Source organism: Papilio machaon, chromosome 15, assembly GCF_912999745.1.
Source record: "Papilio machaon chromosome 15, ilPapMach1.1, whole genome shotgun sequence".
Classification (NCBI taxonomy): Eukaryota; Metazoa; Arthropoda; class Insecta; order Lepidoptera; family Papilionidae; genus Papilio; species Papilio machaon.
This window is the reverse complement of record NC_060000.1, coordinates 1,668,411-1,740,499: the sequence shown is the minus strand read 5'-3', so window position 1 is coordinate 1,740,499 and position 72,089 is coordinate 1,668,411. Positions and strand designations below refer to the sequence as shown.

General features: G+C 32.7%; 1 protein-coding gene across 1 annotated transcript; it reads left to right on the top strand.

The window, feature by feature from the left end:
• Nucleotides 1-38,338: 38,338 nt before the first annotated feature.
• LOC106720973 (neuropeptide CCHamide-1 receptor) lies at nt 38,339-71,190 on the top strand. The gene is made up of 10 exons (XM_045681286.1): nt 38,339-38,391; nt 41,616-41,618; nt 59,438-59,634; nt 60,470-60,696; nt 67,573-67,703; nt 68,889-69,077; nt 69,582-69,685; nt 69,965-70,102; nt 70,339-70,455; nt 70,743-71,190. Exons 3-10 carry the CDS (start codon nt 59,450-59,452, stop codon nt 70,801-70,803), a joined length of 1,152 nt encoding a protein of 383 aa, XP_045537242.1. The 5' UTR covers nt 38,339-38,391; nt 41,616-41,618; nt 59,438-59,449; the 3' UTR covers nt 70,804-71,190.
• Nucleotides 71,191-72,089: the final 899 nt, after the last annotated feature.

Here is a 72,089-nt window from a genome sequence, read left to right as displayed (position 1 = left end):
CTAAAAGCAATTATAAGCTTTCGATAAAGAATATTAATATTTCGTAGTGACAATTTTAACATAGTAAATTGGAAAGGAAAACATTTTTGAAAGGTTCAGCTTCATTAAAATAATTGTGATGTATTTGTACCATGAAATTCGTTTATAAACTGATTGTGAACTAACTAAGCGATTAATTAACTAATATAGGAAACCGCTAAATACCAGTCCCACTTACAATGAAGGGCTCCCGATTTTGAATCCTTGAATTTTGTGAAATCAAGATTGATTATGTTAACAGGTTGTTTTTTATTCTTATAATAATTTCATATTCATTTATTAACTTATTATCTATATAATATTTATATATTTTTATAAAAAAAAATAACGAAATATATTATATAAAAAACAGTATAGTACCAGCTGAGAAATCCCATGACTCAAGCAACTAGTGGTGAGGGCTACAGAGACAGGAACCTCCTCAATATGCGCGCGGTTTCTAAAATAACTGCCTTTTGTATCAGGCCCTTAATGCAACTTTGGGGGATGGTGTTGCTCGCGTCCGTAGGAATTACTTGAATGATACCCTACACGTGTCCCCTGGGTTGTGCTAAACGAGCAACAAATCTCGGTGGTAGGTTCGCCGCAGGCTTCAAGGTTACCACCCATCAAGCAAAGCCTCGCCGCCAAGCGACTTCTGTCGCGTTCCGGTGTGATGTTTGGTGAAGCCTTATGGGGGTTGGGTCTGGGCAGTTGCAATGCGAATGATGACCGGGTATGATACGCTATTTATTGATGGGTCGGGTGCTTGAGCTCGGAGGGTAGCGGGATCCGAAGCACGGTTCTCCGCTGGCCGACCGCAGGTAGTTGGGGGCCCAAGTAGTGGGTTAGCCACTTACGAAAGGCTGCCCCGCCAACTGTGAAAAATCCCAGAGTGGCTTCATCGTGCCGATTGGCGACCGGGTGAGAGGACCCGATGGCGATCTCTGGGGGGGTTCGGGCTTCCCCGCAGTCTCCGTGTCAAGCCCCCATCGGCACATCATATCTGGCTGTGTTATGGGGTTATTGTAGCATTGCCTCGCTCAACTTCCTTCCTCCATCCATTCACTCCCTCCTCATGGCCAAGCAAAAAAGAAAGAGTAAGAAATTACAGCGGATGCACTTCCTCTCGCTTAAAGTGCACTTCACTAACATCAGAGGAGTGCACTCTAATATCAATGCGGTCCACCACCACCTCGAGACCAGTAAGCCGCACCTACTCTTTCTTACGGAAACGCAGATTCGATGTCCCACAGACGCGGCGTATCTTGACTACCCAGGTTATACTATAGAGCATAATTTTCATCCACGCGCCGGAGTTTGTGTATACGTCCGTAGTGACATCTGCCTCCAGCGTCTGCGTCATTTGGAGGACCCCACATTTTCCACAATCTGGGTTATGGTGGACACAGGCATCGAAAAGATCGTTTATGCCTGCGTCTATCGCGCACACAGTGGTGACCAGGAGACGACTCGGCTATTTCAACAACTCAGTGAGGCCGCTGATAAAGTCCAACACCGGTATCCTACAGCGCAACTTGTCTTTTTGGGGGACTTCAACGCTTATCACCAAGACTGGCTGTTCCCATACCAGAAAACCGACCACGCTGGGAAAGAAGCGCGAAATTTTGCGTCGTCGTTCAACCTGACCCAGCTCGTAAAAGAAGCGACTAGGGTACCTGACGTAGTTGGTCACACAGCTAATTGCCTTGACCTTCTGCTGACTACCGATCCAGACAGATACGTTGTAGCGGTAACTTCACCCTTAGGAACCTCTGACCACTGTCTGGTGAAATCTGTGTCGTCTTATTCTCCCCCAGACCGTGATATACGCGGAGTTCGGCGAATATGGCAATACAAGGCAGCAGATTGGGACGAGATGCGTCATTTCTTTGCATCTTATCCTTGGCGGCAGGTTTGCTTCTCTTCTGAAGACCCGTCGGAATGCGCGGATGTCATAACCGATGTGGTGCGTCAAGCTATGGAATATTTCATACCCTATAAAGACGTCCCCATTGGTGGCAAAGCTCGGCCATGGTTTAACGCTGAATGCGCGGCAGCTGAAAAGCGCAAACATTCGGCGTATCTTGCATGGTCTGAGGCTCGACAGCGTAAATTACCGGATTTAGCTGATAGGAAGAGAGCCTTTAACCAAGCCGCCAAGTCTTACAAAAGGATTTTGCAGAAGGCTCGCCTGAGTCACATCAATCGCATTGGCGCAAAGCTCTCCAGGCAACCCTGCGGTAGTAGATCTTTTTGGTCCCTAGCTAAAGCGGTAGAGGCGAACTTCTGTAGGCCCTCACTACCACCGCTGGTAAAACCCGATGGTACACTAGCTCACACGGCAAAAGAGAAAGTGGACCTATTTGCAACCCTCTTTGCCAATAATTCGCGGCTTGACATCGGCAATGCTCAAACACCCTCAATCCCCTGCTGCGAGACGATTATGTCGGAAATCCGCATTAGGCAGAAAGAGGTCTTAAAAGTATTGCGTAGTCTAGACGTGAACAAAGCCAGTGGACCGGATGGAATACCAGCTATTGTTCTTAAGACGTGCGCGGCCGAGTTGTCTCCAATTCTGACACGTTTGTATCGCCTCTCGTTCAAAGCTGGAAAAGTGCCTAAATCCTGGAAGCTGGCTAATGTGCAGCCCGTGCCTAAAATAGGCAGTCGTGCCGACCCTGCAAATTATCGACCCATCTCAATCACTTCTATACTCTGTAAGATTATAGAACGTCTATTGAACTCCCGCCTCATCGCGTACCTAGAACAGAATGATCTCCTCAGCGACCGACAATACGGATTTCGCCGAAATCGGTCGACAGGAGACCTTCTAGTGTATGCCACTCACCTAATTGGCGAGGCCCTAGAAAAGAACGGGGAGGCCATTGCTGTCTCTCTCGACATCTCAAAGGCTTTTGACAGGGTTTGGCATGCCAGCCTTATAAGCAAGCTTCCAGCCTACGGTATATCCCCTGGTCTGATAGAGTGGATAAAGGACTTCCTGAGTGAGCGATCGCTTCGCGTCGTTGTCGACGGTTCTTCGTCTGACACTATGGCGACTAATGCTGGTGTTCCTCAGGGTTCCGTTCTCTCTGCAACTCTTTTTCTGCTGCATATTAACGACCTGCTCATTCCCGGTATCTTTGGGTATGCAGATGACAGCACAGTTATAGAGAGATATCTACCGGTAGGTCGGACCAGTCGAGATCAAGTACAGTCTGAACGTGAGGCCATGGTAGAGCGTACTAATCGCACACTCGAGGCAGTCTCATCTTAGGGACAGGCCAATCTTGTGCGATTCAACGCCGCCAAAACACAAGCGTGTGTATTCACCGCCAAAAAGAGCGAGTTCACCCTAGCTCCCACTTTCCAGAATGTGTCCCTCGAATTCACCAACTGTCTGCAGTTACTGGGCGTCGAAATTTCGTCGAATCTTAACTTCGGACAGTTCATAGAGTCTAAGGCGAAGGTAGCTGCAAGGAAACTTGGAGTCCTTTCAAAGGTACGGCGGTACTTTACACCGGGACAGCTTTTGACCCTGTACAAAGCACAGATCCGGCCATGTGTGGAGTACTGCTGTCATATCTGGGCAGGCGCAGCAAAGTACCAACTCGCGGCACTAGATTCAGTGGAGAGGTGAGCCAAAAAGTTGTTCGGTGACCAAGACCTAAATTTAATCAGTCTTGAGCACAGGCGTAGAGTGGCTAGTCTCTCGGTATTTTACAGGCTGCATTTTGGGGAGTGTGCGCAGGAATTACACGACATAATTCCACCAGCACCTTTCTACCATCGGACGTTCAGACATACGGCTGGAATCCATCCTTATGCAGTAGACGTGCCGTGCGTTCGAACGAAAAAGTTTGAATCATCGTTTCTTGTGCGTACTGCTAAGGATTGGAATAAGTTGCCGGCGTCAGTTTTTCCGTCCAAGTACGATGTGGGGGCCTTCAAGAGTAGAGTGAATAGGCATCTACAAAGCTAGCGCGTACCATCTTTAGACCACATCTTCACCTCATCGGGTCAGATCGTGGTCAAGCGCTAACTTTTTAAATATAAAAAAAAAAAAAAAAAAAAAAAAAAAAACTGTTTAGCGAGAGCTTAATATGTTGGTTGAAGCTATCAATCCATTTTCTTATAATTAATTATTATCAATTTTTTTATATCTATCAGGTAGAAATCTAGTCCGTGTTCCTTTTATATAAGTCTATTTTACGTACGAAATATTAGATGCACCAAAATCAACTTACTACGATTACGACCAAAATCAAATGATTTTTTTTGATTTATGTAATTAATAAAACTTAAGTAAATTACACGATAAGTCATCAGATTAACTTAATTACAAAGCTCATTAAGACAAACTTTACTAAAAACTTGAAAAATTACTGAGAAAATTATACGAAAGTATTAGTACGATTAAAGATCTAGATGCTTCAACAATAACTTAGATCATTTAAAAGAGATAAACATCTGTGTTCGCAATTTTTTAAGTTCGATTCCAATGTGACGATCTTCAGTCAATTTATTACGTCGAGAGCGCAAAAAACAAATCCACATACTTTCATTTTTTTGTGAAAAATCTTATTTACATATTTCGAAGTTTTCTCAAATATATTGAATTCACAAACACAAGGCATAATTTTTTTTTAAATTAATATTGTGATTATTATAATTTAATAGTACCTACACTAATTGGACAGAATTTTTTTGGAATTTCATTTTATATTTAATTAATTTATTGAACTTAATTCAAACATAGTTCAGAATTATTCAAACTTTCGTGAGACATTATCAACTAATATAGGAACGGCTAAAATACTCACTCAGTGAGTGACGGGCCGCGTCCGCCAAATAATACCAGTCCCACTCACCCTGTTGAAGGGCCCTCGATGGGCTCGAAACTAGTCGGTGCCGACACCGGACATATATACGTGAGTGTTTTAGCCGTTACTATATTAGTTAATAGTTTAGAATGGCTCCTTAAATACAGGATCCAAGGTATCACCGACTAATTAGTACTTTGTGTGCAATAGAGGTTTCATTACATAAAGAAGGGAAGTGGTTAGCCATAACACGTAGGACATCTGTGGTGCGATAGTATGATAGCCAACATATCGTCTTTCCTGTCATTATCTTTGACAAACCAGAGATAACGAATATGTTTTAAATGGGGATTTTGGTCTTAAAAGCCCACGGTAACATAACTTAATTTTCACATTGTCTCCGGATTAAAAGTACTTACTGTGAGTTTTTTTTAAACGGAAATAGTTCAAAGGTAATGTGGTTGTGCATACTAGATAAATAGATTACGTGAGAAATAATAATTAAACTAAATTTATAACAATGTAACTAAAGTGAAGACGTTGTTAAAATATATTTAAGGGTTAGTTGCTAAAGATTTAAGACCATTAAGTAAATTAATTCATCTGACAACAGCTTGAATGAAGTGCTCTTTTGTGCTCAAAGTTATACTCAATTAAACTTAGATGCAACTTTATTTATATAAATTTAAGTAAATCTTAATATTGTAAGTTATTCAGAAGTAAAGTACAATATTTACACTAATTACATAAGAGCTGTGATTTTCTTAAAGTAACTCCAAAAAAGATTTTATAAGTTCCTGTGAAAATAAAAATGTCTTGTACCAAATACTAGTAAATAGTACGAGTATAAGTTATTCATGTTTTTGTTACTTAAATAAAAAGCTATATTGTGTCCTTGTATTCCGTGATGAAATAGACTTTAAATGCTATATTTCTTTCGTTTCAACAAAGAATTTTGTATGTTTTAACGCTTAATCGTAGATATCCGAATAAATATAAAATAAATCTTGCAGCAACAATGTTGAGAGATCTTGTTGGGACAATAAACGGCTATAAATTACGATAACAGTCTAGGACTTAGTGAATAAGACGTTTATTCTTTCGGTCAATAATTTATCAAGAGCTTAACCAAATAGTTTTAAAATTTAGCTTATTAAAAATATTAATATTACTATAGATATTTATAAATGCACGTCGTCACTAACTTAAGATAGACTCCGGCACCTCGATGGATACCTTTGTCAATAATCTTACATATAAAATTCTCATGTCATAATGTTAGTTACCATACTCCTCCAAGACAGCTTGACTGATTTTTATGAAATTTAAATCCATGTTCAGTTTTCAGTTTATCTAGTTTTCATATCCCTAAGTGATAGGGGTTGTAATAAGTCCTGAATAAGCGAGAGAACTCTATAAGCGAGAGTCATTGTCCGCTCCCGAATGACGAACACGATCACCAAAAGACTATTACCGGATTATACAGACTATAAGCGAGAATATATCGCGGTCCCTTGATCTTTCGCATATCCATGTTCAATTGTACATTTCCGTAATCACTCCTGCATTCCGAAACAGTTGGCAGTAATTGTAAACTCTATTCTGTCGTTTTGGCACATCTATTTGGCTCCTCTTACATCAATAATTATTGTGGTTGATAAACAAATTCATATAACAAAAATAAAATTGCATTTCATTCAATTTTCATTTAAACGTGTTATCCTCATACATTGGCGTGGTCTTGATAATATTCATGTATTCAGATTTTCCGTACGAATACATTCAAAGCTCACAATATATCGCAGAATCGATGAGATTTCGTCCTTGAAGAATTCGTATTATAATTTTGTTTCTTACCGATCGCATATTTCATAAATGTGATTCCTTACTAAATAGTTTTTTTTTTTTCATATAATCATATTCATTTTTTTTATACCGAACACGATCCATAGCCACTTTGTTTTAAGTCACTGCTACTCATAGATTTGTTCAACAAATGTATTGCAAGTTAGTTGTCTACCTTAATAAAGAAAGGAACCGAAACAGAATATTTCTCTTTACTTCGTTACCCGTCGAGGAACAAGGGTACTTAAAAATATATATATTTAATTTATAAATTACGCCAAACTTTAACTTTATAAAATCTTACATGCCGACCCCACGTTGGTGGGATAAGTTCAGAATATGATGACTGATCCTCCGTTGTAGATGTTTGTTGCTTTGTATCTCCGGAGCGGCTCAACATATCTCGCTGAAATTTGGCATATATGTTGAACAAAGTCGGGCAGAACATAATATAGGCTAATTAAGTTTTTTTAACTGTACGCGGATGGGGTTGCAAGATAAAGCTGGTAATAGAATAAAAGTCTATTTTGCTTACGTATTCAATGTAATCTTCGCACCGGAAGAAGCTTTCCCAGACATTTAAGTATGTAAAGGAACATTACGCTTACTTGCCGAGGCAGTTACAGACTTGTTTATCATGTTCCATTAATCACATTTATAAATGACAAAACCATTAAATTTTAATGTTTCTTTACTAAATATAAATACAGTTATTTAATATGTTGGAGGTAAGCACTTAGGTTGCTGCGCCAGCGGAATGAGTTTGTATGCAATATAGCGTATTTCGTGTACGTGATGAATACTCGAGTATAACGAAAAACAAATGTTTATAATTTTTGACTGTTTTTATGTCTGCAAACCGTGTTTGCTCCAGGTAATCTTCGTAACGGCTGGACCGATTTTGACGGGACTTTCACTGGAAGTTAGCTGATGTGTGCGGGCATTTTGTAGGATATTTTTTTTAATTTTGTGCAGACAAAGTTGTAGGCAATCGCTAGTCATAAATATGCTCTTTGGTTAAGAGGATATATGCATGTGTAGTTCTCTTGTTGGTTTAGGTCTAAATAACTACGATGAAAACTAGCTACTGTTCCAAATTTAATAATAAACTCGGGATCCAAACTAAAAGTTGCTGCGCTTTAATATCCTAAATTCTATTACTTTGTTCAAAACTTTTCAACTAATTTGATTTATACTTGAAGTTTATTAGCAATATTTTTTCTAAGTCGAAGGCGTTTTTTTCCAAGACAAATCGCTTAGCTAAATTTAAGTTGAAATATAATTACGAAAGTTTTTGGAAGAAAATTTTCTAATAATTTGAAGTTATGAGTTAATGTTTTGATTAATTGAATTGGTTGCTTACGATCACTTAGAACAATAATTGTGCAAAAAAATGAAGAGCAATCTCTTACCTATGAACTTTTGCTATTTATTTAAATAAAATGCGGTTTCATAACATTATAAAAAACCGAAACCAAAAAAAGTGTTTTTTCAATTTGATTTCAAAATATTACGACTAAATTACGACATATCACGGTTTTTTTAACACATAAAAGTATCTTTGCAATTTATATTAAAACAATACTTGAATATCACATCTCAAAGAACATTCAATGTATAATGGCCCTAAAAATTTATTTTTATTATAAAACATAATATATACAGTCGAAGAAGTTTATTTCCTACCCATTGCAATACAATACGTTGCAAACCTAAATAAAATAAAAATGATAAATTGCTACCAATTCGTATATGCAGTCATTTCCGGTTGAAATATTAAATTTTCGACAGTGAATATAATAGATTCTGCGAACGAGTCCAATTGCACTGACAGATTTATTATTTATCGATATATATATTCGTATCCATTAAAACTTATTGCACTACAGCCGAAAAATATTTAATTTATATACTTTACAGTCGGGGATATTTATAATTTGCTTATTTCGGTGAAATATTACTGACATTCATTATTTTTATATCAAAATGGGGCCATGAGTAACAAACCGCCAAAAATTATTTTGTCCGATGCTCATGGACATCCGCAACGGCAGAGTTATCGCAGATCCATTGTTCATAATACAATACGGTCAAAAATTTGAGTAGCAACAAATAAATGATGCTAAGTTATACATCTTAAAATGAAATTCTACTCCTGTACTTGTATTGACACATATTGTTGTCTTATGTTGTCTATTGTTGTCTCCAAAGAGAATGGGAGAGATGTAATACTTTTAGTTTGCTATTCGATACTAAGGGTAACGAATTTATTTCTGTTACCGTACATTTAATACCACTACCAAATCTGACATTTTTTTCGCTAAGTACTAAAAAGATATAAACAAATTGTTTCGATGTTGTACAAAAATGAAACAAAAATATCGTTATGACAGATTGCTTGTCCGGTTTTATTAAAGTTGCGAATACTTGAATGTCCGCCGTCGTTGCAAAATATGGAATAGCACAAGTTATAAATAGCACTGGCCACGGGTCAGTATGTATCATATTTTCTACATAGTGTATTTGTATATATATATCCTATGTCTTTGTATGTTTAATTACTATACAACCCTAAAGACTACATTGAATGGTCATTTGTAAAAAGATTGCAATTAGGGTTGAAGCTGCGTCTGTTTAAAAAAAAATTAAAATAGTGAAAACATTTCTTGCACCGAATTATTATTTAATCGAAAAATTTTAATATTTGTGTAGTAAAAATTAAAATATTTAAAAGCAATGCAGTCAAAAATCTTTTTAATTTACTTGTATTTCATAACGCTTTCAAATACTCCAGCCCTGTTACTAACCTCTGTCAAGATTTGTGAATGGTATAAATAATAGTAGGTTAAAGATCTTTACTGCAAGTTTTACGTGTTTATCCTTCTGACCCTTTTGTTAAATGGAGATGCCGAAGCCTAAGTAATTTGCATATTTGCTTTACTATTGCTGTAACAGATGTATCCCAATGCTTTAATTCAATTGCCTGAGATGTTTAATTAAGACAGATTTACAACGATTTAAGTTGTCTTTTGTTTTTGGTGTTAATTTGTGTTTCCATTGTAGTAAATTAACATCCCATATCGTTGCCTCATTTCAAAAGAAATGATGTAGATTAATATGTTTTTGTACGTGTCTTTTAGCAGTGTAAACTCACAGTAATGTCGCACAAAAATATTTCATACGAAATGTTCTTATTGAAAATAAACACTTCAATGAAATTTCATCTCATTCCAGTCTACTCAGCCGAAATGTGTTATTGAAAATTGTTGTTTGTTCTGTAGTAATGGAATCGTAAATGTAGGCACGTAGGTTGTATGAATCTTTGTAGTATTTTGTTAAGTTATACACCCACATTATTTGTCTATATAATTCTAGTTTTTGCTACGAAATAATAAACAGTTATTGTATTCATTGAATTTATTTTTGGAGCTCTACAATAAACCTTGAACTTCATAATTTTCTACCAAAATGACACAGCAAGGTTAGATTTTACGTACATCTGTAAATTTTTATTTTAAGTGAGTTTGTATGTCTGTAAATTCTCAAGGTCTATAGCTTAAACGACGTTCTGTTGTTTTCTGAGACTGAAATCTCTGTATAATACATATATAGGTAGTCATGCCTCAAATTATCGTTGACAAAACAGATATAAAAATCTGTTTTAAACGAGAATTTTGGTGTCGGAAACCAACGATGAAGCAATTTTGTGTGATGAGCGTGTGAATGCTACATTCTGATCGTTTATTGATTTTTTTTATTTACAGCCAGTTATTTAATATCTTTCCTAGCTTTCTTTTTATGATTGAGAATTATTGTGTACTTTAGTCTCGTTTTCCATAATATTTTCTTTTGATGACAGAGAATTCCCTTGTTCATTACGAGAAAGAATCTAAAAATAAGAAAACTTAATGATACGAAAGTCGCCGAGGAAAATTATTTTCTATGAAAATCTTTTGAAGTTAAATATAACAACGTGTTTTATACAAATACTTCGACAGTGTTAATTTACAGTTAGTCATATATCTATATATCGATTCCAGATATAAATGTTTACTTGACTAGCTGTCGCCTGCGACTCTGTCCGCGCGGAATTAAAAAAAAAACATGATAAGTATGTTACTACAGACTATGTTCTACATCTATGCCAGATTTTATCGAGATCCATTCAAACAAAAATTCATTAATTCATCCATCCATCCACCACCCATCCATCCATCCTTCTTCTTCAAGGTCCTTCAAGGTTTCAAGGTCCTTCAAGAAGCGAGCGTATGTTTTTCTTAAAGGCCGGCAACGCATCTGCAGTTCTTCTAGTGTTGCGGAGGTCCATGGGCGTCGATGATCACTTTGGTGTTCCCGCCGCTCGTTTGCGCCCTACTCTTTAAAAAAAAGTGTACAAATAGTCCTAAAAATAGGATATCATCCCACATTCCAATACTATATTTTATTATAGTCATTCAGTACAATTGGACAATTATCTTCATCCGTTATAATACTGCCAAAAGGCGAATTGAAAGGAAATGTGTCTACGACCTTAATTACAAATTCTTCCGCACCGACAAAAGCACACGAAAACTAAATGGAATTTGCTTAGTGGTCACATATATAAAAAATATATGACACAGCGATACACTTGTATACTAATGAACTGAACATTTGAAATGAACATTTTATAAATGGAATAACATTTAACTGAAGTAAATAACTTTTATATAGTTTAACTCATATTGTATGTTATTTATAATGATAGTCTTGATTATTGTTTGTATGTTATTGTGTTCATTAAACAATAAATTATACTAATTATTGCGTAAAGAAGACCATTTTTGCGGGACTAACAGTAAACAATATTTAAGAAAACATATATGTATCTTCTTATATATAAAATTCTCGTGTCACGGGGTTCGAACTTGAACTCCTCTGAAACGGCTTGTCCGATTCTCATGAAATTTTGTGAGCATATTCATTAGGTCTGAGAATCGGCCAACATTTATTTTTCATAACCCCCCCATTTAGATTTTTTTAACTGCGCGCGGACGGAGTCGCGGGCGACAGCTAGTATATTTATATACGTAGTTTCCATCTCTGTTTACTATCAAGCCTCATTAACCGTGGGTTTCTGAGACCTAAATCTTCCTTTAGACCGTATAGAGATGTGATTATGTGTTATAAACCATGTGTTTTAATTATTTTCTATTAGTTATGGTTTGGTATTGTTTAAATTGCCTGAATCATTGTATTTTTGTTTGTAGTGTTAAGAATATACATTTAAAATCCACAAAATACTTTACACGGAAATTCATGAGAGAATCGAAATGCGAGTAAAAGTAACGTTTTATTAATGATGCTACTTCCTCATTCAGACAGGTTGCAACACCGTGACTTGTACCTAATTTGAAAGGACATCAGTAACGTTTTGCTAAGTAAAGATTAATTATTTCTGCCTTCAAGTAAAGATTTACTTTTAATGACATGTAAATAATTCCGCTTTGTTTGCTGTTTTTGATAAATACAAACAGCATTTCCATGCAAATTTTTATGTAGTAAATATTTAAAATAACGCTACATATTGCTTTGATATGACCCTTGAAAGAAAAATACAAACCTAGTAACAACTAATACTACAAAATTTATTAAGTTTTTAGATATTGTCTCATTGGAACAGATATAAAGGGTTATTATGAGTTTATAGTGAGTAAAGCCCTTCGTACACATGGAAAGGTAAATCTTTGATACCCGGCGATTTAAGTCGCTAACCGACATATGCAATACAATGTCACATAGTTTTATACAGTCATGCGTAACCGATATTTTGTTCTTTAGTCGCTGAAACCAGTTGCTCGCAACTTGCTTGTCATGATCGTAGTGAAAATAGACGCTGAAAAGTTTTAAATAGTAAAGCAAATCTATCACTTCACATGTAGTCGCTATGTTTTGCGAATAGTCGACTAGCGTCGACGATTCAACGTTGTGTCCTCGCGACGCAAGGATACAATATTAGTTTCAAATCTTCGAAACGTTTCTCGTGTACGAAGCGGGTAATAATATAATTGATTTACGTTTCTCAGTAAAACGTAATGTTTCTGTTAAGAATACGGCGGCATGTTTTTTTAAATTGCGAAAGAAAGAACAACTTACTGCAAATATAAAGAGTCGCTTAACAGGTGAAACGTTTTAACCGAGGCGGTAACACTTCGTGAGTAAATTGAGAAAAGAATATTTCGTTTAAATTGAATTGTATAATGTGATATTTACTTTACTCTTTTAAAGGGAATTGTCATAAATTTCACCATGAATAAACCAACGCTTTTCCATGGTACCATCTGTTTTTCATGGTGATGTCGAAAGATGGTCTCTGCTAGTTTAATAAGTCTCTACTCACTTTATAAAAAGGTGTAAATAGTAAAAATTATGGTACAAATAGAACTTATAAAAGTCAGCATAAAAGAATGCTTCTAAATTTACTCTTTTTTGTGTTATTAAAGTGTAATTGTATAATCAAAGTGCCACTTACCGTTGGTTTCTCAAGCCATAAACTTTGTATAATATATGTCCCTGTGGTTATCTTTAACAAAACAGAGATAACATCATGTTTCAAACGAGGATTTTGTTCTCAGAAATTCACCGTTACTCCGATTATGTGCAAATTTGCATAGATAGACTAACATTAGGCCACCGGAACGCACACTCATCAAACCACGTGAAATTGCTTCCACATCACGTCTGTCTTCTGTATGTGGTATTGCCAGCGCATTTCACTGTTAGAACACCTTATTGATGTTTCATCGGTCACTGTTTAGTGCTTTTAATGCTACATGTGTAACGAACAAATGTATAGGTACAAACATTGTTTTATTTTTTATATGAAATAAGACTTAGATCAACATGTACTGTCAATTATTAACTTGAAATTTGAGTTATTACTTAGTATTACCACAAACAAGAGTCCAGTGAAAACTAATTAGTCTATAAAATTAGAGCAAAAAAAATGTTAAGCAAACTCTCCAGTGAGATTAAAAATGTCTAGCGCTGCAAAAAATGGACCAAATTAAGCATCACGGGGTGTTTTCAAATTATTATATAGTTTTTTTTTACTTATGAAAACTGTCTGAGATTTTTTAATCATAAAACTTTAATTATGAAATATTATATCAGTGTTAAGATAAATAAAAACAAAATAAAATAACAGACATAAACCTAACCATACAAAACTTAGGCAGTATTATTTCATCGCACGATATGATATGACATTTTCAGAATTTAAAGGCGCAGGTTTCCGAAATGCGATGTTGTCATATGTATAAATAACAAAGTACTTATACCGGAAACAGTTCTATTTAAGGGCAAAACACACTATTTTATAACCACCTGAACGCATTTTAATTAAACAGTCACTCACTCTATTTTTGAAATAAATATAGTTTAAGTTTAAAATAATCTTTAACTACTTTCTAATCAGTTTTTATATTTTAAAATTGCATTCCATAAGAACATATTCTTGTACGTGTTTTTAACGTGGTTTCCAATGGGAAGAATATGTTTTGAATAATAAATAATTTAATTGATTATTTTGCTGTAAAACGGATCATATTCCTAAATACATTATCACTGAAAAGCATTTGGCAATTAGTAGACTATTAGGTTGTCTTATTGTATTTGAATTTGGCAAATAAACGTTCTATATAAGCTTATACTATCAAAGGGAAAATTATATCTGTTGATCTAATTAATTAGAAGTCGCTAAACTTCCCATTTGGCAATATTCCATCACAATTTATCATATTATACATATTTATCAGACATATTATTTTTTATTAAAAACTAGCTTTTACCCGCGACTCCGTCCGCACGGAATAAAAAATAGAAAACGGGGTAAAAATTATCCTATGTCCGTTTCCTGTTTCTAAGCTACCTGCCCACCAATTTTCAGTCAAATCGATTCAGCCGTTCTTGAGTTATAGACAGTGTAACTAACACGACTTTCTTTTATATATATACTAGCTTTTACCCGCGACTCCGTCCGCGCGGAATAAAAAAAAAATATGAAAACGGGGTAAAAATTATCCTATGTCTGTTTCCTGGTTCTAAGCTACCTGCCCACCAATTTTCAGTCAAATCGATTCAGTCGTTCTTGACTTATAAATAGTGTAACTAACACGACTTTCTTTTATATATATACTAGTTTTTACCCGCGACTCCGTCCGCGCGGAATAAAAAATAGAAAACGGGGTAAAAATTATCCTATGTCCGTTTCCTCGTTCTAAGCTACCTGCCCACCAATTTTCAGTCAAATCGATTCAGCCGTTCTTGAGTTATAAATAGTGTAACTAACACGACTTTCTTTTATATATATATAGATAGAAGATTGTGTCACATATTCCTGCCATTCTGCCAATCCTAAAAAGATTTACAAAGTTTACTTTACGTGTTAATATAATAATATCATTCATCATCAGCTCACTATACATCCCCACCGAAGGGCTCGGAGCCTACCCCAAGTTAAGGTTGACTAGGTCATAGTCAAACACGCTGGCCCAGTGCGAGTTGGTTGACTTCACACATATCATTGAATTTCTTCTCAGATATGTGCAGGTTTCATCACGATGTTTTCCTTCACCGTAAGTGCGTCGGATAAATGTACATATTATGTAAATCGAAAATCGAAAAACACATTGGTATAGGGCGGGATTCAAACCCAGGACCTGCAGATTGCAAGTCAAGTGTTTGGCATCTGAGATATCATATTCAGTAATATAAAATGTGCTGAAATAAATTTAAATTTCAGAAGAATGCAACTGTACAATAAAATACAGACAAATAGAGAATGAAATGAAGAGTTCATTTTTGAAGTCGGTTAATAAATAGAAAATTGTAAACGCTGTCACGAAAGGTATTAAAAATTCAAAGGACAATGTAAAAGTTGGTGGTTTATTACAATCCTAAGATATTTCAGGATAAAGAGGAACTACTCATACTTTCTATAATAAAAATGTTTTTAAATGAATTACGTAAATAAAAAAAAATCTTATGCCTTTCTGAAAATACGTCTCAAAATATTGGATTCTTCGTAGACAGCAGTAGTAAACTTTTGTGAACTATATTGAACTAGCTTTTACCCCCGACTCCGTCCGTGCGGAATTAAAAATAGAAAACGGGGTAAAAATTATCCTATGTCCGTTTCCTGGTTCTAAGCTACCTGCCCACCAAATTTCAATCAAATAGATTCAGCCGTTCTTGAGTTATAAATGGTGTAACTAACACGACTTTCTTTTATATATATAAGATAATAAAGAAGTAGTTAAGTGAGATATCTCACTAATATTATAAATACGAATGTTTAGATGGATGGATGGATGGATGTTTGTTTGAAGGTATCTCCGGAACGGCTCAACGGGTCTTGATGATATTTGGCACAGATGTAGAACATATTCTGAAAGAACATATAGGCTAATTACTAAGTTTTTTTTTAATTTCGCGCGAACGGAGTCGCGGGCGACAGCTAGTTATACTTTGTTATCATTACACTCCAGTGATTGTACATTTGAAAACCTTCAAATGTCCAGATGTTAGAACTGCCTAACAAATCAAATGGTACAGAACCAAAAATAAGACTTGCTGAATGTTTCAATGCACTAATTTTATCCAAGCAAGTCGGTAGATTTCCAATCTAGTAAGAAACTTTTTCTATTTTATTTCAAACCTACATTGAATTTCTAGTGAACCATCAAATTCTCTAGTGGGATTCAAGAGCAATTTATTTGACGTTTCTTAGTAAAGCATAAAGTGCATCTTAACCTATGCCGTAATGTGTCATACTTATTTGGTCTCTACAATATAAAATGTATATGTTACCTTCAGATTATGAAGTTCGTAAGTTTATAATGTGACTAGTATTATTTATACTTAAGAAAATCATGAAGCCAATGACAATTTGAAGTCTTTGGCTAGTTTTGACCAAGTCAAATCTTTAATTATTGTGGAGTTTGTTTGCGTTGTTTAGTTTAAATTAGAAGAATTAAAAAAAAAAGTAATTTAAAAAGATGCATTCACTAATCACTTACAAGGGCTGGTGAAATTAAAAACTAACAAGGTTTATATTTTAACGGTGACATAAATAAATAAGCAACAACGCGGTGGCTACTGAGTGCACCCCAGCATAACCAATTTCTCTAGTAAGTCTATATTGATATTGCTTAGCCTTAAGGGAACTAGAGTCCTTGCTTCAACATTTTATATTGCACTTTGTCGTACATAACTTTGAAGTTTTTTATTTGCTATTAAATTGAAATCATTTTACAGAAACAAATTGGAAAGATAATAATAGTTTATTTGAACAAAAAAAACTTTATATATATATATATAAGATGAATTGCTTTTTTTATAACAAACATTATATGCAATGGTAATAATCGTCAGAAACTAAAATATAGGAACTAGAACATGCAACGATTGCTAACTGCCATTTGATATCACTTTGAAGTGATTTAATAGAATAAAAGAAGCGAAAAAATTTAAACTAGGTCTCTTTCACTAGCGAAAATTAATGTTGCCAGTTTTATAAATTCGTAAGGAAGTCGTGAATTTATTTTTCGCATCATAAATATTTTTCACCAACATCTATATCAAATTTCTGTATAATAATTATTTAAAAATAGCAAAACTTGTATCAATTCACGTTATTGCCCATTTGTATGTTAATCTTGGATGTTAGTTGCTTTTGGCTTTTGCCTTGAAAGAAAATTCAAATTTAGTGTAAATTTTATGTTAATAACACACCTTAAGCTTGTACCTTTGCGGATTTTCTACAATATAAAGTTTTCTGCTTGTAAATAATATCGTAATGTTCCAAAAAAGTTTTCTTTTGTCAGATAAATACCAAACAACAATACTGATTTTACAATTTATTTTAATGATAAAAACATCTAATATCTAACCCAGGCTGTTTTTAATTTCTTAATCTTCAAATTAACACGAGCGATACTGGATCTGCTTGTTAATCTAACCGTGAGTTTCTTACAACAAAATCTCTGTATAAAATATATCGTCATCCCTGTCATTATCTTTGACATAACAGAGATAACAATATGTTTTAAAAATATTTCGGTCCCAGAACTAAAAGATAACATTATACTTCTGTGTGACCGCGTAATGAAATATTTACAATTGTAAATATTCACAACGACGACAGAGCCTCAATACAGTGTTTTGTTTTTATACAGATGCTGTGTTAAATAATGATAAAATTATATCTTTAAATTTCACATACTTTCTAACAATGATTTCATATTTTTTTAACATAAATAATACTTAGGATAGACATAATTTAACCAATCCGGTAATAATGACGAAGTAACAACCCGAGCCGAGGTTCGAGCCCTCGAGCCTAGTTACTCTTAAACGAGGTTTAGGCTAAGCGCCATCTGCGCCCGGCCTCAAGCCTGATGAACCTGTAAATGCCTCTTTAAGGCAAACAGTAACTACTCAGTCACAAAAAAACTTGAGACGTGTCAAGGGACACCCGGATGGAACGAAGTTCCTTTCAATTAATTAGTGAAGGAACCAATGTTTATTCTATGAATAAAAAACAGTCTTCACAAGAAGTACATTTTGTTTCTATGAATTTTCGTTATATATATTGTCACGTCGTTGCCATGGTGAAGTAGCGCTCATTCGTCGTTAACATACTTACTATAGCAAAAAGTGTCGTGACAACTTTTCGTAAGAATTTTTTCCGTCTAGCCCCCTTTCACACCGCGCGATAAGGAACTTCGTTCCAAAAAAACTTAATTTAAAAAGAAACTTTTATTTAAAATTATTTTTAACTTGATATTAATATTTTACTTTTACTGTTAAAGTTTTAACAGTTTTAAGTAAGTTTAAAAGATATTTAAGTGAAATTTATATCAGTAATTGAATCCTCAGACATTCATAGTAAATTAAAACCTTATTGGAATCTCACATAAATTATTCCGGACTGCGGCGGCGGTCGGCCAGCCGACATCTCTCAAAGTTCTTGTGATTGATCTTTATCAAATAATTAAGTAAAGTATTTGAATCTTTTCGATATGCTTAGTTTGAGCTCAATATTATATTTTATTTATAATATTGAAAATAAAAATGTATCAAAATATAATTTACTGTCATCATTTTCCTGGTCTCATCCCACTCACGTGGGATCGGCGCACAAGGTTTTAATAACCTTAAAGTTTTGGCTTAATTTTTTACAGCCGGCCGCCTGCCAAAAAAATATTTACTGTAACTATCCTATTTCGGTTACATTTTCTGCTAGTCGTTAAATTAAAGATGGAAATCTAACCAGCAACTGTCACTACCTAACCATTCCACTTCAAGGAATATTGTCGTTTTTTTTCTTCAACCCTTCACTATTAATGTGATCACAGACCATTGAATTTGACTTTAGTTTATTCGTTATTCCATTTTGAGGGAAGGACTACCTACGCTGGATGTTATCGTGCTTTCTGCAAAGTCGTAGACACAAGGTATGTTTTTGTATTACTCAGTTCAAAGTTCAATTGTAAAGTTTAGTGTTGAATTAAAAAAATATTTTTCTTACCTTAAGTAATCTTGAGACAATTTTAAGAGATAAAAACGATATTTGGTAACTAGCGACTTGACATTTAGAGTCTTATTTATCTCTAAGTAGAGATAAATAAGAATTGCTTCTTGCCCTGGAAGTAAGCTTGTACTATTAAATAGTAGCTGTGCCCGACACCTTGTCCGCGTGAAATACGGCCTTCGACTAGCATTTTTAATAACTTAGACTACTTAATTTACTTAAAATTATAAAATATTACAACAAAACATATTAAACTTACACAACAATCACGTAAACCTTACATATTCCCATAGAAACTTTCATCCCCCTTTCCCCATTGTTATTTTGAACCCTTGAAAGTAAAACTTTTACGAACTTTGAATGTTATAATTATTCATATCGAATTAACAGCTTAAAAATAAGTTTCAAACTTCTTACTGTAGAAATGACGTTAATTCTTCTATTTTAATTTCCACCCCCACTTTCAACCTATAGATAATCCCAACAGCAGGACAGACAGACAGACAGAGTTACTTTCGCATTTATAATATTAGTAAGGATTGTAAATTAATAACAGTATTGATTTTCTACAATTATAATTGTTATAATTATTGTTGGAATATTAATAATGGAATGAAATACACATTTTATTCTCATTTATTAAATAATTCATCATTAAACTGGAAAGAAAATTACAAAACTTTACGAAAACAAGTATTTATTAAATGTCAAACGCATCTCTTTGTAAAAAAAAAATGTACAAAGCATACTTTAGCGCGTGAAAATAATATGTCAGAGTTTGTACGGGCCATTTTTTCGTCACATTAACAACAACGAATGGCTGAGTCTCTGTTATTTCAATAAATAGTGTAAAATCAATTACTAACAGAAAGAGATGAATGAATTGCGCGAAAGGTGACATAATTAAGAATGGAGTGACGACTGAAATGGCGGAAGATGGATCGATCTGAAAGACGAAACTGCTGCAAAGACCCTAACCTAATCCCGCATTCGCAGGGGCGCTTTTTTACGCCGCGTTAAAACTCTGCGTTGGCAGCGCAAGCGATGAAAGCTTTAAAATTACTCTTGTTTTTTTCAGTGCTCAAAATGTAACACTGCGCGAAAGAAAGTGTCGCTTTTTAAAAGCGTTGCCATATGAGACAAATAAAATGTATTTGTTCTATTTGAACGCGTTTTATCGCGGCATAAAAAAAAGCGCCCGTGGAAATGCGGGCTAAGTGAGTCAGATAGGGACAGGGAGATGATGAGTAATAAATATATAACGATAACGTATTTTACCTTCCACTTAAATCTTCCGTTTCAATTAAAGAATTAGTCGCAGTGAAATTAGTTTCACGGACAGCTGGCAGAGTACAAAGGTCTATCAGACATTCCATGTTCTAGTTTTAGGGCCCTCGATTAGGAATCTTGGCATCGACTGTTACATTGTAACTAGGTGGACCTATAAAATGGAATAGTAACAACCCTTAGATAAAAAAAATACTAGCGAGGATTACTAGCTAGGACAATTTCTTTATTGTCAATTTCGGTACCGAATTTTCTCAGTCACCTCATATAACTAAACCCGACGCTTTGATAAACCGTGCGCGATGTCCAATCTGAAATTCAAATGAGGCCGAGACAGAAAACGTTCACGTTTCGAAGATCGCTGTCAATGCAATCTTATCATTCACTATAGAAATAGGTATCTATATAACTAATAAAATTGTGGATATCTGTATGTAATGTCGAAAAAAATATTTAGTAAACATATTGTGTTTAGTTGTGAATAAGGAAAATCCAATTTAAAAAAAAAAAACTTGAGAGGTGTCAAGGGACACCCGGATGGAACGAAGTTCCTTTCGATTAATTAGTGAAGGAACCAATGTTTATTATATGAATAAAAAACTTAAGTCTTCACAAGAAGTACATTTTATTTCTATGAATTTTCGTTATATATTGTCACGTCGTTGCCATGGTGAAGTCGCGCTCATTCGTCGTTAACATACTTACTATAGCAAAAAGTGTCGTGACAACTTTTCGTAAGAATTTTTTCCGTCTAGCCCCCTTTCACAACGCGCGATAAGGAACTTCGTTCCAACTATCTGTCTGTCCACAGGTCTATATTTTTTTCCGGGTAGTCCCCGAAATGGCTGGGAAAATTTTGACAGAAATTTCATAGGATGGTATCTAATGTACTCGGGAATATTATAGGTTTCTGGCTTGGGGGGGAGGGTGAAGACAGAGTTATGTGGTGTTTCGCCCACTCAAACACCTTTGGTGGCCAACCTCTAGATCAATTGGAGAGGGTTCAGAGATCTCCCAGGAAAGCAACGGAACCGTCAGCACTTAAATACCCATGATTGGATTCTGTTATGGCAACATAGGACCACGCTTTAGCCACCCTAATCTCCAATGGTACCAAGGGTACCTTATATCGCTACTGCTATGGACTATTTTTGTTTAGCATATTTTTATAATCTCATAATCAATAAAAAATAAATTTATAATCGTGTCCAAAAAATAAGACGATTACAATATTTTATATTAGTTTAAAAAGTCACTCAACTAAACTTGTCAAATTAACATTTAAACTACAAACATATTGAGAGCGTTATATCAGAAGGTAATCTGCGGTCCTGATTTCGAGATTAATGAACATTCCTTGAATACTAGTTTCCAAATTAAGGTATGATATGTACACATATCTATGATACAATATTCGCTAGATTATGCCTAAATTACAAAGTTTCAAATTGGATAGGAATTTATCTTGAACATCAACAATAAAGGACCTCTTCAAGTTGTGTTTGAAGGAAAATGCCCCATGTTAATTCATTCTCAGTATCATTTGAATTATAATTAAAAACAAAATAATTTAAATCAAGATTTAAATTTCGAACAAAGTTTTTTTTTTGTCTTATTGTTTCCCGTATGTGCTTGGGACTTGAAAACAGATAATTAAAACAGAATTTAATTGTGACAACTTCGAACAATACATGTAGGCGTACTCTAAGGAAGTTTGATTGTTTGTGTACGTGGTAAAATTTGTGTTCACTTTATGTTTAAAACTTAGTTTTACTCGTATATTTTGTGCTTTATAAATACATTTAGGTAAAATTATTATTGTATTTGTTAAACAGGAATAAACAATTTGCTTACTTGCTTATTTATAATTGGTTTGCAAGTAGGCCTTGATGTCAATCGCACTCGGAATTGCAAATTTTGCTTTCTTTTTTTCCCACTTTCCCTTCCTACTCTCTTCTTATCAGAAATAAATGGGAAGGAGAATTGCACTTAAAGGAGAGGTGACGTACGGCTAGGGGAAATACACCCTTTCTGTTTCCCCTCCTCTGACCATTTAAGGTATGCAATGTATCGACAACTTGTTTTATACTGTCTATGGGTGGTGGTCGTTATTTAAAGAAATCAGGTCTCCACTTTATCATTTGTTTACGTTATTAAAAAAATGTCATAACTTGGACAGAATAATCTATATGTGTGTACGTTCGTAAGTGAATGTATTTATGTTAAATCGACCTTTCCTTAAAATAAAATGCGGTTTTATTAAATACTTGTAAAGCAAAAAGGTTACTTACTCTTACCCAAGATTCTCTAAATTCGTTAAAGTCTCTTTAGTTACAAAGTATGAAGTTTAACAATTAAAGCCTATAAAAGTAAACATGCTCTACAAATTGCCCTCAATCTTATCAAAATATTAACTCAAGTCTTTCAAACGTTAAAACTTTTACCTAACATGTAAGAAAAACTTTTTCACACTCTCAAATTAGTTTAAATTTTTACTTGACTGAATCACAAGGATAATGTTTTTCGTGGGTGTGGATGGATTTTTATATATGCAGGTTTGTATGTATGTGTGTATGTATTTAAATAAAAATCAATACTTATATAGTTTCATTGCCTTCTGCAGCCTAAAATACTAATCTATTTTGACGAGTGAGATGTCATTAAAAAAAATTATTAAAAAAATAAATTAAGTACAGTTTTAAAAAGATATTTTAAAAGAAATTTCAATGAAGGTCAATGAGCTGCATGAGCATGAGCTGTCAATGTTTGTCACAGTATCAAAAGGCATTTTTTCAAGTAAAACTTAGATATTTTCGTGCTAAGTAAATGTGGTTTAGGGTTTAAAATAAAAATAATAAGCATTAAATGTCGTTTCTTTTTACTACAGAAGGAGCTCAGTTTTGTTTTATTACATTATAAGTCAATAAGGAATACGAAAACGTCTTACATATTATATAATAGTTCTTAATTATTTATTTATAATTTAAATAATTACCTAATGTATTTCTTACTTTCCTTGTAGAATGCAATATGTTTTTATTGAGGTCGTCGTTGGAAGGTCGACCTTAAGCTACTATAATTATATTTTATTGCCGCGTTGTTTTAATTACGATGAAACGAGACGCGGGGAACATACGATCGTAACTTACATCGTTTTCTTGATGAAGTTAATAACACAGCAAACAAAATAATAGGCTCTCTATAGAGGTAGAGTCCGTAACAACATGTGTTACCTACCGACTGTGTTGGCTCGACTGTTGAAACTATCCCACAGAATAAGTATCTTAGAGTGAAGATTTTGTATGCGTAGTATTTTTTGGAAATATATTTATTAGTTCTTTTTTAACATTGTTTATTTTTATACGTTACAGAACATGGTTATTTTTAAACTCCTACTAAACTCTAAAGTAATAAAAAACGCGGTAGTGTTTACTTAGCTACTACTATTTTTTGGTATCACAAGGTGGCAAACGAGCAAGCGATTGCCTGAATTCGCCGAAATGGCGAAGCGACCGCTGCCCATAGGCATCAGCAATTGCAGATGCGTTGCCTACACTTAATCGACGGAGGAGAAGGCGCTAAAAAAGAGATTATTTCCCCTTCCTATGCATCTCCTCGTCCATCAAATACACTTCCCCTTCCCATCCTTTCCTTATAAGAAAAGTGTGGGAAAGAAAAGAACTGCTAGTAAATACCGTGCGATAAGTAATGTTAATATTTACTAACCTTTAAATTACAAAAAAGATAAATTAAACTAAACTAACCAACGGCATAAAGTAATAAAAATATCTATAAATAAAAATAAATGAAACAGAGAAAGCGCTAAATTAACTTATATAGAAACGGCTAAAACACTCACGTATATATGTATGTATATCCGGTGTCGTCACCGACTAGTTTCGAGCCCTTCGGGGGCCCTTCATCAGGGTGAGTGGAACTGGTATTATTTCGCGGACGCAGCCCATCGCTCACTGAAAATTAAATTAAACGGTAAATTAAACCGACATTGATCAATTTGTGGTGAAGTTCTAAGTAATTGGCAATCCAATATTTTATAAATCTTCCTTATTATATTAATCAGTGCACTATTGTATTTTTGGCATATTTACTAAAAATAGCTTCAAAATAGTCATTACAGGTGTTAATTTTTATTTTTAATGTGCTACGACTTTCGTAGACCTTTGCTACGAAACAATCGTAGAATGCATTAAAATCATGCGCTTTCATAGCTGAAGAAATATGTTCCCACAGATGCGATATTTTAACACTTTTATAAAGATTTTATGACTCTCCAAGAAACAAATCCAACTTATTTTCTAAAAGCTTAACTTACCCTGCATGTTACTAAGGTGAAAGAAATCACGTTCAATTCGAAATATAAATGAAATGCCAAATACAAAATTATTGCAGTTTACTCATAAAATTTTATAGTTAAATATACTATGAATAGTTAATTAAAGCTGGCATTTCACAATATCAAAATTAAAGTTTTTTTAACCGGGATATTACTGGTTTAAAATTAACATAGTTACGTACTCATAGTATAGCTTTATACAGAACTACGTAATTTTCGATTGGAATATTCGAAAGAAAATATTGTTCTAAATATTAGATTCACATTAGGCTACAATCATAGCCTCTAAAACGCAACTGGTGACTTAGAAAATCGTAGTTTTATTAATATTGTTATTTTCAGCGTTCAATAGAATATTGAGCAATGCAAATTTGAACAACTGCCAAACAATTGCGTACATTTTATTTGGTTAAAAATTTTCTTTGCTTTCTTATATTCGTATACACGTCACACTTTTTTAACGTAATCAAACTATAGTACCGATATAATGACCGAAAAATATAAAGGTCTACAAAGTCAGCAAGGAAAAATTCCGATGTTTTTCTCATCTGCAATTTCAAATATTTTTTTCTCTGGCATGCTGAAATACTGAATTTTTTTATAAACAATATTTGAAAACATTTTATAATATAAGATTTTGCTTATCATCAATAATATGATATATATTACAGAAAAATTAAAAAGAATTAGTCTAGACCATTCAAAGGGAACCTTGCCTAAAGGGACACCTTTTAATGACATAATTTAGTTTTTATATTATATTTAAATTAAGCGTAATTAGGTCTTTAACAAGTGAAAATAATATCGAGGCAATTTTACTTATTCATGAAAAATTATAAAATTGGTATTTTACCTATTTTCAAAATTCGCTTTGACATTAAATAAAAACGTCTCAACAATGAAATCCAAATAACTCCTGTAGCGTGCAATCATTTACTATCATAAAATGTAATAAAATTAATGGCTTTTTTTTGTCTGAAATTTAGTACCTAAACCTTCGATTTTTGTTAGCTCTTTGTTCTTAAACATGTCACGTCCGATTTGGAAAGTTTATGAAGATCGTAAACGTAATGCGTATTTTATCCTGTCAGTGTAACGGGCGAGCGAACGAAACTCAACTGTTTTTTTCCATTTCTATGTAATTTGCTAATCTATAAATCAATAGGAAAGAATAACTTCGTTCATTTTTCTAATAATCATTTTGAGTAGAACAATTTTATTTTTATTAACAGCTTTACGGAAAATATTGGGTTGTATTTTTATATTGGCCATTCTGTATTCGATAAATTTATTTCTCACTCATCTATATGTGTTGTTATTTGACAGTCAACTAACGCCTTTATCAGCTTCAACCGACCTTCTAGGACGTAGTACCTCTTAGACATCAAAATTACTCAAATCTTACAAGCCAGTTTTAACACTGGCGTACTGTCACTTCTTCATATAAATTGCTTAACTGCTTTCTGACCTAACTCAGCATTTTACTTTTTTATTGCAAAAAAATCACAATACGACTAAAATTTTCCTGTTGCATTGCATAATTTAAAAGAGTACCAATCAAAAACTACTGCTGATGAATATATCAGCCTTGCCTCAGCCTTGTTATATCAGATCTCAAAATGTTTATCCACCTTAAGTTAGATTCGAAAACTACAGTTGAATCCTAAGTCAGGAAAAAACGATATGACTTTCCAAATGACCTAGTATCTCAGCTGACAGTTATATTCTATTTAAAGTCATTGACCCCTATAATCGGTTGATAAGAACACGCATCTAACCATCTAACAAATCACATCCTAAAATACTTCGACGCGTAGGTTAGAAGAGAGATCACAATAAAACAAAATTCTGTCCATTTCCATTGGTCGCTGAAGCGATATTTCATTACTTTCTTACTTACTCAAGGGAGTGTTGATATTGTTAGAAAATAGGTTGCACGAAGTAGAGATTGCAATTTCACGGAGTCTCGTCTCTATAGCTTACAATGGAAGACAATAACAGGAAGGAATATTAGTTTTAATTTATTTCCTCACCATACTGTTTCCGTGCTAAGTTTTAGATGGTATTTATTTGGCATATCCAATTATTAAATGTATATTTTAAAATGAATCCCAAATTAAATACGAATATTTTTAAGAAAAAAATTTCGCTTATTTCTTCGCTTACTTCTTGAGAATAATTAGCATAAAATTAAATAACTATTTTATAACAAAAAATTCAATTAAAATGTGAAGTGTTCACAAATTAGTTAAGTAAATTCAATCTCATAAACTCTATTCGTTACAATCTTTCTCTTCTTTACATGTGTATACTTGGGATTTTATTTAGTGATTATGTAAAGCGTAACAAAAAATCTTTGATAGTATCTTTTTTTTTTTATTTGCCTTACGAACCAACATTAATTCTTACATATGATTATTTATTAATAGTTACCGTTTATTTCTCCGAAATGGGCCATGAATTAATGAAATTTGTGTGTCGTAACAAAGCAAACAGCTATTTTATAAGTGACAGAAAAGCCTACTGTTTGAATTTCGCCCTTCGATTTCACTGTTTGTACAAAAAAACTACACTAAGATTATAAGCAGTAACGTTTACAAAGTTGGTTTTCTAGTGAACTATGGCTTAATCAAACTAACAATATTAGATAAAAACCGTATATTACAATTATGGAGTTGATAAAGTTAACTTAGCAAAGTTTCTCGTTTTAACTAATTTGAGTAAGTTATCTCTTGGATAATGTTTTTTATAATATTAGTTCTATATATCATAGTCATCTGCAACCCTAGAGGAACTACAGATGCATTGCATATATACTCTAAAATATATCTATATATGTATTGTAGTAATCTAAGCAATTTCAGTGTTTAAGCCACGTCACTCACTGATTGATGCAAGACACACTTTGATGGAGTAGAGATGTCCGAGTGGTGACTAGGACTTAATTGATTCTTGATTGCATTAAAGTTACAAATCTTATCTTCTAAATATAATTTCTACGACTCTATCTGGGCTGTGTTAACCTGCCAACTAATGACTTTTTGATCGTGGTTTTTGAGGCCAAAATCCCCGTTTAAAACATATTGTTATCATTGTTTTGCCAAAAATGACAGAATGACGATATATTTTATACAGAGATTGGTCTCAGAAACCCATAGAAAGTGCGCCAGACTGATTTTCGGGCGCCCAATATGACTAAGACAGTCCTGTTTTCTCTATAGCACACTGATTAACAAACAATATGAATTAATGAACGTGCTTATTTAGTAATTCCTCATTTCATGGCTGACTTACATTTCTGTAAACAAATAATTGAGTTGTATTCATTAAGGTTAGAAGAAATAAAAAGCGTTCGCTCCGTAAACACCAGTTCGAAAACATTATTATTTCAATGTTTAAATTAATTTCTTTTTCACTTTTAAATTCCTACGATTCTTAATTAATCAGTCATTATATCATGTAACTAGCTGTCATCCGTTACTCTGTCCGCGTGGAATTAAAAAAAAATAATAAGTAGACTATGTGTTCTTCCAGACTATGTTCTACATCTGTGCAAAATTTCATCAAGATCCGTTGAGCCGTTCCGGAGATATCTTCTAACAAACATCCATCCAACTAAACTTTCACTTTTATAATAATAGGTAAGTTAAGTAATAATTGACGAAAAAAAACCTTAATTGCCTACTTATTTCTTTTATTATTTACGAAAGAAAACTACCTATAATTTCTTTCAATTCCGATATATTTATAGGAAAATTATGATATTATTGTACTTCATTTATTAACATTGCTAACACAATGTTGGTAGTAATTAAATTTCATGTTGTTGATTCAATACAGCGTAATATTACGTTGATTAACGCAAATATAAGACAAATATTTATTAAGCCCGTTACGAGTAATTGAGCGATGTAATTTACCAGAACAATGTTTGTGGTAAGCGAACAAACTTTGCAATGAATAACGTAAAAATCGTTATGACTACGTTATAATTTTTACTCGACCGACTTAAGAGGCTTATGTTTTTCTCATATATATATTTTATATGGTTTTACTTTAGTTAATTTCAGTAAGGTCATTCGTACTCATGGCAACATAAATCTTCAAAAGTCGGCGATTTTAGTCGCTAAGTGACCAACACAAAATAATATCATATGAAGTAAACAGCGCGCATCGCCGATATTTTATTCTTTTATCTATCTGTCATGATCGTCGTGAGAAACATCACTGCGATTTTTAGGATGGTGGAGCAAATATATACAGTTAAAATTTCGTTGCTATGCCTGTAACAACCGAATTGACAACACGCGTCGACATTTCAACGACACAACCAACCAAACATACAATATTAGTTTCGTCGATTTTGTTACCTTATGTACAAAGGGTCTAAAGAACTGAACCGATTTGACAAGTGAGGTGTCAATTGGTTCGTATTCTTCACCAGAATCGTGTCAGTCAGTCAGTTTTTTTTTGTTTTTAATTAAATTTCAATGGTTTTTTTTTAATTAAAATTGAATTTAAAAAAAAATCACTTTCAATGTAAAACATCTTCATAAAATGTATAAAAATAATCTTTCTATTTTAAGACGTCTGTTTATCTTAAAACTTTAAGCTCATCAGTATCTCGCAACATAATTATAATTCCAACTTAATTGGTCAGATTTCTCCTTAAAGTTATAAATACAGATTGTCCGAAAAACAAGATTTTATACTGTAAATTTCTAAATAATTGCCAACACGAACTTATTGTTGATATTTTCATTGGAAAATTTTAACAATAAAATGTTTGCGAGTAAAAAAAATAATTGGTAGCTCATTTTCATGGCTTTCTCTTTATTTTTCAACATTTTTTTTTCTATTATCAAAAATAACAATTATCATCGAACATAATTCACGAAAAAAACGTGTCTAATGGTAACGCCAGTTTACTATTTTGTCTGTTTTAATTGTTTTCTGAAGTGAAGTGTCTGTGTGTAACATTGAAAAGGAAAATATTTCGAACATATGTACTTGCATAACTGACATTGAAAAATCAATTTTTCAAATTTTTGTGTCTCTGTATGTCTGTCCGCAAGGCCGCGTTTGTTCCGGGTGATCTATGGAATGGTTTGACCGATTTTAATGGGACTTAGACGAGAAGGTAGCTAACTGATGTACGCAGACATTTTGTAGGCTACTTTTTTTTAATTCTGCGATGACGTAGTCACGGGTGACCGTTAGTTAATAATAATAATTATAACTTTTACTGATCATTATCAGCCTTTATTCACGTAATAAATTCGTAACCGTTCTAATTTCTATTGAAATGTTATTTCTGTGTGAGAATACTGTCGTTACGTAAATAGTCTATTACGTGACTAAAGTTAAAGAGAGCGAGTGCACTTTGTTAAAATATAATAGTGCTTTGTAACTTACTTGGAGTTTTCAATTGTTGCTGAAGCATCTTTTATATTGAACTCGCTGTGCCCCGCGGCATCGCACATATTCTTTGATTATTTTTCTCTCTTTTGGATATTGATTGATTTTTGAACCGGAAAAATAGAACCCAATAATGGATCTCTGAAATCGAACCGAATATTTTTACTACCATAAATATAAAATTAGATCAACACCAATGGATCAATCTTTAGATCGCTTTATAAAGCAAATGGTTTACAAAATAATAATTGATAAGCAAAATGTTAACAGATTGATTAACTTCAGTCGTAGTAGGTTCTCAACTTAATAACGATCGGTTAAGTCCTTGCTTAAAGGTATAACAAACAATCATTCGCTTTTTAGTAATAATAGTATGAGTAAGTAGGTCACCGCGACTTGTACTGCATTCCAACGGTTTCGCTAACATTTATCATGGTCGGGTAAACTACGCTGCATACAAATTCCTTCTTCGTCACTAAATTCAATCTAAAGAATATTAATTATCTTATTTACAACTGCATTTTCTAGGCGGTATTCAAAGTACCCGATACTGAATGATGATATGAATGTAGAAGATGCGAAAGTGGTGCGTCAGGATCGCGCCATATGGAGGTCCGTGGTCTCTGCCTACCCCTATGGTTTACTAGTGTGAGTTATGTTGTTGTTCTATTTGTTACTCATAGCTATAGCACTACTATTACCTAAAGTATTTTCACGATCAAGAATATCGTGTACAAAATGTGTGTTTGTAATGACAAAACTCAGGTACTAAAACATATTATAATTCTCTTCAAAAAAAAAAAAAACGGGAAAGTGTACATTTTGGTATATGTTTTTATGCTACTAAAACGAGCTCTACTCTTTTCTATTATACTAGTAGTGCCTTTTTTGTCTTTGTAAATTTAAGAATAGTAGAATTGAAAAGGAAAGGAGAGAAAAGAAAAAGCAAGTAAACATCTACTCAAGGGCTGCATTACGTGAAACAACGACAATTTTTTCGTGAACAATGAAATAAACAAAAAAATGAGAACTAAGACTTTGTAAATCAATGTCTCTATGTTTCTCTTATCTGTGATTTTTGACATACACGCGTTTAGAATGCATCCTTTTCCGCTGTATATATTTCACAACTGAATGCTCGCTACTTTTCTATGTGCATACAATTAATTTGTATGCGCATACATAATTGTTTTGTGTTGCCTTCAATGTTCATTAACAGCCTATTTCAACATTGTGTGCAAACTGGAAAATGGAAGAAATTAATCTTACTACCTTTAAAATGAAATCTCAACTCCAAATCGCGAAGCGAATTCAAACTTCGAAACCGTTTCGCGTTCGTATTTTAATGAGATCGGGTTGTCATTTTGACATTTGTCAATTGGGACTGACAAACGTTTGGGCTATTGGTTAATAATCCTTAAATTAATGGATTGAGATGGTATTCGAAAGTCATTGTTTCCCAGAGTTTTATTTGGACCGCACCTTACATGACTTATTCAACTAAATAACTACTTTAATTTTATTCCATAACTATAACAACATATTTTTATTATTCCCGATGATGTTAAAATTATCGTCAAAATAAAGTGACTTTAACATGAGACGTGACCTTCCTTTAAAAATATTCTTTGATATTGTTTTACCAGTGAACATACGAGTATTAGGTTACATATCAACGCTGTCGTTCCTACAATTTAGGTCACTCTCTTAATAAAGAGGAAATTAAACACATCAAAACGTCATTAGCAAAACGTGTTGAACAACCGAAGAATTATAAAATTAACCACTTGCGGTGGAAAGACGTGCCAGACACGTCGAGATGCTTTTGTTACCGGAACGCCAGCGACGTGTTATGCACGTCGTCAGGCGATTGTTACAGAAAAACAAATGAAGTGCGTGGCACGTCTACTGTTGAATAAAATTCTTTATCGAAGTTTTGAATCGATGTAGCCGAACAGATTTTAGAAACAGTATGTCTTCCTAATTACCAAAGACGTGGAAGGATGTCTACTGGAAACCCTCCGGACCGCTTACAAGCGAAGCAATCGGTATATTTTCCAAGAAATATACCACCTACAAAAGTAAAAAAAAACCACAACGGAGGTGCGTAGTATGCGCTAAACATAAAAAACGGAGTGAAACTTCGTGGGAGTGTAAAAAATAAACATACTTATAATGAACATTAAATATGTTTTATAAATAACAATGGCACCTGACCTAATAAAAAGTTAAAATACTTTATTAAAAAGCCATAAATTATCTTTGTAAAGTCGTAAAAAACGTAATCAAATCATCACTTGCTTGTTAGAAAATCGATCAAATTTCTTTATGAACGTTGTAAAAATACGAGAGAGTAAACAACGTAACATATATTACCTGTTTATTGTGATATTTTTACTTTCGCTGAAACAATGTATTAATTAATTAAATTTTTAAAATTTTTTTTTTACTTTACAACGCAGCTATCGACTTATAAACAAAAAAAATCGTAATAATTTTCTGTATCTCTTATCTTATCTCTTTAAGTGACAACAGAAGCATTGAGTTTTTAAATTTTAACCCTGTGTTGTAAACAAAATAATTTTATACACGTCTTTTTCATTATTTTTTACAAATCTCGTATTATTTTTTTTTTTGTTAAAGACAAATATTTTCTCTTTTCCCGCAGTGAGAAAAGAATCGAAAGAAAAACATTTTTGGTCCGAAATTTTATTGGCGAGTGCTTTTAGAGATTTTGTCGTCCACGTCTTTATTCTCATAAACATTGCCCTTTATTGTTATCTCTGTTAAATGAGGCTGACCTTTATCAATATACGAGAAAGAAAAACAGAAAAAGTCAACTTTTTTTACCGTCTGTCCTTCGCTATAGGCTATCGAATATTTACTGAAGACATTTAATATTTATTAGATGATAGTAAGCTTCACAATAAAGGATTGATCGGATGGTCATTTTTTTATATAATAGGTAGCAAAGAAGCAAGCATCCTCCTGTATTTACCAGAGTAGCGAAGCGACAAATGCCAATAAATATTTACTATTGCAGATTGCCTATCTAATCGACGGAGGAGGAGACGCACGGAAAGGAAATATTTTCCCTTCCTATGTATCCTCCGTCAAATCCACTTCCCTACCTTAATTTATATGAAAATTGGAAGGGAAAGAAGACTAAACTCGGAATTGCTTCCACCACACGCCTACCTTCTGTGTTGTCATGATATTTTATAGGTGGAGCACGCTAATTCGTGGAACAGATGTTGTTGCTGGCGTCGCCACTGTTAAAATTTTCAATAAAAATTCAGTTTAGTTCGTATTCGTATTCGACCTCTTTAGTAGCCAAGGAGTTCGGATTCTGTCAAAGAATTTGTACTGGCCACTAAGAATATAGTGCACAAATAATTTATTAAAAAAAAGTTAAGACAAAAAAAAATTAAAATTACGCGGGAACGTGAAATTGAAATGTTAGAATATACTGATACGATTATTTAGAACAACTTTTAAAAATTATTGTGCTGTCGGAATAAACGTTATCTTTGGTTGCCGAACTGTTTGTAAATTAGCAAAAGTAAAATCTTATAATTTCCACTGCTATTAGATTTACAATTATTGCTAAGTAATTAAAGTTACATCAAGAACTTTTATTGCAAATCAAATGTCAAAGCACTTACATTCAATATTCAATGATTATTGATTAGAATGCTCGTCTGAAGTACATTTAATTGAAAAAGATATATATCAATAAATACGTATAGACATAGCATAAATGCTAAGTCGCGAAATTGCGATTCGAATTCTATCAGGAGGCTTTAATTTTAGTGTTTTAAACGATTTCGAATACATGTGTCATTGTCTGATTAGCAAGTGAAGTCCCGTCAAGTTATTTTTTACTTTATCTATCTGTCGCCCCGACTCCGTCCGCGCGGATTAAAATAAAACAATTAGTAGCCTTTGTGTTCTTCCAGACTATTTTCTACACCTATGATAATTTTTATCGAGTTTCGATGAACCTTTCTGGGGATACCTTTAAAAAAGCATCCATCCATTCATCCACCTAAACATTTTTTTTCTGTGACTGAGTGGTCACTGTTTGCCTTGAAGAGGCATTTACATCTTCACCGGGCGTGAGGCGCTTAGCCTAAATCTCGTTCAAGTGTAACTAGCCTCGGCTCGCGCTGTTACTTCGTTATCATTACTGGATTGGGAGGCCACTGAGCTTCTTAGACCGCTTCTGTGGACGCCCATCTAAACATTCGCATTTTTAATATTAGTAAAATGATTGGCTAATGAGCATGCCTTTATCAACTTAGTACATTTGTTGTTAGATTGTTGGCTTTTCACTTTCCACGAATCGCTGCGCAAAACACAATTTAAGTAGACGTAGGGGGGTGAGGGGCCACTTCGCAGCGCGCCAATGATCTTGAAAGGCCAAAATATTTGAAAAGAATTTTATGTATTGTATGTTCGTTCAATTTTGATGGTGATTCCTAACCCCAATTGACATGAGGTAATCAATTGATTTTTTTAAATTAATTACGAATGACTTCTATACTTACATTATTTTATACAGAAAATAGTAATAAATATAATTTTCTATCAAAGAATTATTTGTGCTCTTATTCTGGGAACGCTTATTATAGTAGTATTAAGATCAAATGCAAGATATTTTGACAAACACTAATGACGTCGAAGTGAAAGATAATGAGACTGGATCAAATCAGATTTTTTATTCCGAGGACACAGCTATTGCTTTTTTTTCTAAAACGTATTGTTTATGTAAACGTGTAGACATTTTATGGGACGAACATTTTTCGATTCGACCCTTAAATATAACAAGATAAATTGTTGATAAGAATTATTCTGACATTGCGAACTCATTACGATATGTTTGACGAAAAACATTGTTAAAATACTTATTTTTTGATAGTTATTCAAAATACTGATTTGTTATTTTATGTTCTAAAACTATATTTATGTCCACAACTTCGTCAGCGCAGAATTATTAAGTAGCCTATAATTTGAGTGCATGCATCAGCTACCTTCCCGTCAAAGTCCCGTCAAATCGGTCTAGCCGTTCCGGTGATTTTTGGAACAAACGCGGCCTTGCGGACAGACCGACAAACAGAAAGAAAGATAAAAATTTTAACAAATGATTTTTCATCATCAACATAGCAAATGCATAATTTGAATGAAATGTTATTTTTTTTCGATATTAAATACAGACATTTCAAATTTATTAGTATATATAGAGTAAACAAAAGACAACACAGGATGATAAGTGTCTATTCCACTAGGGGATAGCTTCCAACTCTGATAGCGTATGGCATTTTATGCAACAGTCTGCCGTGCTAGTGAAAATAAGACACATGACTTCAAACAAAAGGTGGCCAGAGACAGCAGAATGTGTTTTTCGCGGGTATGTCTGATCCATTACTACTTCATGTAGCCTAATCCGATTGACCGATTAAATAAGTTGTCATTCACCCATAATATTTAACCATTTTTAAATCAAAATAATATTTAGGAATAGTTTAAACATTACAGTAAAATAAAAGAAAGTCTTCCAAGTAAATAACGTTCAATTAAAATGAAAAGAATAGAAAGGTAGCAGCTGTTACATCATTTAGCACTTACCACGTGGTATACTGAGAGGGTTACGTCATCTGCTATTTCATCCGCTGTTAGGGGAGCCGACGGACAAAGAGCATCACTTACAAACAAACTTCTCAGCAGAAAGTATTCAATTATATTGGAATCTTTTACTGAACTTTTCAAACATACATTTTAGTTCTAAGACATTTATTAGAAAATTACAGTACAACTCGTGACGCGACTTTGCATTATGTAATCGAAAATTGCAACTCTATCTAATATATAAAATTCTCGTGTCACAGTTTTCGTCACCGTACTCCTCCGAAACGGCTTGACCGATTCTCATGAAATTTTGTGAGCATATTCAGTAGGTCTGAGAATCGGCCAACATCTATTTTTCATTTTTTTTATTTTTAACTGCGCGCGGACGGAGTCGCGGGCGACAGCTAGTAATCTATATAAAAAGTATGCCATCTCTTATGGTGTACCAAAAAACCATATTAATTAGAAAAACGGATTTTATTGCGGACATATATCGCGATAAGAGATTTTTATAATTTATTAGACACTGAAAAACTAAGACGCTTTCTGAGTATTTATTAAGAAGCGCTTTATTTATGGCGTAAACCATAAACAAATTTTTCTTTTTATTCTGATCAAGCAAATACGTTATTCCGTACTAGGTACTAGCACATAGAACGATGCCATAATAATAGGAAAAGCTTTAACGATAGTTTTAATAGTGCTCGTTCAAAACACATGTAACAACTAAACACCAACTGCACCAACTAAATGGCAACTGCACTAACTACGCCGATTAAGTACTAATTGTTGTATTAATGTATTTGTTCATGAAACAAAGCTTTTTACAGAAAACCTCAATATTATTATATCGTTTAAATCAAAGACCTCAGTTAGGCCAAAGTTAAAACTTAGCAATTATGATTAGTGATGTATTGTTGGTCAAAAATATGTAAATAATTTCATTTTCACATAAAAATTTTGTTCGCCGTTTTAACAATATTCAAGGGTCTTTCCACACACCTTCCTAAATAACCAACGGCTCGTAAAAAGATAGTGTAATCATGATTTACGTAATAATTTACAACGAATATTGATGGAAAAGGATCAACCAAATCGTTCAAGCGAATTTCATATGTAATATTTTGTAATTTTTATACGTAATATAATATACAAAGTATTTAATACTAGCAGTCGCCTGAGACTCCATCTGCGCGGTTTGAAAAAAAAGTTAATTAGTAGCCTATGTGTTCTTCCAGACTATGATCTACATCTATGCCAAATTTCATAGAGATCCGTTGAGGGGTTATGGAGATACATTCTAACAAACATCCATCCATCCATCTAAACATACACATTTATAATATTAGTATGATTATTTTCAGTTAGACTTGAAAATTAAAAAAAAAAAACATTATTTAATGAACTAATTGAATAGTACTGAAATTAAAATAAACTTTGAACTATAGACCGACAAAGCCAGTGGGCATAAGTCAAACTAAATTATAGCGCCCCCTGTCAACATCACAAAAGTGTCACAAAATTCTCTTTGTACTGTTACTGCCATGTCATGTTTTTCTTTCTTTTAGGCCATTTTGGACGTTGACAAGGGGGCGCTAGTGGGCTGTCATATTTTAGTTTAACTTGTGCCCACCGATTCAGTGGGCTTAGCACGAATATTTGTGATAATTTCTTTCGTATCGTCGATGTCAATCGTGTGAAAATTAGTATGAGATTTTTTCTGTACTTTATGCCCGATAGTTTCAATATAAATTTTGTCGAAGACTATACGATGACGATTGTCACAAATATTCGTGCTAAACCCCAATGCTAAACCCCGAGATAGCCCCGTTGGTCTATACTTTGTATCATCTATATGTTAAATTTTATGTCAACAATCATATTTAAAGGAAACCGTTGCCACAATTAAAAAATAAACGATTTTCTGCTAAGCATATATTTTCTTAAACAATTAAAAAATTAAGACAACTTCACCTTACCTTGTACAAAAGAACATTAATGTCATGACTTTACACCAAACAACTTATACAAAATATTTTCATTTATCTAATTCTTTGAAAAAGAAAAATTAACAATATGTTTTTGAGAAGGCCGTTAACAATGCATAACGAAAGCTTTTCCCTACAGCGTAGAATTCTAAAAGCTTGAATGCCTAAAGTGGAAAATCGTAGCAGCCACGCTTGAAGATCGGCGTTTAGTCGAAAGTTAGCATCCGTACGTAACGGACTCCTCCGCCGACATTCGTAGACGCGCGTAAACTTTATACTCTTGGTCAAAATTATAATTCACTTGGATTTTAATGTTTATTATTAATTTTATTTTTACTTGTGTATGTTTTCTTAATTTTGAGTGTAATGTTAGTAATGTAATCTATAGTGAAATTAATTGAAATAACGTGAAAAGTTTTGTCAATGCCAAGTTTTTACAAATAAGGAAAAGTTGTAGTAAGTAATGCTCAATTTGTTTTAATTACATTAATAATTTTTAGTTAATTAATTTTATTAAAATTAGGTGTATGTAAGTTTAAATCGATTTTTTTTTATCAAATTTTGTTATAATTCATATATTGTTTTTCAGATATTCGAATCAAATCTATTTAATTTAAAATAATTTATATGTTATGAAACACTAAATTAGCGTAATTGTGAGAAATTTAAACTTATTAAAAATTTAATGTTGGTGTGTGATGAATTCTTTTTTTTTTTGTTGTTTTGTAAAATTTTCTTTAAATTTATTATATACTGCTTTCAATGGTAAATATCCCAATCCGAAATACCTTATCAGTGTCAATAAAAAATTCAAGTGGTAATTTTTATTTAATGGTACATACATAAAAAAAATATAATATGCCGGTCATCAAAAATACTTCTGGGGTCCAACATCATAGTGTTTATAAATACAAATTGGGTACAAATACAAAAAATAAACAACAAAAATATTTAAATCTGAAAACAATGAACTAAGTTATTTTCTTGTCAATTAGTAGTGTAAAAAGGAAACAGTTGGTTATAAAATCGAACGTGACTTGTTACGACTTTTACGGTTGTTGTCCACAGTCGAAAAATATGTAAAAAAAAATACAGTTTCTTATTCTTATACACTAAAGACATTGAGAAGAATAAAATATTTTATAACGGTTATAAAAAAGTCAACAGTCTTTTCGAATAAAAGGACTCCAGGTATTCAACACTTCAGAAGTCAGAAAAATATCCGATAAGTATTTAAGTTCGCTTTTCTCAAAGTAACATAAAAACGAAACGCCATTTTACTTTGCACAAGTTTAGTTAACGCGTCCCTAAAGACGTTGAAATCGGTAACGCTTTCTTTTTGCTTGAAAGTTTTGGAACAAAACACAATCAAGTATAAACTATAAGAGGTGTTCGGTATTATGCCGATTAAGTTCATAGAATCGAAAAACAATTCTTTGATTTTGACTGATCGGTAGGACGATCGGCCCAACAGAGAACACCCGCTATAATAGCAAAAAATTACATCGTTACTTCGCGTAGCCCAAAAAACCTAATATCTGGAAAAATCAAGTAATCGTGTTTAATCCATTTTATACAAACACTCATTCACAACTTAAGCATAGTGTCAGTTGAATAGTGACGCAGGAAATTATTTTATTATAACTAAATATTGTTTCTGCGTAATTACAGAAGCATCCCAAACTACTCGTACATAATTAGCAATATTACCAAAAATATTGCATTTGCCCAAGACATTTTTTTTAATTTATGCATAATATACTCTTTGCGGTGAACTCTTGAAGAAGACGTTTACGACACAGTAATAAGCTGATATTGCAGTTTTACTGTAGGGAGGTTTTTATTTACCTGATATTTAATAGGGAATAGAAATAATTCGTATAAAAAGTTTTCGTAGTAACGTTACACGAAATTATTTGTCAATTATATTATTATTATTATTAATAATTTATTTGAATCAAGGTTTTTGGAAACTTTAAAAGAACTATATATACGTTTACACGTATAAGCTATCATTATTTTTAGAACGTATGAACGATATTCTTAGCTCAATCCCTAAGGACTTCGATAGGTTACGTGTCACATAAATTCTGGTGTTTCGTGCCTTTTAACGACTCAAGTTATATCCCTTATATCATAACCAACATAAAATGGTCCCTAATCACTTCATTAATTGAATACAGAAAGCTGTCACTAACATAACTGTAGGAAGACAAACTTAGCTTACTCGCACAAAGGTGATAGATCAGATCAGACAGATTTCGTTTTATTTATCATATCTTAATATTTAGCATTTTGTGGGTTTTAGCAACTCACCTATAAACTGCGTCAGCTATTTGGTAAATTTATTTTTATGTAGTTTAGTGTAACCAATTTCCTGAAAAAAATTGAATTTAAATAATCAGCATTATGTTAAAAGTCTAGTAAATAACTAATAATAGATATAGTATGTTTTTAGTCTATTATTACTCGTATGATCGTGTCAATTATTGTATATGTATGTTAAGTTTACTCTAACAACAGTACGGTTAATTGAAAACTCAATTTATATCAATAGCGTTACGTAATCGATTTAATTAATAATTGACAAAAGAACAAAACACGCTATTATATGTAATATATTCAGACTATTATTGACATTTTATAATACAAAAAATTAACACCTAATTTTACTTTTAACAGCTTATTAAACTTTTTTCTCAAGAGTCAAAACGTGCAGGACATACCAGTGTATGAATAATACTTATCAATACAGTTTCAGGGCCGCTTTAACCCATAACATCGTGCCCTAATGCCGGCCCTGGGGCGCCCGGGTGTCGGGCCCTGAGGCATTCGGTTATCGGGCCTTAAGGCGCCCGTGCGTCGGACCCTGGGGCGCACAATATTGTCATGACTGTCCACGTTGGTACAAACTGATGTTTGTTAAATATATTTGATAAAAGCCATTTGTGTAGTACAAAAGTGAAGTCTAATTTATCACGTTTGTATGACGTGTGACAAACCTTATCTTAGAATTGTGATTGTATTTTTTACCTTACAATATAGTCCCGAATGCTGAGTTGGAAATAGGATTTTACGCTTCTCTGTGTATTTTAAATAAGTTATAGTTAATCTAAAATCTAGGCTTATAACAAGAACTCTTTTTCATTCGCCTTAGAACCAGAAAAATGTGGAGTCATTACCAGCAACTTTTTATACTAAGACCTTGGTCAGGTCGTAAACTCCGTGCCATAATTATCAGTATCTGGCTTCTTTATTAATTAAAATTCTTTTTGATAATCTTTCACAAATCTCTCTACCATGAGTCAACATTTTTATAACATTATTAAAATTTTAAACCAAACATTTTGCACGTTGTATTTTTGGAAGGTGTTAAACCTTGAAACGTGCATCAATTCTAACGGAATAAAATATACGTAATAAAACTTCATCCTGAACATTTTAGTAGCACACGTTGCTTAAAATAATAAAAATAACGTAAAAGATACTATTCTTGCTTTATATTCAATTGCCATCCGTTATCGTATTTGATTTAGAATGAATTCAGGATGAGCGCATCATACATCATCTCCGAAACTGAAATCTTTGCTTTAAAACATATTATTATATAGAAATTTTTAAAGTTGACATTTGATATTTTATTATTATAGTCCCGTACTCTTATTTAGTTCGAGCAGACTGTTACCGCTGATAGCTTTGTCAGAAAATAATATATTACAGAAAAAATAACTATTCAATAAAAACACACTTAAATGATCTTGGTACTCTACAGTTTTAAATAAACAGTATTCCATTTAAAACTGTATTTCATTTCAAGTTCTCAACGTATTGAACAGTCGACGATATTTACCAACACTGTTCAATATAATATTTTTCTTTAATGGCGACCTCAATAACGCGACCCTATTAACTTTATCGTCCACCTACACCTTAATGGAATATTAAACTATCACCTTTACGACATGAGGGTGATTCTTTGATTTATAACATTTTAATACAGCCGTTGTTTTAAAAGAGCGTAGGTGATACGTAAAAACACTTATGACTGCAACATTTTAGCGTTTGAAAATAAAAAAATGCATTTAAATTTTAAACTAAATATTCTCACAATATTATATATGTAACTACATCCTGTATACTAAAGTTAAAATATTTAAGACAGGAATAACCGTCGGTTTCAACTGCAAACATTCATACCAAAACACATTGTCGTTTCTATTATTTTCCCTTAAATACCAGAGATAATAACATGTTTTAGAGCTAAACACAAGCTAATCCCCTAACGACAAAACTACACATTTTGCATTACAAATTTAATCATAAACGAAAACATAAGCTACTCATAACCCATTTATTTTCTTAAAGAACTACAAAGATTGCATTAAAATAAACAGAGAAAATAAATAATGAAAATAAAGAAATAAATAAAAAGAACCGAGGGTATCACCATTTCAAAGGCCGGCAACGCATTTGTGATTCCTCTGGTATTGAAAATGTTCATCGTCGTCGATGAACACCTTATTGTTCCCGCTGCTAGTTTGACCCTTCTCTTATAAAAAAATACTATCTTAATAACCACAAACAAATTTGAAATTCGAACACTAGTTATCATTTGTAGAAAATTACATGTAAACTTCTGTTTCACTTATAAAATGTTATTTCCCTATAATTTCAAACTAATTTGTAAGTCAACATACGTAAAGGCATGCGTGAATAACTGTCATTTAGCCGTGTAAGGTAGCTATTTTACTTTACTATTTGTAAGTCTGACCTATGATTCATTTTTACGACTATTCGATTCAGATTATACTGACATTTACAATGTAGTAAATATCGGAAACATAAAAATGAAAATAGAATATTAACTACAAATTTTCCTCTTGATGTTTTTGGTTTTAATTTTAACGTACTTCGAACTATTGTATTATATTAGATTTTAAATACAATTCATAACTCGTTTCCTGTTTATTGTTGTACTTACGACCTGTTCATCTATCAACTATAGGCTTCGCAGAGGTGTGCATTAATTTTTATATAAAAAATAATAATTTATATAACTTATTGTAATAATTTTTTGAAATAGTTTTGGTAGTTTTTAAGTTTATAATTTACAAATATACAACAATACAAACATACAAATTCTTCCCTTTATAATATTAACGTTGATTTATCTGCTATTTTAATTTAGATTTATATTTAAGTAAGATCGTTTGTGTTTGTGATTTCAATTTAGCTTTTATTAGGCAACCACTCTGAATCTCTTTACTCTTTATAACGAACCGACAGCTACACTTTTGGCAGCCGGCGAAACGGAAACATCTGTTATTTTATCGAAATACTAGCTTAGCTTTGCTGTTCTTTTTTTTTTTAACCTAACTGAAAATAAAACGCGATTGAAAGATTACTTGAGACCTTTACACGTGTTTCTTGCAGGAATCTTATCAATTCTTTCCACACGCTTGCGTCAGGAATGAGGTCCGACAAATTGAACACGAGTAGTAAATGGAAGTTTTGATTAGGTAGATGCCGCAGAAACGGATGCTAGACAAAGAGTAAGTAATCCTTTGTATTCTAGTGTGGAAAGAACAATACTGTGAAATAGTGTAAACATTAATGAATGAGATATAAGATTTTTCATTTTTGATTTCACCCATTTTTAGCCGACTTCAAAAAGGAGGAGGTTATCAATTCGACTGTATTTTTGTTTATTTTTTTATGTGTGTTACCGCGAAACTCAGCCCCTGGTGGTCCGATTTTGATAAAAAATATTTTAATCGAACGGAAGTGTTTGCAGATGGGTCCCATTTTTTTTTTAAATGACTAGTTTATAATGGAAAGGGACGCATAGAAAGGGAAATAACATATATCCATCCATCTAAACTTTCGCACTTACTTTTGGTAGAAGTAAAAAACTTGAGAGGTGTCAAGGGACACCCGGATGGAACGAAGTTCCTTTCGATTAATTAATGAAGGAACCAATGTTTATTCTATGAATAAAAAACTTAAGTCTTCACAAGAAGTACATTTTATTTCTATGAATTTTCGTTATATATTGTCACGTCGTTGCCATGGTGAAGTAGCGCTCATTCGTCGTTAACATAGGTACTATAGCAAAAAGTGTCGTGACAACTTTTCGTAAGAATTTTTTCCGTCTAGCCCCCTTTCACAACGCGCGATAAGGAACTTCGTTCCAAAAATGAAAGCCTATGTTACTCATAGATACTATATAAAAATGAACAGTAGAATATAACGGTGGTTTAGTAATAACAGAATTGAATAATACAACATTGATTGTACAATTAAAAATGTAATTGTTTTAAATACTGAGTTTATACGTCACAAACAAAAATTGGAATCTTTCCACTTTATAATGTTAGTTGCGGTGACAACTAATTAACATCACTTTTTAGTAACAATTTTTTTAAGTAACCCTTTGCTTTTATTTATAAAATTATCAAATACATGTTCGTTAAATTTTAAAAATAATTAAAATTCGGTTGTCTTTTATTTAAAATTTCGGTATTAGAGAATTTATTCCATTACATTGTTTTCGTGTCGACAGATTCCATTTACATTCGATCCATCAATTAACACATCAGTGAGAAATGTCTCGCACGTTTTAAAAAAAATCATCTAATGGCAGTATAAAACATATATGAATTTTAACAACTTTTGGAATAGAACAAATTTATTTAGAACTTATATATCGCTTTTGGGAATATGTTAGTCGACATTTTCTGACTTTTAAATTCATAACATGAAAGATTTTAATTTTTTTTATATAAGATGTACAAACTATAATGTTCTGTGTAACACTTTCTTATTTTAGTATATACTATAAAATATAATAATATAATAGTTTTAGTTTAAGTTTTTTTTCAAGCAAAAGAGATTCAAACTCGTTTTTCATTAACATAATTTATGTCTTACCTCCGCTGTATTTGTTTTGTCTCAATGGTAAATACTCTATGACACTTCTGAGAAGAAGAAGAATCGAATGATACCTAACTCGTCCTAATCGAATAGTCGTTTAGGCTCTAAGATGTCACAATGCAATTTACATACAAACAACCGCGCGTAAAAATATTACCCTCTTGTCAATCAGGTAATAACAAAAAAAACGTTGCCATCTCTCTCATTTTCTCAGAATAAAAAAGTATAACAATATGTTATCATACATGTGTTTTGCTAGTGGAAACTCAGAGTAAAACCATCTTTCATAATAATAATACCGATCATTTTCAACAAAGCGATACATGGTCTTATAATGTGAGTAGATGAAATACGCATTGCATTAACTCAATGTACTTGAACTATTGTTTGCTAACACTATCTACAAAGCTCTAATCTAAATTGGGTGAAATTGTAGCGAAAATACTCAATACAATTGAAATTCATTGTACTGATACGAAAATACGTCACATAAGTTTATTTTACGAATTTGTATTCGAAAATGTGGAAAGTCATTATTACTCGACATTATTTTTACGCAAACAACATAATATAAATAGCATTATGGTATAATTTTTAGTTCTTATTTCTAATCAATTCTAAGGTACCAAGATTACTTTAGAATTAAAGAAATAGAAGTGTTTAATGTTTATTAACAAATTCCTTTAGTGCAGATATTATGCATGAGATAAGAACACTATGAGCTTTTCTAAGTTATAGGTAAACTACCCTGAGTTAGGCCCTTTGTACACAAGGCACCGTAAATCTTTAAAATCCAGCGTTTTTAGTCTCACAGCGTGCGTCGCAGACATTTCAAAGACCGTCGTTCGCATCAGACCATCGTTAGAAAAGTCGCTGCAATTTTCAAGATGGCGGAGCAATAGACAACTCGACGATTCAACGTTAAGTGTATGATAAACATAGCGAGTTTAAGCAGCGCGATTCTCGTGACGAAACCATACAAGGTTAGTTTCGACGGTTTACGTTACATTATGTGTGAAGGGCCTTAGTATTTTAAAAACATTACACGTATATAAATCACGTTATGAACTAAGTGCTCGGAGATTGGGATTCCAAGTTAAAACACGTTGCTAAAACGATATACTCCTGCGTGTACATTTCATCCATAAACTTAATTGAATTGGACAGCAATATTCTCGCTTTAGTTGTAATTTACGATCAACTTGCCGCTGCCTATTTGTAATTTGCCGGCAAATTGTAATCCAGCTTACAATTAATTTAATATAATCGGATTTAACTAAATACAGTCGAACCCAGATAAGTAAGAACTGGATAAGCAAGAATCCTTTATAAGCGAGGAATATATCACAGTCCCTTGAACTGTTACTTATCCTGGTTCGACTTTATTACATATAGCTGTTACATGAATAACACATGACTAGAAATTTGACCGTTGTCGATTAAAAAGGTAAAGTCCCAAAATTGTTTTTATCGTAATATTATTTTGCAAATAATATTTACTGTTTTACATAAAATCTGTAAAAATGGCTTATAAGTTAATGTAACATAAATCTGAACGTCTTAGAACTGTCTTATAAACAAAAAAAACTTGTGAGCCATCATGGGACGCCTGGCAGATATGAAACATCGTGTGTGTACAAGTAATATGCATAAAATATTAAATAAATAATAATAATGATTATAATGATAATAATAATATACATATATGTATACCTCGGTATAGCGTGGCGACCCGTCGCCACGGCAAGCGTCGCCACGCCAACAATTCGGTTTACAAGTGATCCTATAGATATTTCACATCAAAAAGTTTAATAATAAGGATATTCTGGTTTATTAAAATTGTATATTACTCATCCCTTCGATGCAAGTATTAACAGTTTTGATTGGATTCTGTTAATATATTATGCTGGAAAGGATTTGCAGAAATGAAAAGGCCATTTCAATCTTATTTTTAGAAAAAAACACATAGCGGTTGTCTTCCTTTATCACAATGTCAATCCAATCAATTGTGCTTGTATTTAGGAAATAATAAGACTCAAAATAACTTTTTCTTCGAATCTTTCTTCGGAGTCTTTTTCGCGAGTCGATTTCATCCATATTCCTTAATATTACATTACATTCATTAATATTTCTTTTCATTTATATTTCCAGAAAAAGTAGGTAAAATAATTCAAATGAATACCTCAGTTAAGTGAACCGAGGAACGGTAAATCTTACTAATATTATAAAGGCGAAAGTTTAGACGGATGAATGGTAGGAGGTATCTCCGTAACGAGATAACGGATCTTGATGAAATTTCACACAGATGTAGAACATAGTCTGGTAGAACGAAGTCGCGCACGACAGCTAGTGGCACATAAATATGTACGTGGCTGCCAATTATACGCATGTTGAGTAGGTCTAAGAATTGGCTACTATCTATTGTTCATACCCCTATTAAGTTTTTTAACTGCGCGCGGACGGAGTCGCGTGCGACAGCTAGTAACATATACGATATTCAAGATTCAAGTTTACATTATTCATTTATTTTATTTCAAGTAAATATAATAGCAAAATTAAAAAATGAAACTGAAGTAAACTTCTAATAACGTAGCGTCGTAATTAAAACAGCAATCTGTCGGTTGAATATTTTCTGATAGATTACTTTTATTTTAAAAATCCACGTTGAAAACTAATAGTGCAATACAGAATGTTAGGAAAACGTTTTCACGATGCTTCAATAAAAATAATGCACACAAGATAAAAAAGTTCCTATGTCCGTCTCCTAGTTCTAAGCTACCTCCCCATCAATTTTCAGCTGAATCAGTTCGACCAATCTTGAGTTATAAATAGTGTAACTAACACGACTTTCTTTTATATATATAGATATTTCGCATTATAAGAAATATGAAAAGTTTAAAACTTAAGGGGTTGTTTTTTAGTAGCTCGATAACTAAAAAACTTAATTGATTTTCTATCTTTCCCCACTTTCCAATTAGTAAAGTAAAATAATTGACTTAATGTCTACTCTACCTTATCACAAATGTCAGCAAAGAGGGGTCCGACAAATAGTGGCTTGTGTCCGCGGGAACTAGTTTCTATTAGTTAGCCAACGGTCACACAAAGAGATGTCCTTTGTACTCTATTGTGTGATGAACAATGCCATACAGTTTGAACTAAACGTGTAATTATTTTATAAGTATTATTATTCTTTTTTCCGTTTATTGTTTCACTCAGAATTATATGCTAAGTCTAAACTAAGGAACAATTATATAACATATATATATTGTTTTATAATATCATTTAAATAATTTTTGAATTTAATAAAAAAAAAATACAAATCATTCCTTTTTAATTTTATGCCGCAGGTGTAATTAAGCATTTTAACATTTTTCTTACGTTGAAATTTACAACCTTAACTAAAGTTTTATTATTTATAATTTAAAAACAATATTCTTTGGACATATGTCAAAAACGAATGAAATAAAATCATGTCGGAGACTTATTTTTAATTCAAGACGTCTGCTGGCTCCCTCGTTATTTACCCCTCGCCGAAAAAAATGATAAACGACGTTTACTCTTTTGTTTTGCGAATCAATCAATATACGGTGAAACTTTTTTTTGCAAAATGAAATTTATTTGCATGGAGAAGTTTTTAAGAAATTGATGAATTAATATAGATATTTTTTTTGTTATTTGGTAAGTTTTATTTTTATTATAGAAAGAACTTAATTAAAAGTATTGCATTAACATAGAAAATAATATTATTGGAAGAGTTATATTACATTTTATCAATAAATAAATACAAAATCTTACAAAAAACCCATAGAATTTTACGATTTCGCACACTGACTGGGAAGCTTATAAAATTTAATGAACTTTAAAAATATAACTAAACAAATTCAAATTAAACCCCTCTTATATTGTTTTGCTGTATGATTAAATATTAAAAATTTTGCTAAATTCATTTACTTTGAAGTCGTCCACTTATGTACATATGGCCATACCTAGGAGCTCGGAGTCTATCTTAGGTTTGACTAAACCATAGTCAACCACCATAGCACACATGTAATACATAAGCAAAGTACAGGTTTAATGCCTTCACACATATCTTTGAATTTCTTCGCCATCATGTGCAAGTTGTATCACCACGTCTTTCTTTACCGTAAAAACGCCGTATAAATGTACATTAGAAATTCGAAAAACAAGAAACAAATGGCTGGAATTGAACCTGTACTTGTTAATTTGGGTCCGGATCAAGCGCTTAACAACTGTGCCACGGAGCACTTAGTCTGAAGTAATTTAAAATAAGCACTCAAAGTAATCCAGTTTTCTTAATGCCGGTATTTAGTTGAGATTTAGTATAAATTGTTTGTAGCTAACTTACTTAAATTAAATACGAAAAGATAAGGAATGTACAAATTTAGTTGAAAATCGCAGCGATTGACGATACAAAGTTGCCTGTACGGAACGCGCGCAACGCGATTTTCGTGACACAACCACGCTAATCGGTTACAACGATTTGTGTGGCTTTATAAACCTCGATGATGCGGCTTCATACGAACGTCTATGAGGTCGCTTGGCGACTAAAATAGCCGATTTTCGATTATTACCTTTGCCCTGTGTACGAAGAGCCTTAAATGTAGCTCTTAGTGAAGGTACAGTCAAAGAATAAAATTCACTTCCCACTTAGGATTCAAAATCGTCCAGCGAACAATCTCGACAAAATTAACAAGTTTTCGACGAAATTACATAATAAATGTGAAATAAATTTTTAGTGACAGGGGTATGAAATAAACGTCCTTGACTGTACATTAAAAAAATTTAGATAGTAAATGTGTTATATTAATTATTGTTTCATGAAAACACTTTTAATTAATTTGTCAAACAGCTAAGTCTCTGCTCGCAAATGAAAAAATATTTAAACCAAAGTCCTGAAGTAACTAAATAAATTTATTATTCGTATCCACTAGAACGAACTTTAAATTAAACTCGATAGAGTTGAGATTTGGTTTGCAGATTTAATTTAAACTGCAGTAGGTTAAAACTAGAACTTACGGATATTTAATTTTAACTTCAGTGATTTATAAATAGCAATTCTTTGACTTTTAAAGCCGTGTTTTTATATTAAGGCTCTGTTTGGACAAGATATTTCAAGAATGAAAGGCTGAAAGTAATAAAGAAAAGGCGTAAACTGAACTACATTTTGACCTTGAACTTTATCATTATACATTTCTATCAGTCATTGCAAAACATGAGCTTTTTATCATTTGAACTCAGTACTTTATTTTCATGAAATTAATAAATATACGAATAAATCTACCATTTAAAAGAAAAAAAAAACAATTGAAGATCGTAGAGAAATCTCACAAATCAATGAATTGGCAATAGTTAAGCAAACATTTGTCTTCGTCTACAAAAGGAATCAAACTGTCACTTTGTCCTTTACAGTTGCTCTATATTAATTAACGTTGAAAGATATCAGTACCTCGGCGTCTGAGTTTCAAACCGTGTTGTTTTCTGTCAGATGCAGACCTCCTTGTTACAATAGTATCGTAACGTCACAATAAATACTTATGTCTATTGGGACTATCAAGTAATGCTCGTTTCTAAAAAAAAAAAAAACAGAAACTACAAATCTAAAAGGCAAATGTCATAATATTGAATTACAAGAACTCGAGAAAAGGTCTAGAGAATTGTATTAAATAGATTGAAGAAACCAAATACCGACTGGAAATTTACGTTTTGTTTTTTTTTTATAACTCATTTGACATTTACCTAACTTTTTGTCAACAAATGAATATCAAAAAACTCGTATTTCATCACATCTGAATGCATTTCATGCGATTTGAAACGTTTGAATTGAAACATTGTTTTCAAACGATTCTGTTCCGAGCTTTTTGGAACGAAGTTCCTTATCGCGCGTTGTGAAAGGGGGCTAGACGGAAAAAATTCTTACGAAAAGTTGTCACGACACTTTTCGCTACTTCACCATGGCAACGACGTGGCAATATATAGGCAGAGCTGGGCATTAACTCGTTAATCCGTTAATCGTTAATTAACGAAGTTAACATTTTGCTTAACGGATTAACTTTTAAGTTAACTTCAAAAAAGGTTAACGCTTTTGTTAACTTCCGTTAAACTCAACTTCCGTTAATAAAAGTCCGTTAATCGTTAAATTAGAAACTTGGAGACGTGCTGTCATTTTGTTTAAATTACGCGCCACGCCACGCTCGTAAGTTCAGCTATGTTGGGCGACTGTCGGCGACTCGAATGGTGAACGAACGAGTTGATATATGTGCAGTTCGCGTGCAAGTGTGATGCATTAGAGCGTCCGGGAAAGACGTGACCAACAGGACAAAATCAAAAGAACGTTCGAAATAGTATATTTCATTAAGAGTATATAAAAGCAAGAGTATGTAATAGCCCACATTCCGAACGGTCTTCGTCCCTGCAATACCCTCCAATCCCTTTTTGAGCAACTGTATTAAAACACTTTTTTAATCGTGCTTTTTCTTTAGCTTTTCCAAACTCGTGCGTTCTCTTTCCCAACTGTCAAAATATGTCTTTTAAAAAGAAAAAACCAACCACGAAGTTTTTCAAAAAAAATCATTGAAGTTTTTATGATTCATGCAAATATTTCTAAAAAGAAGCTCCTAATTTGTTACAATATCAGATTTAATGATTTTATTCAATGAATTAGGTAAGGTTTCATTTAATTTCATCTTATTAAATTTCATTTTCATGTCATATCAATAAAAATAATCCACTGAAGACTTGGCCGTTTGGGCATAGTTCCCTTTGCCTACCCAGAATGAGTGAAGAAAACAAAAAAAATCTCTGTTTGTATTCTTTTACGGTTGGCGCCATTTTTCAAACATTTTAGTTGGTTGAGTTTATTGTGTTTTTATTATTCTATTAAATTGCTTCATTTTTTCGCAACTGCATTAAAAATAGTTAGTATAGTACACGTGCGAACCGTCATTACAACTTGTTCCAACTGTCAACCCTCACCTTCGGTTGCGCCTCGGCTCGGGTAGACATTTGTCGGATCTCTTTGCAATGACAGGCTTTCCGCACTCGTAATGAAATATACTATAATGCATTCATACTTGTCTCTAATACTAATGTGTTATAGAATGTATAGTCAAATAACTATTTAAAACAAGTGTCGTCACAATAAGAGCGAAATTAGTATGTATAATTTTGGTATGGTTAACTGTTAACGATTAACTTTAACTTGCGTTAAATTTTCGAGAATTTAACGCTTTAACGATTAACGAAGTTAATTTTTTAATTAACGAATTAACGATTAACGAAGTTAACTTTTTGATTAACTGTGCCCACCTGTGTATATAGGTATAACGAAAATTCATAGAAATAAAATGTACTTCTTGTGAAGACTTAAGTTTTTTATTCATAGAGTAAACATTGGTTCCTTCACTAATTAATCGAAAGGAACTTCGTTCCATCCGGATGTCCCTTGACACCTCTCAAGTTTTTTTTAAATCAAAAGGTGGCAAACGAACAAACGGCCACCTGGATTTACCGAAATCGCGAAGCGACTGTTGCCCATTAACATCTGCAAATGCAGATGCAGTAAGAGATATTTCACCTTCCTATGAGTCACCTCTTCCGCCAAATCCACTTACCATCTTATCCTTTCCTTATAAGAAAAGGATGGGAAGGTAAAGAGGACTAAAATAAGGCCTCCGGCACCACACTCATCATACGAAACGCGGAATTGCTTCCACATCACGCCTGTCTTCTGTGTACTGTGAGCTACTAAACAATGTAATTAGCGATCTGTTGCTAAATAAAGGGGTTTTTACAAAATCAAACAAAATGTGTGAATACAAACATTAAAAAAGATCATTTAATAAACAAAATATAGGAATTAACATGTTAATATTAATTGCATTGTAAATAGAAATACTCCCGCAACCTTGACCAGATCATCGGTCCATCTTGCGGGAGGCCTGCCCCTGGATGCGGGTTGCACAGGACCGATCATCGTGGCGATCTTTGGGGGAGACCTATGCCCAGCAGTGGGCGTAACAAGGCTGAATGTATGGATGGAAATAGAAATAACATTATGACGAATTTTGGCGAAATATTATTGGATAGATCTTTGATTTTGATACACACTATAAATCACTATTTCTTCTCTACTTAATTACCCGTTAAATTGCTAATAATATCTTAGTAGACTAATCATTAGTTTCTGAGACCAAAATCCCTGTTTAAATATCTTATTATCACTGTTTTGTCAAAGATAATGATGTCTCAGAAACGACAAGTAGAATTTGTATGCATTTAATTATTTAGAATTTTTTTTCAAATGTTATTCATTTTAAATGTAACTGTAAAGAAATAAATTAAACTGTGACATTTTGTCAATTCTGCTTAATTAGATATTTGATTTTAAAGTAATACAATACGTAGAAAAGTCAATCGAATATAACTTAAGATGTTTTTTGTAATATACTATATTGTACAACTTAAATCATATTTCACACTTATGTTTTTTATATTAACAGGTAACAAATGACCTAACAGCGACTTGAATTTACCAAATAGACATGGTATCGCTTACCATATACTATATACTATATATAATCGATGGTGGAGGGGACGCACAGAATATGATTACTTCCTATGCGTCCCCTCCGTCAAATCCACTTCCTCTTCCTTGTAAGAAAAGAGTGGGAAGGGAAAGAATACTAAAATTTAATGTGCTTGTTCATTAACGAACAAAATTATAACAAAAATCCTGTCTCTATCCTTGTAAATGATTATTTGTCGGTGACGTTGTTTTGTTTATAACTTTATCTCACGATTAGTACGATTAGCCTAAGATGATTACAACCCAGACTATTTCTTCGACTTATATTGGGAAAAGTGAGTTTAATCTGAACAACCAGCTTTAATAGCTCAATGGAACGCGAGGTTGCAACGTGCAATCAGACACGTGGGCGCTTGCGGAGTATTTATAACGTGGTAGCACTGTTTGCCGATAGACGAAGCTTTATTCATTATCTAAATGGAGTGAAATGATTGCGTTTACATTCCACTCTGTTCAAGATAAATAGTGGAAAAAAATAATAAACACACTGCCACTGTGTCTATTTTTTTACTTCTTCCTTTTGCTTTTTTTTACAATTTGTCTGATCGTAAAGTAGCGATAATGTAAAAGGCATTAAATATATCTAATTTCATCAATATAACATCTATATTAAAGGGTCTAACCCTGGTGGTGATGGCCGTCATTTTGTTTTTTGCAGTACGAAATTATTTTGAAAAACATAAAAAGAATTTATTTTAGATTGAAAATTTTTTTCAATATTAAATTAAAGCTTATTTAAGCTTTTAATATTTCGCAAATAAAATGACACTTAAAAGAAACAGAATATGCAATTGTATAAATTTAACTAATTTATCGTATTTAATAATTATTAATAATTTGGTAATAAGTAAACATTACTTGCGTCGTATTTCATAATTTATAAGCATTTTCTTTGAAGTACAAAGCAGAAAACGAAATAAACCTAAAAAAATATTAAGCAATCGCTTACATCGATAATAATCGACTCCAATCAGACACGCAGTAAATTGCCACGACTGAGTAAAAACAGAAAACAATATCCTCAGGGAAAGTACGATAAATTTAATTTAGTATTTACAAATACCGCTAAAGTCAATAGTAATTAATGCATATGAAAATATACAGTATACTCATACCGAGTCATAATTTTTTTTTTTTATAGTATAAGGTAAAAAATGAGCATGCGGTCACCGAAATTTACTAAAATAGCGAAGTGACCGCTGTCCATAGACATCAGCACTTGCACAGAAAGAGGGTATTTCCCTTATTTATACGTCACCTCTCCTGTCAAATCCACCTTCGCTTCCCATCCTTTCCTACAAAAAGGGTGGAAAGGCGTAGAAGAATAAAATAAAGCCCTGGGCACGGTGGATTGAGTGGGATTGCGTTCAAGCGCTGGTTTAATCATTGTTAACCGCAACTCATTTAAGTCATAGTATTTTAACCATTAAATAATAAAACATAGGGTCAGATCAAACCTATTTGATTTATAATTCATGCACCTTTTGTCTGATATGTTATTATTTCTTTTCGCAATAAATAATGTATATTGTGCATTGAAGAAAAATATGGAAACAAGAAAACGCGCAAAGTATGTAATCTGAACAAATTTATCACGCGTCTGGTTTGCCTCTCCTTTGTTAAAGACCAAAGTTTTACAATGCTGAAAAGATACGTTCCGTGTAAACTCTATAAATAGAATTTAAGTAAGCAACCAAAATAAAAGTTTATGAACATGTATTTTCATAGAAATAGCGATGAGATAAGAAGTTAAATATTTAAATGTACATATGAAAGTAATAAATAAATCTTACTAGTATTATAAATGCAAAAGTTTAAATGGATTGATGGATGTTTGTTTGAAGGTATCTCCGGTAGAACATAGTCTGGAAGAATACAGGCTAATTATTAAGTTTTTTCAATGCCGCGCAGACGGAGTCCCGGGCTACAACTAGTTTATAAATAAATAAGGAAAATAAAGTACTAACTAGCAATGAAAAATAACTACACTAATATCATGGTTCTGAGCAACTTGTCGATGACATCTGTACCTCATATAGCAGTGTTTATGTCTCAACAAAGTTTAAAATAACGTACAATATTATATTCCTTCAAAATACGTTTACAATCTAAAGAAAAGTAAATTCAACGCATAAATAAATTATAAATACATTTCACCGTTACTGATTTTATGAGACGTAACTATGTTAGAGCTTATAAAATTAAAGGAAACTAATTACTTACTACAACAATAAGTTTGCATTCCAATACCACCATAGCTTCTGTCAACAACAAAAGAAACTTTTTATGTAATCTATATGTCCTAGCTGTACTTTGATATTAAAGTATCTCTGACAAAAGCAATGTAAATATCATATCTTTGCATAATCTATTTAAATTACATTTAATCAGTTCAAAGCTTGACACGTTCAAAGAGATTTCATGTTAAAGATTTAATTTTTATAACAAATATATTTTGTACAAATTGAGTCAATTTTAACTAACGAAATTAGGATGAAGAATACCACATTTTATCTTTACCTTTGTTATAATAAAATACATAATATAAAATACATGAGGCATTTGGATTCGGTTAATTTATTCCGACGTATTTATGCTGGCAGTTATTTACCGTGGTAGGTTTTTACTGCGGGAAATACCCCTAAATACTCTATATTTTAATCTCGTTTTTTTTTTAATAACAAATGTTACTTTTTATATCAGTGTATCAACAATGTAACCCCACTGTTAAGTGTCTACTTTTAGAATTAAAAGATAAGGTAAAAGTGTCACTAACTTTTACTCTACTTCAAAAATTGTTGTAGGATCATAAAGTATAAACAATGATTCTGCTCCGGACACAGTCTCAACAATGATTAATTTACGTCCTCAAAAAAATAATAGAACGCTCGTAAAATTTAAGCTAACGCGATTCTTATTTTTATAGGAACAAAGTTTACATTAGAATAATTTCCATTAAATAAAGTCCTCTTTATTGGTTCTAAACATTTTTAATCATCGAGGTTTTATTTTATTCTTCAACGAACTAATCATAATTAATTTTGTGGTATTTAACTATTTTAAATACAGAAAATAATGAACAATATCCCGAGTTAGTTATTTTTTCAATGCTATAGTCTGAAAGTTGATTTTTTTTCTCTCAATCGTAATTAATTCCTGTAAAATAATTAAAAAGATTTTTCTGAGCCATCTGTAAGCGTATTTCACAAAATCTCAACTGAAAATTTATTTAAATAAAGTTCAAAAGTCTATTGATATTAACATTTTCATGTTTCGATGTTGAACGATGCCGGTAGTAAGAGGATGTTCAACTGACAAAATAATCTCATTACTTTAGTGTCGTGAGAGGAAAATTGTCCCTTTTATAGCTTTATTATGGCTTTTGTCACGTAAGTATTTATATCATAAAGTAGGGCATCATAAAATTTTGGTAATAAAAATCGTCTCAGGACGTCAATGATCTTAGAAAGTCACACCTATATTTTAGGTTTACCAATAAATAACTAGATTGAGGCGAATTTAATTTATTTTCCTTTCTTTGTTTTTAAAAAAAGATTGGCACATTTTTGAACTTTACCAATATTTATAACAAGCAATAAAGAAATGGTAAAAACCATTTTAAATAAACTATAGACTTGTTAGGATATGGTTCACGATAATTATCAAAAAGTGGGATTTGAACCCACAACAAAATTATTTAAAGTCTGCCCACTTAACCATTGAGCTGTTGACGCTACTATTTGTCGCTTCTGGTGTATTTGATTTACTTTTTCAAGTCTAATTTACTAGCACTATTTTATTTCACATATGTTATTTAATTTATTCGGTGTTTTTTTTATTTACTACGTTAATTGTAAATATGTTTTCAAAATAAACTTTATACTTTTATAAATTTAATTTATTTTATTTACATGAATAAATATAAACAACAAATTCTTCTTTCTTAAAAAAGTTGGACCTAAATTTAAAGCAACGCTAACAAATCCAGATAACCTTTGTAAGATTATCCTTTGCTTTGTTATCAGAGACCAAGAGGAATCTGGTATCAGTCTAATCTGGTATTATAGAATAACGAATGTATTGATTTTAATATATTTTCATATTTACATTTTTGTATATTTTTGTTTTATCTTATATATATAAAAGAAAGCCGTGTTAGTTACACTATTTATAACTCAAGAACGGCTGAATCGATTTGACTGAAAATTCGTGGGCAGGTAGCTAAGAACCAGGAAAAGGACATAGGATAATTTTTACCCCGTTTTCTATTAAAAGCTAGTTTATAACTAAATCTTATATCGATTTACTTTGAGAAATACTAATCGCTATTACTTTCGAATCTAGTGTAGTTCTAACATTGTTTAATAGTTAAATGTTTGAGAAAACTTCAGTGACAAAATCATATTCCACAACAACACAACGCCTGTATCCCACAGGGGTGGGCAGAGATTACCGACTTCCATTTGACGTTGTATTCATAGTTTTAAATGCATAAACGAATTCTATTGCTTCGTTTTACATTACTCTAAGTCAGGGATCCCCAACCTATTTTGGACAAGTGACCCCCTTTTCCAAAATGAACCGTTTCCACAGACCCCCATAGCCAAATTATCTACTTTTAATATCAATAATTGTTGTTTTTTTTTTTCAGAGAATTAGCAATGCTTTAAATTCGATATCGACCCCCTGGGGACCCCTTTGGGAATCCCTGCTCTAAGTGAACGTAAAATAACAGTTACAAATATGACCTTTTTATTAACAGACATTTTCTAGCGGAACTATTTTATATGGCAATAAAAATGTAACGTCTATGTAAATTACTTTTGCGATAAAACCGAGTTTGAAAAACTGCTTGCGGACTTTTAGTTCACAATTATATACCTTTTTTATTTTTAAATCACATCGCTGCTTTGTGCTAACATTTATATAAACTCACGTTATATGTACAAAAATAACATTTTCATTTTAAACTAAAATGAAACTATCTTCTTAGTAAATGAAATATGCATTTTAAATAAACAATAAACTCGACTCTGACTCGAATAACATTCAATATTTCTAAATCGGTATAAATCTGTCTATACACTTTTAGGCTAAGGAAAGTTACATTGAATTCATACATACACATCCGCAAAAATTACTATAGGTACCTATGGATCAGGTAAAAAAATATAGACTAAATTAGTTTAGTAGTTTACTAGTAGTTTTTGAGTTTATTCTGAACAAACAATGAAATCATGTCTTGCACGTTTATAATTAGCATAAACATTATAATGATTGTTAAGAGAGACATATAGCTACCGAAGTGGTAAAAACTACAGTCTCTACCTTTTTTTTCGTCTAAAGCTTTAATTAATTGCACATTTCCTGAATGAAAAAAAAAATGAAAAAAAGAAATTGTTTAACCTTGACATCGCAACCCTCGTGCCGGTTGTCGTAACAGCCATTCCCTTCACTTCATCACTATATCTTGTCCGTGAGAACTTTACTTGAATATAATCTCCTTATATTCAAAGGAAGAAGAGACATTTTAACAGTGGTATACGCCAGCAACAACAACATCCGTTGCACGAATGTGCGGGCTCGCCCGGTGAAATACCACGACCACGCAGAAGACAGGCGTGAAGTGGAGCTGGAGGCCTAATTTTAGTCCTGTTTCCCTTCCCACCCTTTTCTTATAAGGAAAGGGTGGGAAGGGGAAGGGAATTTGATGGAGGAGGAGGAGATGCATAGGAAGGTTAAATATTCTCTTTTTGTGCATCTCATCCTTCGTCGATTGAGGTTAGGCAACGCATTTGCAATTGCGAATGTCTATGGGCAGCGGTCGCTCACCATTTCGTCGAATTCATTTGGCCGCTTGCTCGTGTGCCATCTTGTAATATAAAAAAAAATTATGGTCAAAAATTGTTATGAATTTACAATATATTTTATCTTGTTATTAAATCGTAATTATTTTTACAGATAACATGCACCATGGACACCTACAACGAAAGCCTCGAACTGAATATTTCGGAGCCTTACCAACCGTACTACGAGAGACCAGAGACATACATAGTTCCACTCATATTTGCACTGATCTTTGTCATAGGAGTAGTCGGTAATGGGACTTTAGTTACCGTTTTTATTAGACACAAAGCCATGAGGAATGTTCCGAACACGTAAGTTACTCTTTCTTAATGTACCTAAGATAATTAACTGATCGCTTAGCATGGAAAATTTATTTATTTCAATGTAACAATTGAATTTAACATTTTGATAAAATAATTGAAGGCTTAAGTTGACTTAATTGAATTGTGATTTGGCTTTGATATTTTTAAATATGAATTCTTACAAAGAAGTATTTGCTTTGAATACAAAAGTTACCGCTATAACGTTTTTCGTGTGTATTTGGTATTCTGTAGTTAATAAAAAAGCGTACAAATAAAGTGAGTAAACGCTACTAAATTGCAAATACAATTTTGCTAAAACTGCAAACTATCGACTTATTGAGTTCTGCAAATCACAATTTAAACTGTTGTCGCTTTAAACCTGCGCCATTTGGGTAACAATTCGGAACGATGCAACGTTTATTTGTTAATGTTTCATGTATCTATGTTTCATATGACATGTTTTGTAACATAAAATGAAAATTTATTAAAACTTACTTTGTTGAACTGGTTTAATATTTTTTTTGGTTACTTTTTGTTTACTCAGATATATAATATTTTTTTAATTGTAAGAAACAAAACTAAATCTTTTCGTTTTTTAAATTGTATTACTTCCAAGTATTTACTTTAATTTAAAACTAATTGTCGCCCGACTCCGACCGCACGGTAATAAAAAAAAACGTAATAAGTAGCCTATGTGTTCTTCCAGACTATGTTCTACATCTGTGCCAAATTTCATTAAGGTCTGTTGAGCCGTTCCGGAGATATCTTCAAACAAACATCCATCCATCCATCTAAACATTTGTATTTATATAATTAGTAAGATTTGAAACTTGTATTTCCACAGGTATATTTTATCTCTAGCATTAGCTGATCTCCTAGTTATCATTACTTGTGTGCCCTTCACTTCGATTGTGTACACACTTGAGTCATGGCCGTGGGGTTCCACTGTCTGTCGGGTCTCCGAAGCGGCTAAAGACGTAAGCATCGGAGTCTCCGTGTTTACACTAACTGCGTTATCTGCTGATAGATACTTCGCTATCGTAGATCCACTGAGAAAACTTCATGCTACAGGTATGTTGCAATATTTTATAATTAAAAACATTAGCTAGTTGTTATAATATTTTAAGAATATTTTATTAAACTATACTAAGCTTAGCTTGTGCAAAGATGTAGTTTACGAAGCAGTAGTAGACGCCAACAACAACAACCGTTGGTCTAAAGGACCAGCTCGCCCGGTGTCATACCACGACCACACAGAAGACAGGCAATTGGAAGCAATTCCGGGTTTCTGAGTGTACGTGCTGAAGGCCTAATTTTGGTCACCTTTCCTTATAATAGAAGGATGGGAAGCGGATTTTACGGAGTGAAGGACACATAGGAAGGGAAAATATTATTTTCTGTGCGTCCTCCCGTCCGCCGATTAAAGTTAGGCACCGCATTTGCAATTACAAGCCAAATGTCTATGGGCAGCGGTCGCTCAGCTGTTTCAGTTAATTAAGGTGTCTGCTTGTTTTATAAAAATAAAACTGAAAATTGGAATGAACATTGAAATTCAAAATAATTAATTACGCTTCATTCTCGCTTTTCTGTTCTTTTTAGTTATCAAACGCTTAGCGTTTAAAGCTTTTTACGAAGCATCATCGTAAATAAAACCGTTTACAATTAGGATAAATCCAAAACGTGATATGCAAGTCATGAAATAACAAATCTTATCATTCGTATTTACCCCAAACCATTAAACTAGTTGAACTTTTCGCTTACTGAGTATTTATAGATCCATAAGTGCTCGTAGCATTCAAAAAGAGAATCCAAATAAATATTTTTGTATCTCAATTGAGCAAAGGCATAAAATTCCCTATCGCTTACTCATACGAATATGTTTCAATTGAAAAAACATACTAAGTGTCTAAAGATTCGTTCGGATTTCTAAGTTATTGACTTTTAAATCGATGAAAGATATTTTTACATGATACGATATTTTTCACACCTCTTAGGTTATTACTCAGGGGATCAAAGGTTAACTGGCTCTGCTTTTTCAATGTCACGACAAACGAGATGTTCGACATCCATCATGTAATATTTAAATTACTAAAAAAAATCTTCATCTTATAACATGTGTAGCAGGAGCGTGTATTTTTCAGTAGTCTTAATATTTGAAGGACATCTATACACGACTATTTTTCCTCTATTTTCCTTTTCTACAACCACGACGTTTCCGGCTCAAAAACCAACTATAAATTAACACACTGATATAATATTGCCGGTACTGAAACTAGATTAATACGTAAGTGAAGAATAAGAACATTATTTACCTTATAGCCAACAATAATTCTGTGAGACCTGGATCGGTCATAGTGGTTACTGGACATCAAAAGAATTAGTTAGTTATCGCATTGTGCATGTAAAATGTTATTAAACACACCAACAGTGTCATCTAAACACCACTATAAAGCAATTTCTTAATTGTTCCATAAAACAAATGTGTTTTAATAAAAGAGAAAAAAGTGAACAAAGCAATAACAATGCTTGTCTTGTTATTGCAATAAATCCTAAAATAAACGCACTCACAAAGCCAACGGTGCCAGATGACCGCTCTTAACTCTTAACACAAACATCGAGTCGATAACTAGTGTTGTCTTCTATCGACAAAATGGAAATAAAACTGTCGATAAACAGAATACAATCAACACAGCACTGTTTTTGTTGGCTGACGATCAACGTTTTGATACGTCCGCGCGCTGTGCAGATGTTCTTACCTATTCGATATATATCTATTTCCGTAAACATTGCTGATTGAGTAATCATCACGATGTACAGGATATTCTACTTTGAAACTACTGTAATACAACATTGTTCTGATATTTACATAAACCCTGATGATTGATGTTTTCATTATAACTTTGAGACAAGGTAAATTTGAGCACTATCACTTATCTTTTAATCCAATGATATTCAGAACCCATTTATACTGTTAGAGTACTATGTAAGTACGCGGATATTTGGTAATATTAAGACAATAATATTTGGTATTTCCAAACAGCTACTACTTAGGGGCCTTCAAGAAAAGACAATTCCCTTAAAGGCCGGCAACGCATCTTCCTTTGATATTGCTGATGTCCATGGGCGTCGGATCAATCAATGTTAGGCGATCCGCTGTTCATCTGCCCCTTGATACTATATTTAAAAAATGTAGAAATTAACTATGAGTTTCCACTGTCGAAACATTTGTTCGTAGCATAGCGTCACGATTTTTTTATGAAAATATACAACATACTTGTATATCTTTTTAGCCGACTTCAAAAAGAAGGAGGTTATCAATTCGACTGTATTTTTTTATTGCAATTATTTTGTCAGTGGAATTTCACCGTAATAGAGTAAGTTATGAAAGAAATATCGAAGGCTGAGTTTTACGTGACCTTAATCAGAAATCATATTAAGGTTATGCTTTTTTAATTAGGTCTTGGTTTTCTAAACTAATTTTTATGTTCACTTTTAACATCAATGATTTATTTAATCATCAATTTTGGCATCTTTAAAATGTTTACAAATACTAAATTATCCAAACCACATTTAATTAAATCTTATTTCTAATCGAGTTAGTTTGGTTTAAATCGATGTTTTTCAAACTGGGTTCAAATCAATCAAGGATGTTGCAATACCCGCAAACACATAAATATTTACATGTCGACGAGCGAACAGTTGTTAAATATATCGATTAAATGATTAAATTTCCGTCTGCGATATAAATTTAAAATTTTTATTTCTTCTTCAATAAAACATGATTTCTATTTCCACTGTCGACTACAGCTTAGAAAGTTCCATGTCTATAAATTGATAACAGCAGTTTTATTATGTTGTTAAAATCACTTATATTGAAAGCTATATACATATTTACATTAAAAATTCCATAAATTCTATTTACTATACATTATGTTGTTCTGGTCAACTCTTCCAGCGCGCTTCTTTTTTTTTTCATCTTTATTTTTCTTACACAAAAAGGCAAAGGCACAGTGAGCAGTATGCCACCTCTTTGGTAGAACGCATTGGTGGTGTTTCACCGGTCGACCCGGCCAATTCGTGCATATAATATATAAATGCTGTTTTGAAAAGTACATAAATTATATCTGAACTTATATATAACACGATCTGATACTTATTGCCTTATAGAATTTAACCAGATATGTATAATGCACTAGGAATGCATGCCAAGTTCAAAACTGTTCTTGTATATGATTTATTTCCATTCTGTAGATAGAATTTGAACCGACGCCATTACAGTTTTGACGTCCATCATAAGAACATCAAATATTATCAGTAAGTATAATGCAGTAATATACTTACAAACGTGTAGATTTGCTCAAGAACGTATATCTAAATATTAGACTCGTACAAGCTTAAATATAAAATCTCTAATTAATTCCGTAGACATAAATATAATATTGTACTATCACCTTAATTGACCCAATCCGGTAATAATAACGAAGTAACAGCCCGAGCCGAGGCTCCTGAGGGAGCCCTCGAGCCCAGTTACTCTTAAACGAGGTTTAGGCTATGCGCCATCTGAGCCCGGCCACCTCAAGCCCGGTGAAACTGTAAATGCCTCTTCAATGCAAACAGTGACTACTCAGTCACAAAATAAAATCTTAATTGACGTCACAATATCTGTATGGTGTACAAAAAAGTTTGCATCGTCAAATAAACTTTAAACAATAAGTCAAGAAGAAAACTTAAACAGTTAATATACAATTCTAGAGATTCTATTATAAATGTAGTTCATACAGCATGCAGAGTGATAATGGTACACGTGTGATAAATAAAATTTACTGAAATCTTAATTTCACAATAGAAAAAGTTACCATTTCGTAACCAGTAAAAATCCGTTTACACAGTCTGCCGCATCGGGTACTGGCAATAAAAATCCGCTATAAAACTCTAGTAATCTTTTTTAAAACTGACGTTGTTATTGTATCGCAGTTTACTACGCTATTCTATGTCATAGATAGCGATAGCTTGCTACGTTTTACCACCTTTTTATTCGTATACGAAAGGTTGGAATATACATAGAAATGCGTAAAGCAAACGCGATAACTTTATAGCTTGTTGCTTTCACCAGTAATATCTTACACGCCCTATAGCGTTATAAATCGGAACTATTATTTATTTATTTAATAACGATGATAGGCAACATCCTGGAGAGTGATAATACTGTATTATTTTAATGAGTTTTCCGTCAGTGGAATCCCATGGTTAGGTGTAGAAAATCAGAAGCGTCAAAAGAGTTGTGAATGGATCGTACTAAACGTCAGTTATAGTAAATATCGTCTAGGCGTGAGTACTTATTTTTGTATTCTATTTATTCTTGCAATTATTGAAGTTTTCATCAGGAATCCATTGAATGGTTTTAGATCTTTTCGTTACTTATTTCATTTGAGATTATTGATTAACGTTTCAATCTTCCGTTCGCTTGGCATCCCACAAGATTTATGATCTTCTAATTTGCATATGAAAGAGGTGGTCGGAGCGTCTACCTATGTTATATTCGAGAAAGCTTTTTAAGGTCGTTGCATGAATTAAATCTTTTTCACTTTATTGCGGATTCTCTATATGTTTTTTTTTTCTACTGTGGTTTTGATTTTTATATTTTTTGTAATAGTCATAAACCAGAAACTTCACAGTTCAGCCACTAAATAATTTAAATTTAACACTTTTATTGATAAATGCTAACTTTAAAACCCCCTCAGTGAGTGCAAGCGAAGAGAGCTCTGTACTATCCCACATTGTTTACAGTTTTGTTGTAAACTTTACTAGTAATCTAAGAAACTCTTTAAGATTTGTACTTTGTAACAGCAATTTCAATTAATTTCTATAAATTTTATATCATAAATAGCAAAAAAAAAGTATTTTACCCTACAAAAAATCATCTGTCAAAAAATTATGAAAGCATTAATAAAATAATATATGTATATCCCATTTAATAAACATATACATTAACAGATATAATTTTTTTAATTATATTATACAAATTTTGACAAGGTAAAAAGTCGCGAGCACTCCCAAAGCACCGCATTTTACAAGTTATATTTATTTAAGCCCACAATTTTATTTTCGTTTAAAAACCTAATGTGACATATAAAAGGTGACCATTATATTTCATTTGTTTAAAAATTACGGGATGCTAATAAAATTTATAAAATTAAAAAAAAATCGTTAGTGTTGACAAACGGATTTTTTTTTTACTTCAAAGCTTTTGTTTGTGTCAAGGCTATAAGCCTTGTTTGTGGATCTATTAAGCATAACAGCTAAAATACGGGTGAGTGTTTTCTTTAATGAATTTCCTTACGTTTTAAGCGACAAAGAACGGATTTTCAAGTTGCCTTTGAATGTATTTTATTGCGAAATTTGCCAACAAATAACATCTATTTTACGGCTATTTTATTTAGAAAATAAACTTTCTTTCTTTAATTGACAGATGCCTATCACCATAAGGTCTTTCGCCGAGCCTAATCCTTACTAATATTATAAATGCGAAAGTAACTTTGTCTGTCTGTTTGTAGCGCTTTCACGCCAAAACTACTGAACTGATTGAAATTAAATTTCGTACACAGATAATCTAGAATTTGAGAAGGTACATAGGCAACTTTTTAATGCGTAAAAGGGATGCAAGGGGTTGAAAGGGGGGATGAAAAGTTGTATGGAAGTATTGTCATTTTTACAGCTAGAAAGTCGAAACTTTTTTTTTAAATTTTAAAATTTTGGATCAAGGATCGAATATTGAGTCTGGACGTAATCCATTGTGGATGCATGTGGATGCTCTTATATATTATTACTTGTCACAAAAAATATTAGCAACACAAATAATTCAAACCTTTTAATGTCAGTATTTTCTTAAAAGATTTAGACGAAATACTTTTATCAAAGTTTACATAAATTTCCAGCCTTTAATTTTTAAATGGCAAACAAAATGTAATTTATCAACGTAACACAATACGCAAATTACTCAAGTCGAGTTTCTTTTTAAGTTTGCCAAAAGACAAATTATCCTGAAATAAACCTTCTTAAAAACAAAAAATACCTTATTTAAAATGACTATTAAATTACGATTTTCTACAACGACTTAAAAAGCTTATAAAGACTTGTATAAAATTAAGAATAAAATAACAATAGGTAATTTTTTTTATTATTACTACAAACTACAAAACTGACAAATGGTATTTATGCTGTCATAGCCAGATTATAGTTGTGACTCATACGTGACGGCAATGTTTATCTAACACACCTAAATTATATAATATTTAAATCACATACTATATAAAATAATATTGACTTACGACTGTAACAGAAAGTGGAAAGCAAAGACTATAGGTTTCCATAAAATGAGATCCTGTAGTGACACTTATCCGACTTCTGCATCCTTTCCTATCGATATTAAAATGCGGGCGCTCATAATAGTTTTTTTTTCATTAAATTATTGAAAACATTTTATAATAACATCGGAGATATGTTTATCGTACATTTTCTTATTACAAAGATTTTAAAAAGCAAAACATTATTTCTATATCACAATAATATTACATAATTCTTTTTGTACTTGAGCCTATCTCAATGTGTACTTTTACGTAAAAACCTAATCTGCTTTACGACCTTTACTATATTTTTACAACGAAGACGGATTGACCTTTACTCCTTGTATTCATATAACCATTATTATGATTTCGAAGCATTTCAATAGATATTTTATTAGATATAACTATATAAATATAGCAGAAAATGTTGAGATTTCAAATAAGATTAGCAACAATGTTTTTTTTACACTAACTATATTAAGATGATAACTAGTATATACTATAGTGGAATGTCTAACAGTCTGGATTCATTCAGTTCTAGTAAAATAAATTATAAATTGAATTGTTTTATTTTACGTTTTGTAACGCAAGTTTTCCACAATAGGTGGCAGCAAGCGTGCGACACGACTCACCGTGGCGACTGCAATCGGCATTTGGATATTAGCGGCGGTTCTCGCTGCTCCTGCCTACATTGGATCGTATCTACGTGCTTTCGTTGTCAATCCAACCACTCAGGTAATCCTTTTATTTTATAATGTGACAAACAAAGTTCTATTTTAGGTTATCATTGTATTGTAAATAAATAAATAAATAAATAATAAATAAACGAGCAAGCTGCCACCTTAATTCGCTGAAATAGCGATGTTTCCGATGCCCATAGACATCAGCATTAACAGATTGCATTGCCTACCTTTATTCGATGGAGGGGACGCACAGGAGAATATTTCCCCTTTCTAAGCGTCCTCTCCACCGTTAATTCCACTTCTCCACATCAGACGAGGTGGCCGTTCATGCAACTGATGTCGTTGTTACCGGCGTTTACCACTGTTAAATACAGATTACATATGTTAAAAAAAACAATCCAGTGCAATAAATTAAAATTTAATCAATAATTTAATAAGAAAGTGAAAACGAGGTTTCGCAAAATCGTACAAGCGAACGTACTTCTTATTCAAATCCCGACAACGCATCTACAATTGCTTTGGTGTTATCGATGGCTATGGGCTTCGGTATCTCTTAATACTAAGGTTTGGTTGCCACGTTATCACCTATTAAAAAAACTAAGGAAAACGTCAAGTAAATCTCTCTTATAATGTTTCACTTATAAAGTTCGTTTACCTGATGGTAAGTGCTACAATTTATCTAGTTCATTTATATCAGCCTAGAAAATTCTCTGTAATAGATTATCGATAACACTTTAGATGACAAATTACGTTAAATATATAAACGTAGATAAGTTGCGGTTAAAGTAACCCCGTTACAGTAAATGACAGATAAATTCTACAAAATAAAATAGGATTAAGTAGTTGTAGGATCCAATGAGATTAGTTGACCTTTCTCCGAACGGATAATATAGTTGGATCTGTCTGTCTGTGAGTAGATAATCAACAAGATGCTTAAGCAAGATTAGGTTTGAAAATACAATAGTAGAAATTCTCCTACATATTTTAGTGGATATATTAATGTACTAATTTTGCTAGTGAAATGTTCCTTAAACTTGAAAAAATTTAAATTTTGCCTTATTTTTTGATCCTAAAATGCAAAACTATGATTACCAAATAAATAGCTACAATCCAATATGGATAAAATATTAAATTCTGTTGACTCCTTGTCAAAATTGTGGTCTTCCGTTATTTTAGATTTCTTCTGTTTGCTTTATTTTCATTTGTTTAAAAGTAATGAATAATTATATTGTTACAGTTCTTAGTTTGTTATCCGTATCCACCAGAATGGGGAGAGAGTTACCCAAAAACAATGGTACTTGTACGATTTCTGGTATATTATTCCTTACCACTGGCTGTTATTGCATTATTTTATATTCTGATGGCGCGTCATCTAGTACTCAGTACGCAAAATATGCCCGGTGAAATGCAAGGGACACAAAGACAGGTATGTTATTTATATAGTTGGAAATATTTCAGTTAAAATTATCACCAAAGTTTCGAATAACCAACATCCTTTTTAGCAATATTGTAAGTCATTATCTCCCTGTTTTTTTCCTAATGATGGTCAGCTGTATGTACAACTCCATACATCTTTATCAACCGCCATATTTCTCACTCTTCATACGCATATCCTCTTTCATACAACCCATCCATACTTTTAGTCTTCCTCTATCCTTGTACCAAATCTGCTATTAATATCCATTGTACGAAAAATTGGTTATTTTTAATCTATTGTAAATTTATCTCTCATTTTGCAAGTCGTTTTCTTTTCATTATAAAGTAAAGCGTTCATCTAAAGACGAAACTCAGCCGAGCATCTCAAAGGCTCTAACAAGGACAATAATTGAAGTACATTCAATTTCACTCCTATACGGGATTATAACTACTTGCATTGATTTTAAACGAAAAAATGTCTGCTTTAATGTTAATATTTTGCTTGTGTTTGTAGATGCGAGCTCGTCGAAAGGTGGCTTTAACAGTTCTAGCCTTTGTTTTAGTCTTCGCAGCTTGCTTTCTGCCATCTCACGTTTTTATGATGTGGTTTTATTATTGGTAAGTATTGCTGTCTCTCTTCTAGGTACAAGATTCTTTCCTAGCACGGTTTTAATCTGACTTTCTGACTTCAAAAAAAGGTTTTAATTAAATAATTATGTTTTTATCAAGTGATTTCTTATGTATCAAACATTGAACTGTCATTTTTATAGCAAATAAACTAGCACTTGATCGCGGTCCCACTTGATGTTAGGTGGTAATGTGGCTCAAAGATGGTACTCAAATAGTTTTAACGATTATAACTATATTTTTAACACAAGTTATCATTATTTAACTCAGTCCGACAGCGCAAGATGACTACAACGGTTGGTGGCATGCTCTACGCATCGTAGGATTCTGCCTATCATTTTTAAACAGCTGCGTGAATCCAATCGCATTGTACTGTACAAGTGGTATCTTTAGAAAACATTTTAATAGGTAAGTTACATTTCCACTGTCGATATTGTATAATAACAAATTGGCAACCCTCTCGTCATCTTTGAAAAAAAAACCAGATATAACACACATAAAAAAAATACAGTCGAATTGATGACCTCCTTCTTTTTGAAGTCGGCTAAAAACGTCTTCATACAAGAATAACAGTAGTGAAATTTTCAGTTTAAGTCCCGTAATACTGGATATTTTCATCATAATGTATATTGTTTTACGACCAGGTATCTTCTATGTCGTTCTGGATCTACTCACGGTCCGAGAGGATCTCTGTCTCTTTCAACATCTAGAAGATTACACTCCAGCAGGAAAACTAATATAAGCATGGTGCCAACACGAACGTAAGTCATAACTAATTTCATTCTTTAAGTTTTTTTTTTATTTAGATTATATCAAAGATATCAATAATGTCTTCTACGCGATACTTTTATATATATACAAGCATAAGCACCAATTTTTTTGTAAAATATTTGTTATTTTACTATTGCTTTTAATGAAGACGGATCAATAGCACGGAATAAAGATTAAAATCTTTGTAACGAGCGATAATCAAGGTGGCAAAACATTGAATATATATACACATATAACAAATAAACTCTAATGAATATGACGATTTTTATTCCTACAGGACCAGTGTTGGTCGCGAGAGCAGCATTCGTCTCTTAAACAACGGCTCATCGAAGCTCTGAGGAAGGAACAGCGGCTCGCGTAATGCGGCCAACAACAACACGGAACGCACCAAAGAGAACTATAGCAAGTGTCTAGTGTACAAAGCTGACGTTACAGCACCTTTTCCCAAGTGTTGCGAAACCGAAAACGGCGTTAAACATGTTGAAACTAGGTTGGACGGCAAAGATGTTAGTAGCACGGAAAGTTTCTATCTACCAATCGATGGCACATATCGTTGATTTAGTTTTGTACCCAGGCATATGGAGGACATGTCACTTTTCTGTACATCCTCTCCTCTTTCCTTTAAAAATAGGCAACGCATCTGTTACCTTATTGCAGATGTCTACGAGCATCGGTTATCTCACGCTATAGGCCTAATTTTAATCCACGTTACCTTTCCACTCTTTTCTTATAAAGAAAGGATGGTAAGGGAAAGTGAATTTGACGGAGGAGGGGACGCATAGGAAGAGGATATATTCTCTTTCTGTGAATTAAAGTTAGGCAACGCATCTACAATTGCGGATGTCTATGGGCAGTGGTCGCTTCTCTATTTAGGCGTATTCAGGTTATGATATGAAAAACCATACAGTCAAACCTCGGTAAGCGAGAGTCCAAGGGACCGCGGTATTTTTCTCGTTTAAAAATTTTCTCTCTTACCTGAGTCATTCTTATGGAGGTTATTCGTCAGAACCGGACGATAACTCTCGCTTATAGAAGTTTCTCGCGTATCCAGTTCTTGCTTATCTATATTAGCAAAATAAGGTGGCCGCATGATCGTTTGACATCTAGTAAAATAATGACTTTATCCTATAAATATGTTCACGCTGGACACAAAGACTTAACTATATTAAATATATAGTTATATTGTAAAAGCACGTTGTTAGTATATCTCTCAATCTGTGTAAATAAAGCATTTTTTTGGAGCATCTTTAGGGAATAAAATAAAAATGTAAACGTCCCAGACAAAGTAATTTTGTAAAGTATTGTAAATATTTAGATTGTAAAACTAAAAATTTTTTACATAATAATTTAATAATGTAATATAATTTGATGTTTTAAAAGGCACTTATTTGTTAAAAAAAATATATCACCATTTAAAGTTTTATGTGTAAATTATATGTAAAAACAAAATATGTAGTTATAGCACTTCCCATCGTAGCCTTCTTCTGCATGTCGACAATTACGCGCACACCGAGGCTGCCTCGGATGAATTTCGGTATGAATTTACAAAATATTTTTTTTTTAATGTTCTGTTTAATGTTAGTAAATCCTTTGTACATTACAATGAATGTAAAATAAACTTTCT

Coding starts and splice junctions, on each gene's coding strand:
- LOC106720973 (XM_045681286.1), top strand. CDS start 59,450: ATGGACACCTACAACGAAAGCCTCGAACTGAATATTTCGGAGCCTTAC. Junction 60,697..67,572: donor GAGAAAACTTCATGCTACAG/GTATGTTGCAAT, acceptor TTTCCACAATAG/GTGGCAGCAAGCGTGCGACA. Junction 70,103..70,338: donor TTTAGAAAACATTTTAATAG/GTAAGTTACATT, acceptor TTTTACGACCAG/GTATCTTCTATGTCGTTCTG.